The 70,778-nt window shown below is 44.6% G+C and overlaps 5 protein-coding genes and 1 long non-coding RNA gene across 10 annotated transcripts; 4 read left to right on the top strand and 2 right to left on the bottom strand.

Moving 5' to 3' along the window:
• The first annotated feature begins 9,994 nt into the window (after window positions 1-9,994).
• Window positions 9,995-14,441, top strand: LOC127333724 (uncharacterized). Its single transcript, XM_051360130.2, has 6 exons — window positions 9,995-10,132; window positions 10,772-12,339; window positions 12,422-12,726; window positions 12,833-13,535; window positions 13,621-13,701; window positions 13,777-14,441. The coding sequence occupies exons 1-6, from the start codon at window positions 10,081-10,083 to the stop codon at window positions 14,227-14,229; spliced, it is 3,162 nt and encodes a 1,053-aa protein (XP_051216090.1). The 5' UTR covers window positions 9,995-10,080; the 3' UTR covers window positions 14,230-14,441.
• Window positions 14,442-15,153: 712 nt separating this feature from the next.
• LOC127333725 (uncharacterized) lies at window positions 15,154-18,470 on the top strand. Of its 4 annotated transcripts, none has more exons than XR_011751820.1 (4): window positions 15,154-15,965; window positions 16,144-16,183; window positions 16,261-16,495; window positions 16,730-18,470. It is a non-coding gene; the product is annotated as an uncharacterized lncRNA (long non-coding RNA). The 4 variants fall into 4 exon arrangements; XR_011751818.1 differs by having other exon boundaries at window positions 16,313-16,495; window positions 16,730-17,139; XR_011751819.1 differs by having other exon boundaries at window positions 15,154-16,183; window positions 16,270-16,495.
• Window positions 18,471-43,676: 25,206 nt separating this feature from the next.
• On the bottom strand, window positions 43,677-46,238 carry LOC127333727 (uncharacterized). Its single transcript, XM_071825422.1, has 7 exons — window positions 45,983-46,238; window positions 45,501-45,634; window positions 45,355-45,387; window positions 44,990-45,163; window positions 44,714-44,893; window positions 44,185-44,394; window positions 43,677-44,093 (listed from the first exon to the last, which is right to left on the bottom strand). The coding sequence occupies exons 1-7, from the start codon at window positions 46,236-46,238 to the stop codon at window positions 43,854-43,856; spliced, it is 1,227 nt and encodes a 408-aa protein (XP_071681523.1). The 3' UTR covers window positions 43,677-43,853.
• A 3,018-nt stretch (window positions 46,239-49,256) lies between these two features.
• LOC127333729 (cyclin-P2-1-like) lies at window positions 49,257-50,587 on the top strand. The gene has a single exon (XM_051360156.2). It carries the CDS (start codon window positions 49,325-49,327, stop codon window positions 49,943-49,945), a length of 621 nt encoding a protein of 206 aa, XP_051216116.1. The 5' UTR covers window positions 49,257-49,324; the 3' UTR covers window positions 49,946-50,587.
• A 1,298-nt stretch (window positions 50,588-51,885) lies between these two features.
• Window positions 51,886-62,750, bottom strand: LOC127333728 (protein VASCULAR ASSOCIATED DEATH 1, chloroplastic). 2 transcript variants are annotated; one of them, XM_051360154.2, is made up of 18 exons: window positions 62,379-62,740; window positions 62,205-62,267; window positions 61,492-61,542; window positions 60,646-60,711; window positions 59,725-59,820; window positions 59,552-59,653; window positions 59,354-59,451; window positions 59,078-59,241; window positions 58,937-58,977; window positions 58,775-58,862; window positions 58,607-58,693; window positions 58,434-58,488; window positions 55,453-55,519; window positions 54,695-54,791; window positions 53,045-53,106; window positions 52,914-52,956; window positions 52,511-52,779; window positions 51,886-52,411 (listed from the first exon to the last, which is right to left on the bottom strand). In XM_051360154.2, the coding sequence occupies exons 1-18, from the start codon at window positions 62,541-62,543 to the stop codon at window positions 52,175-52,177; spliced, it is 1,851 nt and encodes a 616-aa protein (XP_051216114.1). In that variant the 5' UTR covers window positions 62,544-62,740; the 3' UTR covers window positions 51,886-52,174. The 2 variants fall into 2 exon arrangements, with proteins under 2 accessions (XP_051216114.1, XP_051216115.1); XM_051360155.2 differs by lacking the exons at window positions 51,886-52,411; window positions 52,511-52,779; window positions 52,914-52,956; window positions 53,045-53,106 and adding an exon at window positions 53,122-53,365 and having other exon boundaries at window positions 62,379-62,750.
• A 2,600-nt stretch (window positions 62,751-65,350) lies between these two features.
• Window positions 65,351-67,752, top strand: LOC139836038 (uncharacterized). Its single transcript, XM_071826158.1, has 2 exons — window positions 65,351-66,761; window positions 66,839-67,752. The coding sequence occupies exons 1-2, from the start codon at window positions 65,721-65,723 to the stop codon at window positions 67,529-67,531; spliced, it is 1,734 nt and encodes a 577-aa protein (XP_071682259.1). The 5' UTR covers window positions 65,351-65,720; the 3' UTR covers window positions 67,532-67,752.
• The last annotated feature ends 3,026 nt before the right edge of the window (window positions 67,753-70,778 follow it).

Genomic DNA, 70,778 nt, shown 5'->3' with positions numbered 1-70,778 from the left:
AGGCCCCTGGGCGTTGATTTCGTCCAATTCCGAGAATATTTCCTTACTAGGATTTCTGAAACCAAAAACAGCAGAAAACAGAATCGGCACTTCGGCATCTTGTTAATAGGTTAGTTCCAGAAAATGCACGAATATGACATAAAGTGTGCATAAAACATGTAGATAACATCAATAATGTGGCATGGAACATAAGAAATTATCGATACGTCGGAGACGTATCAGCATCCCCAAGCTTAGTTCTGCTCGTCCCGAGCAGGTAAAACGATAACACAGATAATTTCTGGAGTGACATGTCATCATAATCTTGATCATACTATTTGTAAAGCATATGTAGTGAATGCAGCGATCAAAACAATGTATATGACATGAGTAAACAAGTGAATCATAAAGCAAAGACTTTTCATGAATAGCACTTCAAGACAAGCATCAATAAGTCTTGCATAAGAGTTAACTCATAAAGCAATAATTCAAAGTAAAAGCATTGAAGCAACACAAAAGAAGATTAAGTTTCAGCGGTTGCTTTCAACTTGTAACATGTATATCTCATGGATATTGTCAACATAGAGTAATATAATAAGTGCAATAAGCAAATATGTAGGAATCAATGCACAGTTCACACAAGTGTTTGCTTCTTGAGGTGGAGAGAAATGGGTGAACTGACTCAACATTGAAAGTAAAAGAATTGTCCTCCATAGAGGAAAAGCATCGATTGCTATATTTGTGCTAGAGCTTTGATTTTGAAAACATGAAACAATTTTGTCAACGGTAGTAATAAAGCATATGTATCATGTAAATTATATCTTACAAGTTGCAAGCCTCATGCATAGTGTACTAATAGTGCCCGCACCTTGTCCTAATTAGCTTGGACTACCGGATCATCACAATGCACATGTTTTGACCAAGTGTCACAAAGGGGTACCTCTATGCCGCCTGTACAAAGGTCTAAGGAGAAAGCTCGCATTGGATTTCTCGCTATTGATTATTCTTCAACTTAGACATCCATACCGGCACAACATAGACAACAGATAATGGACTCCTCTTTTATGCATAAGCATGTAGCAACAATTAATAATTTTCTCATTTGAGATTGAGGATATATGTCCAAAACTGAAACTTCCACCATGGATCATGGCTTTAGTTAGCGGCCCAATGTTCTTCTCTAACAATATGCATACTTAACCATAAGGTGGTAGATCGCTCTTACTTCAGACAAGACGGACATGCATAGCAACTCACATGAAATTCAACAATGAATAGTTGATGGCGTCCCCAGTGAACATGGTTATCGCACAACAAGCAACTTAATAAGAGATAAAGTGCATAATTACATATTCAATACCACAATAGTTTTTAAGCTATTTGTCCCATGAGCTATATATTGCAAAGGTGAATGATGGAATTTTAAAGGTAGCACTCAAGCAATTTACTTTGGAATGGTGGAAAATACCATGTAGTAGGTAGGTATGGTGGACACAAATGGCATAGTGGTTGGCTCAAGTATTTTGGATGCATGAGAAGTATTCCCTCTCGATACAAGGTTTAGGCTAGCAAGGCTTATTTGAAACAAACACAAGGATGAACCGGTGCAGCAAAACTCACATAAAAGACATATTGAAAACATTATAAGACTCTACACCGTCTTCCTTGTTGTTCAAACTCAATACTAGAAATTATCTAGACCTTAGAGAAACCAAATATGCAACCCAAATTTTAGCATGCTCTATGTATTTCTTCATTAATGGGTTCAAAGCATATGATGCAAGAGCTTAATCATGAGCACAACAATTGCCAAGTATCACATTACCCAAGACATTAATAGCAATTACTACATGTATCATTTTCCAATTCCAACCATATAACAATTTAACGAAGGAGAAACTTCGCCATGAATACTATGAGTAGAAACCAAGGACATACTTGTCCATATGCTACAGCGGAGCGTGTCTCTCTCCCATAAAGTGAATGCTAGGATCCATTTTATTCAAACAAAACAAAAAACAAAAACAAACCGACGCTCCAAGAAAAAGCACATAAGATGTGATGGAATAAAAATATAGTTTCAGGGGAGGAACCTGATAATGTTGTCGATGAAGAAGGGGATGCCTTGGGCATCCCCAAGCTTAGACGCTTGAGTCTTCTTGATATATGCAGGGGTGAACCACCGGGGCATCCCCAAGCTTAGAGCTTTCACTCTCCTTGATCATGTTGCATCATACTCCTCTCTTGATCCTTGAAAACTTCCTCCACACCAAACTCGAAACAACTCATTAGAGGGTTAGTGCACAATAAAAATTAACATATTCAGATGTGACACAATCATTCTTAACACTTCTGGACATTGCATAATGCTACTGGACATTAGTGGATCAAAGAAATTCATCCTACATAGCAAAAGAGGCAATGCGAAATAAAAGGCAGAATCTGTCAAAACAGAACAGTTCGTATTGACGAATTTTAAAATGGCACCAGACTTGCTCAAATGAAAATGCTCAAATTGAATGAAAGTTGCGTACATATCTGAGGATCATGCACGTAAATTGGCTTAATTTTCTGAGCTACCTACAGGGAGGTGGACCCAGATTCGTGACAGCAAAGAAATCTGGAACTGCGCAGTAATCCAAATCTAGTACTTACTTTTCTATCAACGGCTTTACTTGGCACAACAAAACACAAACTAAGATAAGGAGAGGTTGCTACAGTAGTAAACAACTTCCAAGACACAAAATAAAACAAAAGTACTGTAGTAAAAACACATGGGTTATCTCCCAAGAAGTTCTTTCTTTATAGCCATTAAGATGGGCTCAGCAGTTTTAATGATGCACTCGCAAGAAATAGTATTTGAAGCAAAAGAGAGCATGAAGAAGCAGATTCAAAACACATTTAAGTCTAACATGCTTCCTATGCATAGGAATCTTGTAAATAAACAAGTTCATGCAGAGCAAAGTAACAAGCATAGGAAGATAGAACAAGTGTAGCTTCAAAAATTTCAGCACATAGAGAGGCATTTTAGTAACATGAAAATTTCTACAACCATATTTTCCTCTCTCATAATAACTTTCAGAAGTATCATGAGCAAACTCAACAATATAACTATCACATAAAGCATTCTTCTCATGAGTCTCATGCATAAAATTATTACTCTCCACATAAGCATAATCAATTTTATTAGTTGTAGTGGGAGCAAACTCAACGAAGTGGCTATCATCATATATAGGAGGCATATTGTAATCATAAAAGAAAATTTTCTCCTCAATGCTTGGGGGACTAAAAAGATCATGCTCATCAAAGCCAGCCTCCCCAAGCTTAGAATTTTCCATAGCATTAGCAACAATGGTGTTCAAAGCATTCATAGTAATAACATTCCCATTAGCATGCATATAAAGTTCCATGGGTTTTTTAATTCTCTCTTCAAACACATCATGTCCTAATTCAAGATAAAGTTCATAAAGATCTCTCATATTTTTGTTGTTTTCCATTATGCTTAACTAGTGAAATAAAAACATGCATGATATTAAGTAAAGTAAAACAAGTAACTAATTTTTTTGTGTTTTTAATGTGGAGAACAAGATAGCAAATAAAGTAAAACTAGCAACTAATTTTTTTGTATTTTGATTTAGTGCAGCAAACAAAGTAGTAAATAAAACTAAGCAAGACAAAAACAAAGTAAAGAGATTGAGAAGTGGAGACTCCCCTTGCAGCGTGTCTTGATCTCCCCGGCAACGGCGCCAGAAAAAGAGCTGTTGACGTGGGAGTTGAAAATCTTTGTGGTGTAACTTTTCTTCGTTCCCCGGCAACGGCGCCAGAAAAAGAGCTTGATGGCGTGTAACTCACACGTTCGTTGGGAACCCCAAGAGGAAGGTATGATGCGCACAGCAGCAAGTTTTCCCTCAGAAAGAAACCAAGGTTTATCGAACCAGGAGGAGCCAAGAAGCACGTTGAAGGTTGATGGCGGCGGGATGTAGTGCGGCGCAACACCAGGGATTCCGGCGCCAACGTGGAACCTGCACAACACAACCAAAGTACTTTGCCCCAACGAAACAGTGAGGTTGTCAATCTCACCGGCTTGCTGTAACAAAGGATTAACCGTATTGTGTGGAAGATGATTGTTTGCAGAAAACAAGAAACAAGATTGCGAGATTGTATTTCAGTAAAGAGAATTGGACCGGGGTCCACAGTTCACTAGAGGTGTCTCTCCCATAAGACAAACAGCATGTTGGGTGAACAAATTACAGTTGGGCAATTGACAAATAAAGAGAGCATGACCATGCACATACATATCATGATGAGTATAGTGAGATTTAATTGGGCATTACGACAAAGTACATAGACCGCCATCCAACTGCATCTATGCCTAAAAAGTCCACCTTCAGGTTATCATCCGAACCCCCTCCAGTATTAAGTTGCAAAGCAACAGACAATTGCATTAAGTATGGTGCGTCATGTAATCAACAACTACATCCTGAGACATAGCCTCAATGTTTTATCCCTAGTGGCATCAGCACAACACAACCTTAGAACTTTATGTCACTGTCCCAGGTGTCAATGCAGGCATGAACCCACTATCGAGCATAAATACTCCTTCTTGGAGTTACAAGCATCTACTTGGCCAGAGCATCTACTAGTAACGGAGAGCATGCAAGATCATAAACAACACATAGATATAACTTTGATAATCAACATAACAAGTATTCTCTATTCATCGGATCCCAACAAACGCAACATACAGAATTACAGATAGATGATCTTGATCATGTTAGGCAGCTCACAAGATCCGACAATGAAGCACAATGGGGAGAAGACAACCATCTAGCTACTGCTATGGACCCATAGTCCAGGGGTAGACTACTCACACATCACACCGGAGGCGACCATGGCGGCGTAGAGTCCTCCGGGAGATGATTCCCCTCTCCGGCAGGGTGCCGGAGGCGATCTCCTGGATCCCCCGAGATGGGATCGGCGTTGGCGGCGTCTCTGGAAGGTTTTCCGTATCGTGGCTCTCGGTACTGGGGGTTTCGTCACGGAGGCTTTAAGTAGGCGGAAGGGCAAGTCAAGAGGCGGCACGGGGGGCCCAGACCATAGGCCGGCGCGGCCAGGGGGGGGCCGCGCCGCCCTAGGGTTTGGCCACCCCGTGGCCCCACTTCGTTTCGTCTTCGGACTTCTGGAAGCTTCGTGGCAAAATAGGCCCCTGGGCGTTGATTTCGTCCAATTCCGAGAATATTTCCTTACTAGGATTTCTGAAACCAAAAACAGCAGAAAACAGCAACTGGCACTTCGGCATCTTGTTAATAGGTTAGTTCCAGAAAATGCACGAATATGACATAAAGTGTGCATAAAACATGTAGATAACATCAATAATGTGGCATGGAACATAAGAAATTATCGATACGTCGGAGACGTATCAGCCACGGAACAGGAAAGCGGCGAACATGACGGTGAAGCCCTTTGGGGGACTCGGGCGAGAAACCTGACCTGGGAGACGAACGTCATCCTCAGATGCGGAGATGAAGCCGAGGGCGCGGAGTTTGTTGATGTCGCGGTTGGTAATGGCAGAGGCGCTCCAGTCGCGGCTAACTTTGGCTGCCTCCGATGTGCTGCCACTCTTCTTCTTGCCCATGGTGGACGAAGCTTTTGATGGAGAGGCAGAAGGACAGAAGGCTTGAGGGAGAAGATGAGCAGTGAGCGGGGTAAAAGGTAAAAAGAAAAGAGGCTCCCTATTTATCCTGTAAGAATTTGAGCCCAAACGTGGCCATAACTCCACAAAGCATCGTGGGGAGAGGAGCAGATCTGACTGTACACGTGGCGCTAGAAGAAAGAGTGGAACCGGCGGCCCATTATTCCCACGTCGCGCGAAAAATGAGGAGACGCCTCGATCGCCGCGCGTGCATTAGTTAAGACCTAAAAACTGCCCGCGCAGAACTAGGGTGGGCCCGTCAGGTCAAGTTCCATCAATTGGCCCACAGTAGTTACACGTCAAGTCAAATCCCATCAATTGGCCCACAACTGTGACGTCATATAAAAAAAATTATTATTAAAGGCACTCGATGGAAATATAAAAAGTCATCGGATGAAGGATTTGAGTCCACGCACGGATTGCAAGCATCCGAACCTGGACTCGGGGGCTACTCCCATCAGGAGCGCTGACGCGCACCCGATAAAAAGGAAGACTCAACAGAGTAAGCAGTCGAAGGAAAAAGGACTGAGTCTGTTCTCGGTTACAAGCGATTACACCTAGACACTCCCATCGGGAGCGCATGATGTACATCCAGTAAAAGTTTTTTGCACTCCAGGATCATGCCCGGGGACTTGATTCTGTGTAGAGTAACGTTGTTTTGCCATCGGCAGTTAACCAACAAAAGTTGGGCACGTTGCTCATTATCCTTTGCGTGAAGAAAATATATCGGATGACCTATGAAGCCTTGCGAAAAACTCGGCAGAGGAAAATATTCGAGTAGTACAACTTGAGTCTACGCACGGATTGCAAACATCCGTACCTAGACTCGGGGGCTACTCCCATCGGGAGCGCTGACGCGCACCCAATAAGAGGAAGATGAAGCATAATCAAGATGAATAAGAATAATGAAGAAGAAGAATATCATGAGAGGACATGCATTAGTCTCTACCCGAATTATCTTCGGCTAGACACTCGGGGGCTACTGACGTGGGCATTACCCTTCGAGTAACCGACGTTGCCCTATCCTGTATTGACCAACTGGAGGCCCATGAAGACACCCGAAGGCTAGATGGGCCACTAGGTCGGCGCACCAGAAGATCCCTTGATGGGCAAGACAAGGAAGCGAACGAACAAGGAAAGATTGGATCTAAACTACTGTAAAACTAGTCGTATTCGGTTAGACCTCTTGAGACCTGGCCTCCTATATAAAGGCCAGGAGAGGGGCTGCCGAAGGACACGAACAATCTTAGCAATCTTAGCCAGGAAAAGCTTAGAGCTAGGTAACCCTAGCAACAGCAATCTCGCCTAGATCTCAGCCGAACTATTCGGCACCCCATTGTAACCCATTATTCTCATAATCAAAGAACAGACAGGCAGGACGTAAGGGTTTTACCTCATCGAGGGCCCCGAACCTGGGTAAATTGCTCTCCCCGCTTGTCTGTGAACCGATGTCTCGTGTCAGCCTACAGGATTCCGTCAACCCTAAGCCCCTATCGGGGGGCATTGGCGAGGAGAACCCTCGACAGTCACCTTTAGTTTTCAGCCAGGCCCATGTCATTTTCGCAGGAATTAAATCAGCCACTTTTTAGAGTCTATATTGAAGGGCGAAAGGCCTTCTAGGGTTTGGTTCGGCCACCATACGTATGTGATACGGGGTGACCTTCGGTCTTCATCGCATCATGTGCTTCATCGCCAAGATGGCACGCAAAGGTGAATCTTCTCCTTTACGCGTGCCTAGAATAACCTATGTGGAACGATATACTACTTCATACTCCGTCATATCTTGATGATAGGAACTCGACGACAAGTACATATGGAAGAGAGGAAGCCATGGAGACCCAAGGACGCAAGGCCGATGTCACGGATGCATGGAAGAGAAGGAGGAAGAAGCGTTGGACGCTCCAGGTCGGAACTTCCGCCCAACCTCGCCGGAACTTCCGCCCAGATGCTGTCAAGACCAAAGGTGCTCACACAGAAGAGCTACGGCCGGAACTTCCGCCCCTGATGGTCGGAACTTCCGCCTAGCCGGAACTTCTGCCCCTAGGGGCCGGAACTTCCGCCCCATCGAACCTCAGCCAGATCTCAGCCCCCTTTGGCTTGTAACTTACCCCTTCGGCCCCCTACCTATAAATAGGAACCTACCCCCACCTTCATGAGAGAGAGATGATATTTAGATGAATTGGCTTATGCCTCTATTATCCCTTTGTGGATTTTGGAAACCCGCACCTTAGATTACACATCTAGTGTATCCCTCCTTGTTGAATCTTTGTGATCTCTTTGGTGACTTCTATCGATCGTTGGTCTTTTGCTTGCACTTCTACCGTTTGATATTTTGCTTGCACTTCTATCAACCTCAGTCTTTTCACCCTTCTAGATCTCTCGGATTCGACTCGTCGATCTCTTTGCGGGACTTCTACCGAAAGGTCTTTTCTCGCAACCTCTATCGAGTTGGTGGTTCGGGCCAACGAGGATAACCGATTTGTGTGTGTGCGTGTGTTTGTATCGAGTTCTTCGCGTTCATCCACTTCCCCGCGAATCCCCCTCCGCAATCACACTCACCCGGGTCAATTCGTGAGATCGGGCAACCCACACGGGCTCAGCCCGCATCATATGGTATCATAGCAAAGGTTGCCACGGATTTGACCCACCAATTTCGCCCAAAAATTTCCCCAAAAAAATTTGCCCCAAAAAATAGCTCGAATTTGAATCTCAGGATTTGTTGCGTTTTTGTAGTTTTGGTCCACAGATCTGTTGTCTTTGGTGTTGATCTATCATCCCTCCAATTTTCACCGGCCAATTCCACCTATTCCTCTCGAAATCGACGATTTTATCCTCGTTTTTCCGCCCCCGAGTTCGTGATGTTCATCATCTCAGATTCAGATCTGGAAATATCTGCATTTCCGGAACTTCCGACCTCCCCTAGCGGAACTTCCAGCCGGGCAAAAAAATCCCCAAATTGCCTCGCCAGCGCGCAGCACATGCTTAGCTTCCGCGCAGAAAAATCGCTCCAGATCGCCAGAAATTTCCCCAGACCGGAACTTCCGGTTCTAGGCAGCGGAACTTCCGCCCGAGCGGTACTTCCGCCCTTGTTCCGCCCAACTTCCGAAAACGCGTGATTTGGCTCGCAGTAACCCCTGGATACACGCTGAGAATTTCCGGAACTTGGCCGGAAGTAGGCCGGAACTTCCGCCCGGCGCACTTTTTGACCCCAATTTCAGCAACTTTTGACCCCCAACTTTTGACAACTTTCCGGAGCCCGTTTGACTTCAAATTTTGACCAGTTTGACAATCCATCTTGACTCCAATTTTGACAATTTTCTCGAGCCCATTTGACTCCAAAATTTTGACAACTTCCATCGCTCATTTTGACCCAACTTTTCAGGCATTGACTTTTGTGTTCGGATTTCTTTGTGGAGTGCATTGGTTGTCTATTCCGCTTCCGCGTCTACGTCAACACCGCGACGACACCTTTGGCACCCCGGATTCCGGCGCAACTTCGACACCATCATCGACACCACCTCGATCATCGCAAGTTCGTGTGCTTGACACCGCCTAACATCAATAGGTATAACTTGCCCCACCCCTTGTAGCCCCTTTCTTTCTTTGTGTACCTATCTCATTGAGAGTGGCTTTCCGAGTGTTGCGAAGCATTGCACAAATGTCACGACCGTGAGAGGGTGTGTGTGTGTTGTGTTGAGCAAAGCTCCGAAGCAAGCTCGGTGAGAAAGATACACAAAAGAAGACAAAGTGTGATATAGAGAAAAATAAAGCTTCTAAGCATTGAAAAAAAAAGTGAAAAAAGAAAAGAGAAAAGAGAAAAAGAAAAAGAAATCTTCTTTTTCTTAATAGATGACTCCATTTTGCTGGTCTCATAGCGAGCCACGTCACCTCCTTTATCCCACTCCCACGCTGTGCTTCCCTACGTCGGTCACGAGTCACAAAATAATTCTGTGTGGGCGGGTCGAGCCACCTAGGCCAGAACCCCTTTCGTGGGCTGGCAGACTCATGTCGGGAGTCAAGACTTGCTCAGGCCCGCCGTTTCTAAAAGAAAAGACCCGCCGTCCAACAAGTTGGCATGGATGTGCATTTTCATCCTATTACTTGCAGAATGGGGCCCGGTCGTCCTAAACCTTGTCTAATTGTGTAAATGAGACCCAATCAGTCCGAAACTGGCACGTGGTAGCCATCCTGGCGCTGACTGGGATATAATTTTGCAGGTAAGTCCCTGGAAAAGTTTTGGCGTCGCATGGCTTAGTCCCCAAAGCATACGCCTCTGCTTTTATTACTTGGAGGACCCTGTTCGTGGCCTGGACAGCAGTTGCGCGTTTCCGCCTCCGCCTCCACGAACACAGCCGCACTAGCTCGAGGCGGCGATCGTCGACGTCGACCGTGGCTTCGATTCAGACGAGATGCCGCCGGAGCCGCGGTTCCGGGCTTTGTTCGAAGACCCACCGGAATACGGTAACCCTTTTCCCTCTCCGATTTCCTCTCCTATTCTGTTAGTTTCGCCTCGGTTCTTCCGCGCGTCTGATCAACGACGATTAGATCCAGTTCTGTGAAGGAATCGCGATCGATTAGGTAGTTGTAGGGTGTTCTTGCAGTCTGCAACAGTTAAGCTGGCCTAACTCTGAGCAGATTATGACATGTTCGTGGAGAAGTTGCTTAATTTCCGCTCATATGATGAAGTAGGTGAAAAAGTTAGTTATTTTACGTAGTGATTCACTAATTTGCACCAGTATAGAAGTATTGCAGTTCGAAAATATGTTTTACACTCAATTGAATCCAATTCAAAAGTATCACGTTTCTCTGAACTTTCTACTACTGCAAGTTTCAGTTACTCTAGACTGAAACTATTTCTCATTCTTGCAGTTAACTGTCATTGGTGTCCTATTTATTTAAGCCTTTGTTCTCTGTAATTTGAGCTTACAGAATGTTATTTGAGTATGGATGTACACTGTAATTCGATCTCTGCAATATAATTATGTGAACTTTATAGTTAGTACACAAGCATATTATTTGTAATTAGTACAAAGGCATATTATCTGTATGTGACATAGACTAAGCAACATTCATTTATGTGTACATGTTTTTGAATTCCAGGGGGTAATGTTGACTTGTTTACACTGATGATTGACCATAACGGATTTTTTGGTGGCCTGGGCGAAAATTTGTGCTATATGTCTGGATCGGTTGATTTTTTTGATGATTGCAGTCGTGATACGTTCTCGATTTTGTGGATTCAAGATTTTTTGAGTAAGCTAGGACATGATATGGATGGGAGGCTCCATGTATATTGGTTAAAGCCTGGAATGGATCTAATGGATGGATTGCAGTGCATTGAAACAGATAAGGACATTGTTGATATGATTGAAGCCGCCAAGGTGGAGAAAACACTGTCCATAATGGTTGATCACACAAATTTCTTGAAGACAATAAGGTATGATGTGCTAGTCAATGGAGGACGGAAAAACACAAAACCCATTGAAGTTCCAGCGGGTGAAGGCATCAGTAGCAGTTTACTGATACCACCATCAGTACCACCATCTACTGTACATGCAGAGGGAACAAGAGGAGGAGTTGATTCTGCAGAAGATGTAGACAATGACAGCGATAGTGATACTGATTGCAGCTTTGCTGATAGTGATTTTGATGTCGAAGATGGAGATGATGACTTGTTTGCTGATAATGTTGATAGAGAGGTGGATGATCACAATGAACCGGACAGTGTGTTCGAATTAGAAGATGATGATGCTTTACAAGACACTACCCTGAATTTGAGACTGGAAGAAGAGCAACATTTGAAGAATAAATTCAAGGAATTCAATCCAAAAATTGACATGCAAAATCCTATCTTCAAAGCTGGTATGAATTTTAGTTGTGTGGAGGAGTTGAGAAAAGCCCTAAATGCATATAGTGTTAAGAATAAAGTCAAAGTAAACAAACTGAAAAATGATAGGACCAGAATTACTGCTGTTTGCAAGCCAGGCTGCCCTTGGTTCCTGAGAGCAACCAAAGACAGTAGGACAGAGGGATTTACAATTAAGAAATTGTATACAGGGAAGCACACATGTCGTGGTTCCTGGGACTTGAAGGCACTTACTTCACCATTCTTGACTGAGAGGTTCTTAGATGAGATTAGAGATAATCAGAAAATTTCTTTGAAGACCTTTGCAGCGAAAGTTCAGAGACAGTTTAACATGTGTCCAAATAGGTGGAAGTTGAGCAGGGCAAGGAGAGAAGCTTTGAGCATAATTAATGGAGATGAAGATGCCCAATTCTCTCTATTGCTGGATTTTGGACAAGAATTGAGGAAATCAAATCCTGGAAGCAAATTCTTCCTGACAACTAATAGGGTACAAGGTCTAGGAGATGAGGAAGCTAAAGAGCACTTGGCAACACTATATTGGTCTTTTGATGCATGCAAGAGAGGGTTCTTGAGAGGGTGCAGGCCACTGATTTGTGTGGACGGTTGTCACATAAAAACAAAGTACAAGGGCATATTACTGTCAGCTGTGGGAATAGATCCTAATGACTGTATATTTCCCATTGCAATGGGTTTAGTGGAGGTTGAGTGTACAAGTTCTTGGGAATGGTTTATGACCACTCTAAGAGACGATCTCAACATTACTAACACATCTCCATACACTATAATGAGTGACAAGCAAAAGGTATGCAATTTACAATTTAGTCACTTTCTAGCTAAATGTTCTTGCATATGTAATTTAGTCACTTTCTTGCTAATAATTTCAGGGACTAATTAATGCTGTCCAGAAAGTGTGGCCTGATGCAGAACATAGGTTTTGTGTAAGGCATTTGTATCAGAACTTCCAAAGAGCAGGTCACAGAGGAGAAGTATTAAAAAATGAGCTTTGGACTATAGCAAGGTCAACAAATCTACCTAGGTGGCAGCATGCACTTGATAAATTGCAAGCAGACAGTCCAGAAGCATATGAGTGGGTGGCGCCACTTGTACCAAACACATGGATAAAGGCCTTTTTCTCTGATTTTCCAAAGTGTGATCTACTCCTAAATAATCACAGTGAAGTGTTCAATAGGTACAATTCTCTGACTTCTAACTTGTGAAATTATCTAATTATTCTCTTTTCTCACTTGCCCAATTCTCTGATTTCTCACATGTACAATTCTCTGATTTCTCAACAGCTACATCTTGGAGGCAAGGGAGATGCCTATCTTATCCATGTTGCTAACAATCCTATACAAGATGATGCAGAGGATTGAGACAAAGAATAATGAGGCAGCAAAATGGCCTGGCACAATCTGCCCTAAAATAATGAAGAAACTAGAAAAGTTCACGGAATGGAGTGTTGGAGCTTTTGTCACGAGAGCTACAGATGGACTATTCCATGTTAGTTCAGGTGAGTTCGAGAAGGAATTTATTGTGGATTTCCATAGCAGATCATGCACTTGCAAGAGATGGCAACTATCCGGAATTCCATGCCACCATGCTATTGCATGTTGTAGAGAAGATAGAATTCCTCCAGAGTCAATGGTACATTCTTGCTACAGCATTGAAACATACCATGAAGCTTATGGCTACAACATTAATCCACTCAGAGGCAGAGCATTTTGGGACAAAGTTAATGGTGTGCATGTGTTGCCTCCCTTGTACACAAAAATTATGGGAAGGCCAAAGAGGAACAGGAAGAAGGCACCTGAGGAGAAGCAGAAGAATGGTGCCACTTATATTACAAAAGCGGGACTGACAATGCATTGCTCAATTTGTGGAAAAGCAAATCACAACAAGAAAGGGCACTACAAATATATTGAGTCTGTGCAACTGGATGAGCAGGAACTTGTTCAGGCAGCCGAGGAAGCAGAAGTTGATGATCCAACTATACTGCAGGTATATGCACATTTTGGAGCTCCATTTGATGATAGATGCATTTCTTGTAAAATGAAACAACTCTTATTTTTTATGTATTCTGCAGCATATCATTTCACAGAGTACAGACCCAAGATTTGATCCTACACATGTACAAGAATCCATGGTGTATAAAATGGGACAGGAGGTAATTCCATATGTTTGCTTTTCCCTATTTGAGTCAGTAGTTTGTAGGTGCTATAATTGTGTTATTAATTTTCAGGGAAGAGGTAATGTGACTACTGGAAGGGTCAATGGTCCTCTGCCTCAAGAGAGCTCCTTTGTTGCAGCTGCAAGAGCTACCATACCACCACCTAGGCATAGGGTCACAACTGCTACATTAAGGGGAAAAAGAGGAAGAGCAAGCATAAGTACTAATAGCAGGGGGCGATCTTCAAGAAGGGGAAGAGGCATAGGACATGTGCAAGGGGATGCTACAGGAAGGGCAAGAACTACACAGAAAGTTCAATCGAGCGGAAGAACAACATCAAGAAAAAGAGGAAGAATAGCTGGAGATAATGATGAAGCAAATCCAAGCACCAGAAGTGGGCCTATTCCAGATCTCAATTTTTCAGTTGATGTAGATGAAGTTCCAGTTACTCAGAGTGCACCAACGACACCATGTTGTCCATTTGAATGCACCAGTTACAGTGACTACTGCCAATTTGCTGGATAGTGATGCCAATTAGTATTGTTTGCTAGAACTATTTCATCTTTTGTTTACTGGAACATATTGAGACATGTTACAGGCTTGTCATTTTACTAGAATTGACTTGTCATATTACTGGGATCATTCCATTATTTGTTCTTTCATCTATTACACACAGAATTATGCATGCACTGACTTCCAAATCGAATGACACGTCAATATATTTGTTGCACGGCAAAGATTCATTAGGCTGAAATATTACATTATATTATTGCAGTGACAGGTTACACTGAAACTTTGCACACGAAAATATTCATACAAATCCCCTTGCTGTCAAGTCCACTACCACATACAACATTGCACAGATAACTACTGCAATGACTAAGCCTAATTCATTTTTGTCCCTCCACCTCATCTCAATCCTGTGCAACCTATCACTTCTTCTCTTCTCTTAACTTATCTGAAATTCGAGCTTGCAACAGTTGCGCTTCAGCTGCAAGAATGTTCTCATCTTGAAAAGCTTCAGAAGATGGAGCCATGCCGTCGCTGCTCGTGTCGCCGCGCCGCCGCAGCTGCTCGCTCTCGCCGCGCCGCCGCTGCTGCTCGCTCTCGCCGGCCCGCCGCCGCTCGCTCTCTCCGCGCCAACGCCGGAGATTGCTCGCTCTCGCTGGCCTTCGTCACAGGAAGAGGTTAGGGATTTCACGTGAAATTGGGGAATGGAATACAGCAGGGGACCAAATATTGCAAACTATACGAAAGATAGGGGGTTTATGTAAAAATAACTAACCCATGCCTGTGTCATTAGTGGACGTGGCATGCCAAATGTGTGGATGGGTGTCAAATCAGTCCGCATGACAAGGTTTAGGACGACCGTACCCCATTCTGCAAGTAATAGGATGAAAATGCACATCCATGCCAACTTGTTGGACGGCGGGTGTATTTAGGTTGTTTCTGTTCGCATTCCGTATTGGCTAATCACCGGCGATAATTACTCCGCCGCGAGTCAGCGACCGTCCAGCCTCCTGCCACAAATGTTCCTGCCACGAACGCCCCCCTCACCACAAATGCTCGAGAAACCGCCCAATAAATTGAGCACTGATCAAGTAAAAAGTGCTCGATGGAACAGATCCACCCCCGCGTCCTCCAGGTTAAAAACCAATTCCGTGCGACCATCTGCATCAATATTCAATCATGTCAATCCGTGCTTGCGTCGCGGCCTCTGGCAATGGTATCCACGCTGGTACCGGCCGCTTCCGATTTTACTCTCTCCTTTGTCTTTCCAATCTCTCAACATATCTTTTCAATCTGGTAGGTTGCCCCTCCAACGATTTGATTAGATCATGCCTGCTAGCTCAAAATCACCATGTTTTGTTTGGATTAATTGGATTGGTCACATCTCTGGCTTTCCATGCATGACTTCGTCAAAGAGGAACCATTCGTGCCATTGTAACACCCCGCCGGATCGTTGCCGGCAGCCCGCCCGCCCATACGCCGGTGCCTGTACTAACTATGGTTCTTAGAGTTACCTGCCCGCCCTGCCGTTTAACAGATTTTTTACGTGTAGATTCCAGGAGCTTTGCCTGTTCTTAGATTTGCAGTTTCGTATTTCATCCTACAAAATTTGATTGGCTTTAATTCAGGCTCTTAGGTTCACGTGGGTGGAGGGATGTCAAAAGGAAGCCATGGAGTTGCTCATATTCATATAATCAGCAGCGAGAAATGGTAGCTTTGATCTGAGCAAATATAGAAGGAGCATATGTAAGGTGCGCTCACCCTGAATCCCTGATTGCTCTAATGATATTCAGTATTGTCTTCAATTATCAGTGCAGACGTTGATGATTCAAATAATTACATATTTCACTACTCAATTTTGAAACTACACTAACGAAGTTTGTTTATTTACATTGTCATCTCAAGTAGTAACTTTCTATTGCATATTAGATGTGGCATGCCTCTTTTACAGATTATCTACAATAATCAGGTATATATGTACTGATATATCTTCTATTCCTGTTTGGAAGTTTCCTCACATATATAATGTAGTTTTAAAGGTGTAAGTGCATGCAGTTGCTTTATATGTGATACTATAACCATTGTCGAAAGCCTTCAGGTTTGCTTAATGGACTACATTCATCTTCGATAACACACGAGGTATGTCGTTCCAAATTCTTTGAAATTTTATGCTAATTAACTGTTCTATGATTACGATTATTAAAATTATTTTTACTGCCCAACATATATCCCTTCATCCAACCACAGTTGTGAAGGGAGGAACTACGTGTTAACTGTTAAGGTGTGTTGTCAAATTCTCTCCGATTAACCTCTAGATGTACCTTTAACCACGCATCACTGTGCAGTCGCTCCAATGTGTAGCCCTTTTAAAATGCAAGATTGACAATGTGGTTACTTTTCATTTCAAATTGTACTATCATGGATCAGCACTTTCCATTATTGTAAATGGTTACCATGTAATCATTGAAAATTAAAAGTTATATATTTTTTACTCTTTGCGCTTGCCCATTTGCAGATTGTCAAATATATTAATATTTTACAGGAGAGGAATAATAGTGGGATGAAGCAGTTGATGTATATGCTGAGTGCATTGAGTAAATTGGATATTGATATTGGGAAGTTCGATCTCAAGTATAATCAAAGGATGGCAAATGGCACATCACATTAAATAGCTAGATTTTTTCTTCCGAATAATAGTCAATGAACGCCCACGCTAGCTTTCCTTGCAAAAACCTCATGGACGATGTAACTATATACGTATTATATGAGCAATAAATCCATGGTGACCTTTTTCTACAAAAATGACAATATTTATAATTACAAAAGGTATGAACTTTTTAAAAAATGACCATGTATATTTTGTAATTAGGAAAGTAAATCCTTTTATGTTCAGTTTTGATGGCTGCTTGTGACTGTATTATCTACATAATTTTTTTTTCCATTTGTGCTTTACGAATACGTTAGACCTTTTGTGGTCCTCCTGGTTTTGTTCACTGAAATCATTCCAAGATGATTTATCTTAGATTTAAATTTCACGTTTTAAAAAGTTTACTCCACAATGTTTCCGCAGCAACGCGTGGGGTATCATCTAGTAGAAAAAGAGTGTGTGTCCACCGATACAAAGGAGTGCAAAGCTTGTAAGCACTAAGAGAGATAAGAGAAGAGTGGCATTTGTGCAAATCTTGTTGCTTCTCTCATATGCAACCGAGCTACCGTCTCTCTTGTGTTGGCGTGACACCGAGCATATAGTCTTCGTTAGGACCATCTTGTTACTTGCTCACTTCCTTGGTCGCGCTAACCCCATTCTTGTTCCTTGTGTGTGTTTTCGTGTTTCCTTGACATAGATCACCGCTTTTGACATTTGACTTTGGATCTTACCCACATTTAACAAAAGACATTTTCCTTGGTTCTTTTCGTTTGCTATCCACTCCCGCACCTACCACCATATAGAGTTCTTAGCCTTTTGCGTGTGCTTTGAGTGTGTGTGTGAGTACATATCGGTTATTCTCTAACTTGAATGATTTTCTCGATTTTGTTGCTAGTTTTGACATTTTGGTAGTTCTCTTTCCACCATACATACACCCTTCCTAGTGAGAGCCACCCAAAATGACACCACAAGAACAAGCCGAGATGAGAGCCTACTTTAGCTAGCTAGATGCTCGAGAAGCCAAATGACCCTCCAAGACAAAGCCGAGTGCAAATCCTACTTCAAACACCTTGAGAGCAAGAGTGACACACCACATGAGTTGAGTGAGGACACTTTTATTTCTAACACATTAACATCTACTCCTCGTGTGTTGTCTTCCTCTTTGCTAGGTTGCTCGGACATCGACGACGTCATTGCCATGGAGATGAGGGACTCCACTCTATGTGAGATGAGCGACTCCACTATATGTGAGATGAGCGACTCCACTATATATGAGATGAGTGCATCCACTATATGTGAGTTTGAGTGCTTCCATTTGGAGGACATGATTGATACACCGAGTGAGTTGAGAGAGGTAGTTGATAGGTCCATGGAGGCCATTTCACATTCTAACAACTTCACCTCCACCTCTAGTGTGTTTTCTCATGTTGCAATAGGTTCCACGGAGGACGAGTTCCCGATCATGGAGAAGATGTACATGGTGCATGAAAATGATGATATCACACCATGCTTACAAGAAGTCAAAGATGTCGACCACATGGATCCTACTACTTCCACAACACCTACTTCAAATGAGTCGGACTACAAAGGTAACAACATAGGTGTTGATGATGCCATGATCCCACTAGTGGACATGATGACTTATGAGTGCATGCATGATCTTGATGATACAATTGCTATGTCATATGCTTGTTTCATTTTCCCATGTGATGCGTTGCTTGATAACATTGTTGATCATGTGGAATTACTTGCTTGTGACAATATGGTCATGCCATGCTATGAGAGTTTCACTTTCTCTCCTATTGCTTGCAATATGTCGAACAATTGCTCTTTCCCATGTATTGCTTGCAATGATGATACTAATGCATGTGTTGTGACAACCTTGATGAACAATTGCTCTTTCCCTAGGTTTGTCGACAACAATGATAAAATATTGAACATGTTTTGTGATATATACTTGCAATACTCTCCCATTAATGCAACCAAAATGTTGAATACTTGCTCTTTTCAATGCTTGGTTTGCAATGATGTTAATATGCTTGTAAATGAGATTGCCCCCATAGCTCTCTCAAATTTTAGAGACTTTTCCTATATCCATTAGGAGCATGTTCATGTGTTTACCCCACATATTCACCATATCTATTACAATGCTTTGCTTAACGCTAATGGTGATGTGCAAAAGAAATGGACCATCATGATTGATGATGTGTTCATATACCATGCACACACGTTCTTTGCTTTGCCTATTGTGTGTGTAGGTACAAGAATGCAATGTCAACCTTGATTGAGCACGAGTTGACAAAGAGAGCTCTTGAGAGCATAATACAAGTGAGTTCAAGATCGAACCCGGCTCTAATACCTTTCCCATGATTTGCATTGAACATGCCGACCAATTTATCTTTCTTGTGGTTCTTTTGCAAGCATGATGATGTGATTCTTACCGTTGGTGTTGCCTTAAACAAGTTAACCAATTTATCTTTCAGTTGGTTTGTTGGCACGCACAGTTGTGCAAATTTATACTTGGTGAACTTTTTGGATGATATGATTTGTGTTGCAACAAACATGAGGACCAATTTCTATTTCCAATGGTTTGTGTGCACACATGTTAATGATATTTTGGACAGCGACACTTATGTGTTTTGGCCAAATTCTCCACTTATTGCGTCAAGGATGTTGAACAATTTCTCTTTCCGATGCCTTGAGTGCAACAATGCACATGAGTTTCGACATGAGATGGACACCATGGTCGTCTCACAATTTGGAGTTTTTGTGTTCTCACATTTGGAAGATGTTCACACGGAGTTCTTACACATTGACCTTGCACATGCATTATTCTTGATAAATTTGTGTTGTGCTAACGGTGTTGTGAACATGAAAGGACATGTCATCCATGATGTGCTCCAATATCACACACAAACATATTTTGCTTGGTCTTTGTCGTGTGAAGGTAAAGGTGACTTGAGAATGAGCGTCAACGAATGGGTTTAACCCCGTACATCTACTACACAAGATCTCTCAATGAGAGCACACTGACATTATGCTAAGGTGGCCTCCTTCTACTTGCGCTCTCTTGCTAAACCCGTGGAACATGTTGCTTGGCTTTTCTTGTGCTATTCATAGGGCTCTTGACAAGTGAAGCGACATTCAAGCATGGTTGTCATCTATCTCCTATACAAGTTCATGAAAAGCTATCGTCGAGGACGACTCTTTTTCAAGTGGGGAGAGATGATACGGGTCGACCTTCGGCCTTCACCGCATCATGTGCTTCATCGCCAAGACGGCACGCAAAGATGAATCTTATCCTTTTCACGTGCCTAGAATCGCCTATGTGGAGCGATATACTACTTCATACTCTATCATATCTTGATGATAGGAACTCGACGATAAGTACAGAGGGAAGAGAGGATTCCATGGAGACCCAAGGACGCAAGGCCGGATGTCACGGAAGCATGGAAGATAAGGAGAAGAAGCGTTGGACGCTCCAGGCCGGAACTTCCGCCCAACCTCGCCGGAACTTCCGCCCAGATGCTGTCAAGACCAAAGGTGCTCACACAGAAGAGTTGCGGCCGGAACTTCTGCCTCTGATGGCCGTAACTTCCGCCCCATCGAACCTCAGCCAGATCTCAGCCCCCTTTGGCTTGTAACTTACCCCTTCGGCCCCCTACCTATAAATAGGAACCTACCCCCACCTTCATGAGAGAGAGAGATGATGTTTAGATGAATTGGCTTATGCCTCTATTATCCCTTTGTGGATTTGGGAAACCCCCACCTTAGATTACACATCTATTGTATCCCTCCTTGTTGAATCCTTGTGATCTCTTTGCGGGACTTCTACCGAAATGTCTTTTCTCGCAACCTCTATCGAGTTGGTGGTTCTGGCCAACGAGGATAACCGATTTGTGTGTGTGCGTGTGTTTGTATCGAGTTCTTCACGTTCATCCACTTCCCCGCGAATCCCGCTCCGCAATCACACTCACTCGGGTCAATTCGTGAGATCGGGCAACCCACACGGGCTCAGCCCGCATCAGTATGGCTGGCTGAAACCCCACCTTTTCCTCCTTTAAATACCCCATAGCCGTCACGTTTAGACTCGGATTTTTATTGGACTAAAAGTTAGCCATTGTTGTAACTCTCTTGTATTCTTTTGATGCCAACGCCCAAAGCAAGACCGAATATTCGGAATCCCGCCTTTTCAATAAAGATTTCATCTATATTCGCAATATTCTGATTGCATCATTAGTTCTTACTTGTTCTCGATTTCGGGTAGGAATTAAGACCCTTGCTGGTCAGGCTGATCGTGCATCCGCAAGATCAGTAACTCCTGGAGATTGTCCTAGCGATTGCATTGGCGCACAAGATTTGCACGTGTAGTCGGATCGTCAAGCACGAACTCCACCTACAAATCGGCGCTGTCATACTCCCATCGAAAGATAGGCCACCTTTGCCCTATCAAGATATCTGCTTTGAAGGGATTATACTTGGTTCTACTCTCTCCCCATGTATGATTCTATGAAGGTTTTGCTAGTCTCTCTCATAGGATTCTATCGGTAGTCGATCTCTCACCTGATTTTGGGTTGGTGGATTGGGCCATGGAGATCAAACCAGTTTGTATGAAGTGATTTGTGTTTTTCTTCCATTGTGTTGTGTCCATCACGTGTTCTTCACCCTCACGTGTCGATTCGTGAAGATTGGGCCAACCTTAGGGGTTGACCCTCATGACCTTGAGTCCCTGGACTAGTAAAAAAGTCAATGTGTTCTAGGTTCGACCAAGTATACAAAAGGAATATCAACAACTACATACTAAATAAAGGGTTTTCTATTTTCGTGCCCTCGGGTCCTTAGTTGTACTCAGTTTTCCCCAGCCGCTTAACTTTTCCTCGGTTTTCCCCTCCCTCTAGTTTGAAACACTCACAAGTGCTGGAACGGCCGGTAGCCGTCAGGTTAGAGGCCTTGACCGTTAGTATGACCGGGTGGGGATGCACAGGGGCAGCTCCTCCCTGACCGTCTCGTGCTGACAGGTAGGGCCAGGAGACACGTCGGAGCAGCCATCCATCTATCGCTGACATGTGGGCCATTTTATTTCCTGATTTTATACGTGGTGCTGCCAATGACAAATGGGGCCGCTCTATAGGGCTTCCGCAGCCAATGACCAGGGGGTCGTCTATTTTTCAGGAAAAGACATATATTGCCGCTCTGTCGGGCTGCCGCAACCAATCACCAGTGGGGTCCTCTATTTATTTAGAGAAAAACATAGGGATTTCTATTTTCGTGCCCCTGCTTCATTAGTTGTACTCAGTTTTCCCCAGCTCGTTAGTTTTTCCTCAGCTTTCCCCTCCCTCTAGTTTGAAACCCCTCGAAGACGCGGGTTGCCGTCAGATCAGAGGCCTTACCGTTACTGTTAATCTGATGGGTGGGGCTGCACAGAGGTGGGGCTGTATAGAGGGCAGTTCCTCTCTGACCGTCTCGTGCTGACGGGTAGCCATCCATCTACCGCTGACGCGTGGGCCGTTTTATTTCCTGATTGTATACGCGGTGCTGCCAATGACAAATGGGGCCGCTCTATGGGGCTGCCGCAGCCAATGACCAGTGGGTCGTCTATTTATTTATAGAAAATTATATTGCCGCTCTGTGGGGCCTCCGCAACCAATGACCGCTGTGGCAGGTGACTATTTTCGCAGCTTAATCTAAAGTGACTCTTATGCTAAACATTGTGCATCCCGACGTTGACCTAGCAGTGGCGGCGAGCATAGCCGTTCTGACCATGCCGATATCGGCATCTGCATCGTTTGGAGGATGTGGTGCTCGAATAATAGTGGAAATGCGATATTATCTTTTACATGCATAATATATAGAAAATAGTTAGATCTCTAAATCAATGCATATGAAGCTACATATATATTCTTGGTCATAATCCCCTTATCTAAAGGGGATGGATGCATGGCTTCACGTCGTCGTCGCTTTCATCGTCAGTATCTTCGTCATCCGAGTAGTAGTACTTCCTGCACATTGTTCCGTCGAACACCTTCACTGTGAGCACATCATTGCCTTCATATTTGAAGTGTACGAAGCAGCCGAAATCCACACCGTGCGCGATGGCGAAATTCTCCCAGCCCTTGTCGAGGTACATCCGGCCTTGACCGTCAAATAAGACCTCCACGGTCCAGAGACGAGGACCACAGTCAGCTGCTCGCAGATACACCTTAGCTGGCTCCTGGCCGTCAAGATAGTCCGCAAAATTTTTTGGGAGAGCCTGCAAAGAGATCGAGCGCCGATCGTTTGAAATTAAAGGTTTTTTAGAACATGCCCATAATTAATCACATGCATCATATATGTGGGAACGCGTATGTACCTTCTTGACCAAAGGGTCTTCATAGACGACGATGAAGAACTCCTCTATGATCAATGGCAGTGTTGACGGTGGTGGTGGCAATGATGATGATCCACTTCCCCTTCCCCTTCCCCTTCCCCTTCCCCTTCCCCTTCCCTTCCGGTCCGCGTCCGAGACATGGAAGCCATGGCAATGGATCAAGTGTATGTGAACGAAGAAGAGAGAGGCAGAACCTATTAACACAAGGGATGGCCGTGTGGGTGTTTATAAGGGAGAGATGACCGTTGTAGGGGTTTACACAATAAAATAAGGAAGAGGTGAACGTTGGTGGGGGTTTACACAATAAATTAAGGAGGAGATGAGCGTTGTGGGGGTTTACACAATAAATTAAGGAGGAGACGACCGTTGTGGGGGTATATATCTCAACAAAAAAGTAATGCGGACTATCTTGACGGAAATGGAACTTCGTGATATAGTTTATCATTTTACCGTGAAAAGTAATGCCTAAAAGAAATGGTAATTCGTGATAGTTTATCATTTACCGTAATGACTACAACAAATCGTTGATGGTTTATCATTTTTGCGTGAAAAGTAATGGCTACAAGAAATGGGTGATGGTGTATCATTTTTTGCGTGAAAAGTAATGGCTACAACAAAATCGGTGATGGTTTATCGTTTTTTGCGTGAAAAGTAATGGCTACAAGAAATGGGTGATGGTGTATCATTTTTTGCGTGAAAAGTAATGTCTACAACAAAATCGGTGATGGTTTATCGTTTTTTTGCGTGAAAAGTAATGGCTACAAGAAATGGGTGATGGCGTATCATTTTGCGTGAAAACTAATGGCTATAACAAAATCGGTGATGGTTTATCGTTTTTTGCGTGAAAAGTAATGGCTACAAGAATGAAGGAGATATGCCCTAGAGGCAATAATAAAGTGGTTATTATTTATATCTTTATGTTTATGATAAATGTTTATATGTCATGCTATAATTGTATTAACCGAAACATTAGTACATGTGTGATATGTAAACAACAAAGAGTCCCTAGTATGCCTCTTAACTAGCTTGTTGATTAATGGATGATTAGTTTCATAATCATGAACATTGGATGTTATTAATAACAAGGTTATGTCATTGTATGAATGATATAATGGACACACCCAATTAAGCGTAGCATAAGATCTCGTCATTAAGTTATTTGCTATAAGCTTTCGATACATAGTTACCTAGTCCTTATGACCATGAGATCATGTAAATCACTTATACCGGAAAGGTACTTTGATTACACCAAACGCCACTGCGTAAATGGGTGGTTATAAAGGTGGGATTAAGTATCCGGAAAGTATGAGTTGAGGCATATGGATCAACAGTGGGATTTGTCCATCCCGATGACGGATAGATATACTCTGGGCCCTCTCGGTGGAATGTCGTCTAATGTCTTGCAAGCATATGAATAAGTTCATAAGAGACCACATACCACAAGATTTAGTAAAGAGTACTTGTCAGGAGACGAGGTTGAACAAGGTATAGAGTGATACCGAAGATCAAACCTCGGACAAGTAAAATATCGCGTGACAAAGGGAATTGGTATAGTATATGAATGGTTCATTCGATCACTAAAGTCATCGTTGAATATGTGGGAGCCATTATGGATCTCCAGATCCCGCTATTGGTTATTGGTCGGAGTGAGTACTCAACCATGTCCGCATAGTTCGCGAACCGTAGGGTGACACACTTAAAGTTGGATGTTGAAATGGTAGAACTTGAATATGGAATGGAGTTCGAATATTTGTTCGGAGTCCCGGATGAGATCCCGGACATCACGAGGAGTTCCGGAATGGTCCGGAGAATAAGATTCATATATAGGATGTCATTTTATGTGAATTAAAATGATGCGGAAGGTTCTATGGAAGGTTCTAGAAGGTTCTAGAAAAGTCCGGAAGAAACCACCAAGGAAGGTGGAGTCCCGGAGGGACTCCACCTCCATGGCCGGCCAACCCTAGTGGGGGAGGAGTCCCAAGTGGACTCCCCCTATGGGGGCCGGCCACCCCCCCATATGGAAGGGGGGAATCCTTGGGTAGGTTTCCCTATCATATGGAAGGTTTTGGGTTCGGGTCTTATTCGGAGACTTGTAGTCCAACACTTGGGGCTTCAACCTATATAATGAGGGGCCAAGGGGAGGGGGCCGGCCACCCCAAGACCACAACCTGGCCGCCCCCCTTGAGTGGCCGGCCACCCCCTCCCAAACCCTAGCCGCCCCCCTCTCCTCCATAGCTCCCGCGTGCTTAAGCGAAGCTCCGCTGGAGTACTCCACCGCCACCGACACCACGCCGTCGTGCTGTCAGATTCAAGAGGAGCTACTACTTCCGCTGCCCGCTGGAGCGGGAGGTGGACGTCGTCTTCATCAACAACCGAACGTGTGACCGAGTACGGAGGTGCTGCCCGTTCGTGGCGCCGGTGATCAAGATCTTCTACGCGCTTTTGCAAGCGGCAAGTGAACGTCTACCGCAGCAACAAGAGCCTCATCTTGTAGGCTTTGGAATCTCTTCAAGGGTGAGACTCGATAAACCCCTCGTTGCTACCGTCTTCTAGATTGCATCTTGGCTTGGATTGCGTGTTCGCGGTAGGAAATTTTTTGTTTTCTATGCAACGTTATCCTACAGTGGTATCAGAGCCGTGTCTATGCATAGATGGTTGCACGAGTAGAACACAATGGTTTTGTGGGCGTTGATGCTCTCGTTGTCTTTAGTTTGAGTACTTTGCATCTTTATGGCATAGTGGGATGAAGCGGCTCGGACTAACTTTACATGACCGCGTTCATGAGACTTGTTCCTCGTTCGACATGCAACTTGTATTGCATAAGAGGCTTTGCGGGTGTCTGTCTCTCCTACTATAGTGAAGATTCAATTTACTCTTCTATTGACAACATTAGTATCAACGTTGTGGTTCATGTTCGTAGGTAGATTAGATCTCTATCGAAAACCCTAAACCACGTAAAATATGCAAACCAAATTAGAGACGTCTAACTTGTTTTTGCAGGGTTTGGTGATGTGATATGGCCATAATGTGATGATGAATATGTATGAGATGATCATTACTGTATTGTGGCAACCGGCAGGAGCCTTATGGTTGTCTTTAAATTTCATGTTGAGTAGTATTTCAAAGTAGTTGTAATAGTTGCTACATGGAGGACAATCATGAAGACGGCGCCATTGACCTTGACGCTACGCCGACGATGATGGAGATCATGCCCGAAGATGATGGAGATCATGTCCGTGCTTTGGAGATGAAGATCAAAGGCGCAAAGACAAAAGGGCCATATCATATCACATATGAACTGCATGTGATGTTAATCCTTTTATGCATCTTATTTTGCTTAGATCGCGACGGTAGCATTATAAGATGATCCCTCACTAAAATCTCAAGATAATAAAGTGTTCATCCTTAGTAGCACCGTTGCCAAGACTTGTCGTTTCGAAGCATCTCGTGATGATCGGGTGTGATAGAATCAACAAGTGCATACAACGGGTGCAAGACAGTTTTGCACATGCGGATACTAAGGTGGCCTTGACGAACCTAGCATGTACAGACATGGTCTCGGAACACGTGATACCGAAAGGTAGAGCATGAATCATATGGTTGATATGATGAACACTTTGAGTGTTCGCCATTGAAATCACACCTTGTCTCGTGATGATCGGACTTAGGTGCGGTGGATTTGGTTCGTGTGATCACTAAGACAATGCGAGGGATATTGTTTTGAGTGGGAGTTCACCTAGATTTTTAATTATGTTGAATTAAAATTTGAACTCAATTTGTCATAAACTTAGTCTAAAATCAAGTTGCAAATATATGTTGTAGAGATGGCGTCCCCAATCAATTTTAACCGGTTCCTAGAGAAAGAAAAACTTAAGAGCAACGGTAGCAACTTCACCGACTGGTTCCGTCATGTGAGGATCTTCCTCTCGGCGGAAATCTGCAATATGTGCTTGATGCACCGCTAGGTGACCCTCTCCCCGCGTAAAACTGAAACCGATGAAGTAAAAGCTGTTTACGAGACTCGGAAAACTCGGTACTCTCAAGTTCAGTGTGCCATCCTGTGCAGTCTGGAATCCGATCTTCAAAAACGTTTTGAGCACCACGATCCTCATGAGTTGATGAATGAGCTGAAAGCTATTTTTGAGACTCATGCGGCCGTGGAATGCTATGAAGCATCGAAACAATTCTTCAGCTGTATGATGGAAGAAGGCAGCTCCGTTAGTGAGCACATGCTCGCCATGACCGGCATGCGAAGAAACTCGGTGACTTGGGAATAGTGATTCCTAACAGACTGGGATTAATCGTGTCCTTCAATCACCGCCACCAAGTTACAAGAACTTTGTGATGAACTACAATATGCAGAACATGAACAAGGAGTTACCTGAACTCTTTGGCATGCTAAAAGCTGCTGAGATTGAGATCAAGAAAGAGCACCAAGTGTTGATGGTCAACAAGACCACCAGTTTCAAGAAACAGGGCAAGTCTAAGGGAAAATTCAAGAAGGATGGCAAGAAAGCTGCCACGCCTCCTGTGAAACCTAAGAACGGCCCTAAGCCTGATGCTGAGTGCTATTACTGCAAGGAGAAGGGACACTGGAAGCGTAATTGCTCCAAGTATCTGGCTGATCTCAAGAGCGGCCTTGTCAAGAAGAAGAAAGAAGGTATATCGATATACATGTTATAGATGTTTATCTCATCGGTTCTCATTCTAGTACCGGGTATTTGATCTTGGTTCGGTTGCTCATATTTGTAACTCGAAACAGGAACTAAAGAATAAACGAAGACTACTGAAAGATGAAGTGACGATGCGCGTTGGAAACAGATCCAAAGTCGATGTGATCGCTGTCGGCACACTTCCTCTACATCTACCTTCGGGATTAGTTTTAAGCCTAAATAATTGTTATTTTATACCCGCGTTGAGCATGAACATTATATCTGGATCTTGTTTAATGCAAGACGGCTATTCATTCAAGTCTGAGAATAATGGTTGTTCTATTTTTATGAATAATATCTTTTATGGTCGAGCACCAGAAAAGAATGGCTTATTTCTGTTAGATCTCGATAGTAGTGATACGCATATACATAACATTGATGCTAAGCGAATTAAATTGAATGATAATTCTACTTATATGTGGCACTGTCGTCTTAGTCATATTGGAGTGAAACGCATGAAGAAACTCCATACTGATGGATTACTTGAATCACTTGACTTTGAGTCACTTGATAGATGCGAAGCATGTCTAATGGGTAAAATGACTAAGACTCCATTTTCTGGTATGATGGAGCGAGCTACTGACCTATTGGAAATCATACATACTGATGTATGCGGACCAATGAGCGTAGCATCGCGCGGTGGTTATCGTTATGTTCTAACCTTCACAGATGATCTGAGTAGATATGGGTATATCTATTTCATGAAACATAAATCCGAAACTTTTGAGAAGTTTAAGGAATTTCAAAGTGAAGTAGAAAATCAACGTAACAAGAAGATTAAATTTCTACGATCTGATCGTGGAGGTGAATATCTGAGTTATGAGTTTGGCATGCATTTAAAGAAATGCGGAATACTTTCACAATTGACACCGCCGGGAACACCTCAACGAAACGGTGTGTCCGAACGTCGTAATCGAACTCTCTTAGATATGGTTCGTTCTATGATGTCTCTTACTGATTTGCCGTTATCATTTTGGAGTTATGCATTAGAGACAGCCGCATTCACTTTAAATAGAGTACCATCAAAATCCGTAGAAATGACACAGTATGAATTATGGTTTAATAAGAAACCTAAGCTGTCGTTCCTGAAAGTTTGGGGTTGCGAAGCCTATGTAAAGAAGTTACAACCGGACAAGCTAGAACCCAAAGCGGAGAAATGCGTCTTCATAGGATACCCTAAGGAAACTATAGGGTACACTTTCTATCACAGATCCGAAGGCAAAATCTTTGTTGCTAAGAACGGAACCTTTCTTGAGAAAGAATTTCTCACTAAAGAAGTGACTGGAAGAAAAGTAGAACTCGATGAGATTGATGAATCTATACTCGTTGATCGTAGTAGCGCAAGATCCGGAAGTTGTACTGTACCGCCTACACCGGCAACAGAGGAAGCTAATGATAATGATCATGAAACTTCGAACGAGGAAACTACTGAACCTCGCAGATCGACAAGGAACGTGCCACTCCCGATTGGTATGATCCTTGTCTAAATGTCATGATTGTGGATAACAATGATGAGGACCTGCGACGTATGAAGAAGCGATGATGAGCCCAGATTCCAACAAATGGCAAGAAGCCATGAAATCCGAAATGGGATCCATGTATGATAACAAAGTATGGACTTTGGTAGACTTACCTGATAGCCGAAAGGCTGTCGAGAATAAATGGATCTTCAAGAGAAAAACAGATGCTGATGGTAATATTACTGTCTATAAAGCTCGACTTGTCGCAAAAGGTTTCCGACAAATTCAAGGAGTTGACTACGATGAGACTTTCTCACCTGTAGCGAAGCTAAAATCTGTGAGGATTTTGTTAGCAATAGCTGCATTTTTCGATTATGAGATTTGGCAGATGGATGTCAAAACGGTGTTCCTTAATGGAGACATTGAGGAAGAGTTGTATATGGTACAACCCAAAGGTTTTGTCGATCCTAAAAATGCTGACAAAGTATGCAAACTTCAGCGTTCAATCTATGGACTGAAGCAAGCATCAAGAAGTTGGAACCGACGCTTTGATAAGGTGATCAAAGACTTCGGGTTTATACGAGTGTCATGGAGAGGCTCGTATTTACAAGAAAGTGAGTGGGAGCCACTGTAGCATTCCTGATATTATATGTAGATGACATATTATTGATCGGGAATGATATAGAACTATTAAGCAGTGTAAAAGGTTATTTGAATAATAGTTTTTCAATGAAAGACCTTGGTGAAGCATCGTATATATTAGGTATCAAGATTTATAGAGATAGATCAAGACGCCTAATAGGGCTATCACAGAGTACATATCTGGACAAGATTCTAAAGAAGTTTAGAATGGACGAAAGTAAGAAAGGGTTCTTACCTATGTTACTGTGCAAGGTCTTGAGTAAGACTCAAGGACCGGCTACGCAGAAGAAAGAGAAAGGATGAGTAATATCCCCTATGCCTCGGCGATAGGATCTATCATGTATGCCATGCTATGTACTAGACCGGATATAGCACATGTCGTTAGTTTGACTAGCAGATATCAAAGTGATCCAGGAATGGAACATCGGACAGCGGTCAAGAATATCCTGAAGTACTTGAAAAGAAATAACTAAATGTTTCTTTGTTATTGAGGTGATCAACAGCTCGTTGTAAATGGTTACACCGATGCAAGTTGGAACACCGATTACGATGACTCTAAGTCACGATGCAGGTACGTGTTTATATTGAATGGTGCTGCGATGGCTGGGCAAGCTCGAAGCGGTGCACGGTGGCGAAGTCTTCAACAGAATCAGAGTACATAGCGGCTTCAGAGGCTTCATCAGAAGCGGTATGGATGAAGAGGTTCATTGTAGAGCTCGGTGTGGTTCCTAGTGCATTGGACCCATTAATCATTTACTGTGATAGCATGGGTGCCATCGCCAATGCACAAGAGCCAAGGTCACACAAGAGGCTGAAGCATATCAAGCTGCGTTACCACTCGATTCGCGAGTACATCGAAGATGGAGAAGTAAAGATTTGCAAAGTACACAGCGATCTGAATGTAGCAGATCAGTTGACTAAAGCTCTCCCTAGGGCAAAGCATGACCAACACCAATGCCATGGGTGTTAGGTATATTACAATGTAATCTAGATTATTGACTCTAGTGCAAGTGGGAGACTGAAGGAGATATGCCCTAGAGGCAATAATAAAGTGGTTATTATTTATATCTTTATGTTTATGATAAATGTTTATATGTCATGCTATAATTGTATTAACCGAAACATTAGTACATGTGTGATATGTAAACAACAAAGAGTCCCTAGTATGCCTCTTAACTAGCTTGTTGATTAATGGATGATTAGTTTCATAATCATGAACATTGGATGTTATTAATAACAAGGTTATGTCATTGTATGAATGATATAATGGACACACCCAATTAAGCGTAGCATAAGATCTCGTCATTAAGTTATTTGCTATAAGCTTTCGATACATAGTTACCTAGTCCTTATGACCATGAGATCATGTAAATCACTTATACCGGAAAGGTACTTTGATTACACCAAACGCCACTGCGTAAATGGGTGGTTATAAAGGTGGGATTAAGTATTCGGAAAGTATGAGTTGAGGCATATGGATCAACAGTGGGATTTGTCCATCCCGATGACGGATAGATATACTCTGGGCCCTCTCGGTGGAATGTCGTCTAATGTCTTGCAAGCATATGAATAAGTTCATAAGAGACCACATACCACGATGAGTAAAGAGTACTTGTCAGGAGACGAGGTTGAACAAGGTATAGAGTGATACCGAAGATCAAACCTCGGACAAGTAAAATATCGCGTGACAAAGGGAATTGGTATAGTATATGAATGGTTCATTCGATCACTAAAGTCATCGTTGAATATGTGGGAGCCATTATGGATCTCCAGATCCCGCTATTGGTTATTGGTCGGAGTGAGTACTCAACCATGTCCGCATAGTTCGCGAACCGTAGGGTGACACACTTAAAGTTGGATGTTGAAATGGTAGAACGTGAATATGGAATGGAGTTCGAATATTTGTTCGGAGTCCCGGATGAGATCCCGGACATCACGAGGAGTTCCGGAATGGTCCGGAGAATAAGATTCATATATAGGATGTCATTTTATGTGAATTAAAATGATGCGGAAGGTTCTATGGAAGGTTCTAGAAGGTTCTAGAAAATTCCGGAAGAAACCACCAAGGAAGGTGGAGTCCCGGAGGGACTCCACCTCCATGGCCGGCCAACCCTAGTGGGGGAGGAGTCCCAAGTGGACTCCCCCTATGGGGGCCGGCCACCCCCCCATATGGAAGGGGGGAATCCCACCCCAAGTGGGATTCCCACCTTGGGTAGGTTTCCCTATCATATGGAAGGTTTTGGGTTCGGGTCTTATTCGGAGACTTGTAGTCCAACACTTGGGGCTTCCACCTATATAATGAGGGGCCAAGGGGAGGGGGCCGGCCACCCCAAGACCACAATCTGGCCGCCCCCCTTGAGTGGCCGGCCACCCCCTCCCAAACCTTAGCCGCCCCCCCTCTCCTCCATAGCTCCCGCGTGCTTAAGCGAAGCTTCGCCGGAGTACTCCGCCACCACCGACACCACGGCGTCATGCTGTCGGATTCAAGAGGAGCTACTACTTCCGCTGCCCGCTGGAACGGGAGGTGGACGTCGTCTTCATCAACAGCCGAACGTGTGACCGAGTACGGAGGTGCTGCCCGTTCGTGGCGCCGGTGATCAAGATCTTCTACGCGCTTTTGCAAGCGGCAAGTGAACGTCTACCGCAGCAACAAGAGCCTCATCTTGTAGGCTTTGGAATCTCTTCAAGGGTGAGACTCGATAAATCCCTCGTTGCTACCGTCTTCTAGATTGCATCTTGGCTTGGATTGCGTGTTCGCGGTAGGAAAATTTTTGTTTTCTATGCAACGTTATCCTACAAAGAAATGGGTGATGGTGTATCATTTTTTGCGTGAAAAGTAATTGCTACAACAAAATCAGTGATGATTTATCGTTTTTTGCGTGAAAAGTAATGGCTACAACAAATCGGTGATGGTGTATCATTTTTTTGCGTGAAAAGTAATGGCTACAACAAATCGGTGATGGTTTATCATTTTTTGCGTGAAACGTAATGCCTAAAAAGAGTTTATAATTTAGCTCGTGAAAAATAATGCAGAAAACCAAACTTTGCGTGAAGCTAACCGACGACAGAGAGATAGAGGGTGGTGGCCCCGACCAGAGAGAGAGATAGGGGTTATCCTGCCCGTTAGATCATACGATCAACGGTCGGCGGGCACGATCCACGTGACATGGGCTAGACCAATCAGGGCAATGTTGGGCGTCTGTGAGAGTTTGTGAAGGGAGAGGGCAAAACTAAGTAGTATCAAGAAACCAAGGGCAAGTGAGTAGTAAACAGACTAAGGGATTCAAATATGAGATTTAAAAAATGAAAAATGCGTGTTTTGTACAATGAAACCCATCTTGGCCTACCTCAAACTATTTGCAATACAAATCTACATGAGTGTGAAAATTATGGCCTCATTCAGACAAAGTATGTTTTGGGGAAAGCTGTTTTGGGTAGGGCTTATTATGGAAAACCATGCACCTTCATAGCTACTAGGTGATTTGAGAAGTGGCAATTTGTGGTGAAACTTGATTTATCTATGATTTATCTATGATTTGAGAAGTGGCAATTTGTGGTAAAGACTCAATGAGTAAGTGCCACTCTTTTCGAATTTTTGCACATTAAATAACTCATTTAATTAGTTAATCCCATTTGTTGACTCTCTGTTGACCAGCCACTTGAGGGTAAAACTGAGTATATTGCACTAGCCAGTATTAGCACTCAAGGGGAAAACTGAGCACACAAAAAATGCTAGTATATGACTCGAGGGTATACCTGAGTATATCTAAATTTCCAGGGTTAGACCCGAGGATGCGTGTTGCGATGCAGAAGTGGAAGATGTGCCATTGTTGACGCGTGTCGCGGTGCAGACGTGCAAATAGTGGACGCGTAGGACGCGGGTCGCATTTAGGACGCATAAGCCCCTCCCTCCCTCCCTCTGCACACAGTCGTCTCATTCTCGCTCACGCACGAAACCACCCCTCTCACGTCCCATCAACTTCTCCAAATCGAAAAAACCCCAACCGCCGTACGCACGCTACCCTGCCGGCGATGGAGAAGAAGAATGCGCCGGCGGCCGTCGCCTCCGAGCCCGTCGCCTCCGCGCCCGTCGCCTCCGAGCCCGTCGCCGCCGAGCGCGTCGCCTCCGAGGGTGGCGCATCCAAGCGCGGCGCCTCCATGAACTGGGCCTCTCTCTCGGCTGATGGACCACTTCACAAGATCGGCGAATGCTTACTAGCGAACGAGGAGTACGCCGACACCTACTCTGCTATGAGGCAAGTTTGTAGAAATTGGCGCTCAGGTTTGCCTGAGCCCGACGTGCACCTGGACGAATGGATCATGCTAGACCACGCCCTTCCACGCGTCGCTGAGTTCACCTTCCTCCAACTCGGCACATCACGCTACGTCACCATAGATCTATCAGAAGTTCATACAAGGTTCAAATTCCTCCATATCTACCTTTTTATTTTCAATCTTAAACATCTTAGTGCTGAATGTTATCTTCATCAATATATTTTAGATACTACTTCGTCGGCTTTTGCTGTGGCGTCATCGTGCTTGCCCAGAAGAACCCGCCGCACAAGATACGGCTGCTGAACCCACTCACAAAGAAATCGAACACTATGTTTGAGGCGCAGATGCCATCTGTTTTTCTGAAATCAGTCGCTGTTATCAAATCCCCGACTATGGTCTTCGTTGCCGCACATTACCCGCCGGAAATTGGTTGGGTCGATGAGAGCACTCCATCTAAGGATATAAATGAAGATTGGGGAGAAGGAAGATTTTTGATCAAGAACCATTGTCTGCGTTGCATTACCCCGTTCAATGGTGAACTGTATGCAGTAGCTGCGGACAATTTTGAGATCGGAAGAATAGTGTGCACCAATGTACAGTTGCAGCAGCGCGCGAGCACTGTCAAGATGGAGACACTAATTTCATTTCCAGAACTTGGACGTCAAAAGTTCTACCTTGTGAAGTCGGATGGTGATCTGCTGCTTGTGTTGTTGGTAAGCGAGGCTTTTGCGGGCAAACCATTGGTGTACCGTGTGGACACTCAGAGCCGCTCTCTCCATCCGGTCAGTAACATTGGCAGTAATGCATTCTTCGTGAATTATATCCGGTGTATCTCCGTCGACACCAGAGTGTACCCGACACTTCAACCTGGCAGCATCTACTACACGGATTTGGGTTATATCAGAGAGTACTCTCATGATACAAAGGCCTGGGATGAGTGGCCACTACGTGTGGATAGAATAGGACTCTACGGTTTGAGAAATGAACACAGGCCATACCGTTTGGAGGATGTATTGGCCTCACACTGCAGACGGAAGGAGTTCAATGCATATTTCCTTGTGGTAATGCACGAATGGAGGGAGGAAGAAATATATGGGGAGGAATGAAGAACAAATTCACTCATCCCGGGGTCCCTATCCTAATCTTCTTGTTGTCCATACATTGCGTGCGTCTTGTATATTTTTCAGCTTAGTTTGTCGTGAACATTAGCAACGTTATTGGCTGCTTTTGGCTGCTGTATGCAGTTTATGTATTATACTTAGTTTTCTGATTATGCTATTGTGAATTTATCATATACTAGCTTCTAGATTTGCTGCCATATTGGGCAAAAAACGAGGGCCAAAATGCATAAATAACCCCAGAGATTTGCTACTAGATTTGCTGCCATATTGAAGAAAGACAGAAATAGAAGCTTCTCTAGATTTGATACTAATTTGGTGAAAAAGACAGAGAGAGAAAGAGGGGAAGAGGTGCTCTTAAAAATGCTAATTTGGGCCGAGAGAGACAAAACCCAGCTCCTGCTCACGTCCAACCAAACGCTTCTCGTCCTGTCCCACGCGGTCCCTTTCTACCAGCCCCACACGACGCGGCCCCACACGACGCGGCCCCATAGACGACGCGGCGCAACACGTCAGCACAGAACGTCCAAATAGACGGATTCCTTCTGTCTGAGCTCCTTCTGCGGGTTTCAGACATAGGCTTGGGGAAAACTGAGGAAAAACTAAGGGGCTGGGGAAAACTGAGTACAACTAACGAAGCGGGGGCACGAAAATAGAAATCCTAAAAACATATATTGCCGCTCTGTGGGGCCTCCGCAGCCAATGACCGTTGGGGTCGTCTATTTATTTAAAGAATATCATATAGAGTCGCTCTGTGGGGCCACCTCAGCCAATGACCGCCTGGGGTCGCCCTTAGTGAAAAGGCATATATCCCTGCTTTTAGTTAGAGAGAAGCAACAAGTTCGCTAATTAATTTTTCTTAAGCTAGACCCAGTAGGTGACTATTTTTGCAGCTTAATCTAAAGTGAATTTTATGCTAAACATGGCTAGAACCTAATGTTGTGTATCTCATTAGTCACCAGAGAACCGCTGGCAGCTCGTTCCCCACCCTCGGACGGAGCAGCCATCTCCGGCACCTCGTCGCGCCGCCGGCTCTGTCCCCCGGCGGCGTCGGACGGACTGCGGCGCTGCACGTCAACCATGGCTCCAGCACTTGTTTCGTCCGCACGCATTGTACCCACCGCAGGAAAGTCCGCCGCAAGCAGATCCGCCGCACACGACGACCGGGATTTGTTCCGCGCACCAATTGGTAGTATAGCTTGGTAAGACCTCCGCTTTTGCCTCCCCTGCCCCCTAATCGATTCGATTCCCGTAATTTATTGGAATTTGCAGGTGCGAAATAGTCCTCAATGTCTGGTCGTAGCAGGTACACCGGTGAGGGTGGGGATTCGATTATGTCGTGGCCACGTTCTACTTCTCCTACCTCGTCGGAAGTGCAGGTATGTAGCTTCTACTCTCTGTACTACCGTTGAATTTGAACTGCCGTCCTGGCCTGTTGGAGTGATTTCAGTTGTTCTTTTTCCACTATTGTTACAGTTAGCCAGGCAAGCCGATGATCCATGGTACATTGCATACCAAGATAAATCAACCCAGTGGTGTAGCCAGAGGATGGATTTGGAGGAGAAGGTGGCCAATTTAGGTGATGAATTGGCCCGTAAAAACCTGATGATATTCGAGCAAAAGCGTATTGTGGAGGAAGAAAAGAAGAATTCAGAGCTTCGCAAGGAGAAGTTGAGAGTTGAGACAGATCTTACCGTATTTAATCAAGTGGTAGAAAATCTAGAACATGAACTTAAAGTGATGGGAGAGGAGAAAAGTAGATTCATCTGGGCAGTTTTATTAGGTGTCATCCTTGTCCTAGCAGTTATGTGGTTGTGGTAGACGATTTAGATAGTATAGAATTGTTATTCAGTAGATGGCTCTAACCACTGTATTTTGTTGTGGCTCTAACCACTGTATTTTGGCGTACAATTTTCTAGTTGCGGTAAGTAATGCGCGCGATAATTTTAGCATGCATGAGCATCTTATAAAAGTGAAGGGATCCCAAAAGTGAAAGCATGTACAAGCCTCTCGGATCAAATACATATCAATCTTCCCAATCAAGTTGGGATAGAATTCAGATCATACATATGGATGTACATGGACACATCAAGAACGTGAAGAAGCTTTTTTGAGATGGTGGTAGTAGTTCGAACAATTTTATCCCAATTTGAAATTGAAAAAAATACAAATTTATAATAATTTATCCCAATTTGCGGCGTCGAACACGGCCAGCAATGGGCAAGAAGGGCTGGGACGACAGGCGGCTGAGGGTTGGTCATCTGCGCCATCCGTCGTCGAAGCGATGTTGTAGGCGATGGCTTCAATGTTCGTGGCATCGATGACCACTGTCGGCACCGCCACTGTCTTGGTGTACTTCATCAGCGACGGATCTGCGGAGGGCTGGATCGGCGGCTTCGCAGCGCGGTTGTAGACGATGGCTTCAATCGTCTTGGCATCGATTTGCACTCTCGGCACCGAAAGTGAGACATCAACATGCTCCGACATTGAAGGCTGGATCTGCGTCGTCGAAGCGATGTTGTAGGCGATGGCTTCAATGTTCGTGGCATCGATGACCACTCTCGGCACGGCCACCGTCTTGGTGTCCTTCATCAGCAACGGATCTGAGGAGGGCAACGGAAGTGAGACATCAACATGCTCCGACATTGAATGTTGGATCTGCGCCGGTGAAGCGATGTTGTAGGCGATGGATTCAATGATCTTGTCATCGATGACCACTGTCGGCATGGTCGCCGTCTTGGTGTTCTTCATCATCAACAGATGTGAGAAGAGAAATGAAAATGAGATAGAGAGAGACATTTCAACTATTTCTGAGGGTTAGATCCTCACCGGCACTCTTAGATCCACGCCGCCGCACGGTTAGATCCGGGCCGCCGCACGCCGCCGCACGCACGGTTAGATCCGCGCTGCCGCACGCCGCCGCATGCACGGTTAGATCCACGCCGCCGCGACCGCCGGAGTAAGAGAGGAAATAGGAGAGAGTAAGATGCGACTGGAATATGCGACTGCCAGGGTTGGTAGGTATGTACTCTGCTCTTCTCTATGTATGCGTCCATCGTGGTAGAGAGAGATATATAGGCCATTTAATCATAAATGATCGAACGGTGCAAGCGTACGTTGAGCTTTCGACCAACCAAGATCTATGTGACATACATCTCGACCAATCAGAGATTAGCCAGTGAGTACAAGTGAGGAAAACTGAGTAGAACTAAGAGGGGGAAAAGTGAGAAAATGTTTATCGGAAGGGCAAAACTGAGTAGGACTGAGTAAAACAAGTGGGTCCTGAGGGGGAAAACTGAGTAAAACTAAGTAAAACAGGGGCACCAAAATAATAAAGGGACTAAGGGAAATTGAAGCTTTTGGCATAAAAATTGTAAAATTGTGTTATTTGAACATTATAGTACATTTTGGCCGACGTGATATTGTTTGCAATTCAAAGATACACAAGTGTGACGAATTTGGACTCATTTGGACAAAGTTTGTAAGCATAGTACGTATTTGGGAGGTCTGTTGAGTAGAAAGTCCTGCATCTTCATAGCTAGTAGCTCATGGACTAGGAAGTGGTTTTGAAGCTTTTGGCATAAAAACTTCATATCTCTATATTTTCTTTTCCATTATTATTTCTCTAGGTTTTAGGTAACATAACAAGACTCCATGGGAAGGATCCACCAGGTTTTGAATTATTTTGAATTAAACCCTAAACCCTGAAACCCTAAAACCCTAAACCCTAGAGAAAATGATAAATGTGGCTTAAATGTGGCTTAAAACATACATTCAAGGGATCCCTACATTCAAATTGTTCAATACAAAGGGATCCCCAATACAAATGGAACCCCAATACAAATTGTTCATACAAATTCAAATTGTTCCATACAAAGGGAACCCCAATACAAATTGTTCATACAAATTCAAATTGTTCCATACAAAGGGATCCCCAATAAAAATTGTTCATACAAATTCAAATTGTTCATACAAATTCAAATTAGTTGTTCAGAATAAAATCTTTCTCTTGCTCCTGGTGTGACTCGCTGGGGCCACCACCTTACTCCTGGTAACCCTACCAGGGATATTATCGGTGTCTACCTTCCTTTTGCCCTCTTTCTTGTTCTTCTTCTTTGGCGAAGCTTGTGCTTTTATTTTGCAATCTCCTCTTCCAAGTTATCCCTCAGCTGGCCAATCATAAAATCAATGTAATCTCTCTTCATATCTTCCTTCTGCGCTCGATCCATCAGCTCAAGCAGCTCTCGATCCATCGGTTCAATCTCCTCATGTTGAATTGCTACTTCAATCTCCATCGGTTGATTGCTGCTTCAATATCCTCATGTTGAATTGCTGCTTCAATCTCCTCATGTTGAATTGCTGCTTCATTCTCCTCTCCATTTGCTGCTTCCGCCTGATCTTCCATTCCAAAAGCTGGGTCAACTTCATTTTTACAAAGCCTAGCAATGTGTCCAGGGATTCCACAATGTTTGCACTTTCATTTTCGAATCGGTGCACCACCCTCTGCACTAGCTCTGATCCTATTCTTGCTCGGCCTACCTGCCGGTCTAGTCAAAACTGGAGAGTACAGTTTGAAGCCTGGATCGACTTTCATCCATTGGTATTTTCCCAACAAGGTAGGAACATTCATAGCATATGCAGCCCTAAATTTGGCAATAGAGAAATACTCTGACACATACTGATCAACTTCACCTTCTTCACCCCCTATAACACTCATGAAAAACAATGCGTGTATGCAGGGTATCCCACGGATCTTCCATCCCCTACAATGACATGTCCTATCAACCAAACTCACTGGATACCTCCACTGCATGTTTTTACTATCAGTATAGGTTACCTCAGCCTCCATTCCTTTTCTGACGCATTGCATCTTCAATTGTTTTGCCCTGGCATGCAAAGACTTAATCAAAGATGGGAGCATGAGATGGCCAGCATATTTTGTGGATGCAATTCTTTGCCGCAGATCGATCTTTATCATGATCATCTGCCCAATCTTATCAAATATTTGCCGCAGCATAAGCCCTTTCAATGACTTGACCTTTGAATTGAAACTCTCCGCAAGGTTACTTGTTACATAGTCTATTTTGCAAATTTCATTGAATTGGCTTCTTGACCACACCCTACCATGATGTTCATCCAAGTACTCCTTCACCCCCAGGTTTTTGTTTATACAACACATCCAAATGAAACAGATGCTTCCTAGTGCTGCATGTGTATGAAGCTAGCCACAGGTTGTCAGTAAAAACTTTACCCTTGAATTTATTTGTAAAATTTTGTACCAAGTGTCGCATACATTTTCTATGCTCCACTCTAGGGAATACTGCTTCTACTGCAGTCTCCAAACCTTTGCAAGCATCTGTGTGGATACCAAGTCCTGGTGGATGACCTATAAGGTCGCGCAAATTCTGCAGAAACCAAGTCCAACTTTCATGTGACTCAACCTCCAAAACTCCATAAGCAACAGGGAACATCCAATTGTGTCCATCAACTGCAGTAGCAGCAACTAGATGTCCTTTAAACCTTCCATGAAGAGTTGTTGCATCCATGACCGAATAAGGCCTGCAACCGTCCAGAAAGCCTTTCCAGCAAGCTTTGAAACAAACAAATGCCCTTCTAAAACATTCCTTTTGCATTACCTTCCCGCTTTTCAATTTGTACGGGACTATGTGCTTGTCTATCGCTACAACACTGCCTGGACTAGCCATCTCAACTTCAGCTTTGAAAGTGTAAAGCAACTGAAAGCTTTCATTCCATAGACCATTAATCCCGTCAAGAGCCATTTCCTTTGCATAGAACATCCTCATGTAAGGTACTTTTATATCAAACTTCTCAAGCATCTTTTTCTTGAGTGATGTTGGACCAAGTGAAGGAGTTTCTCTCAGCCAATCTATGATTGCATCTGCCAACTACCTAGTCTTCGCTAGCTTTGTTTTCACCTCTCGCGCTCCCCCTCGAGGTGGACAATTATGGACCTCCGAATTCTTCTTTATCTGAAACATAATGATAAGGGATGTCAGTAACAGTTAACAAATTTTACACCGTGATCTAAAATACACAACTGGTTGGCGTAGTACATGAACCAAAGTTCTTCTGCGCATTGTGGATGCATGCACCCTCCACCTACACCTCGTGTATGGGCATTTAACTGTGAACCTACCTGGCTCACTTTTAATAACCTCATAATTATTCTTAGAGCGAAGGCAATATGTAGTAATTGCATTACGGCAGTCCATCATTGTTTGAAATACGGTGTCTGCTGCAAGCTGAGGATCCTCCCTGTTCCACTCAATTGTTGGCAAGTCATCACCTTCGTAATCGGCTAAAACGAGGCAATCATTGTTCTCATCCTTCTCTTCATCAGCAGTGTCATCAAATCTGGCACCAAAAACAATATCTTCCATGTATTGATCCTCCATTGCCTGCTTACTGCATCGATCTACCAATTCAGGAACCATCAACTCATCTTCATAATCTTGAGGAGACTGATCCCCAATATCTGCATCGTCCTCCACATCGACCGCATGATCGATCTGGCTACCACTAGCACTGAGGACAGATGGTGCTACTATGGACCTACAAGGAGCGTCGCGGCGACACTATTAGCAGAGGCAGCAGTAGTAGAGAGACATGATGTCCCACCACCTGATGATGCCCCAACACCAGATGACGTCTGGCCCCTGTCCACATGGTTACGAATTTTACCGAAACGGCAAGAAGCATTCAAAGCAAAAAAAAAAGAATTCCCAGATCGTCGTCGGAAATTAGTGGAACCAATCTTCGCTCCGTGTTGTTGAAATATTTGAAATGAACTGCATCCCGAGGGCTCCAGGCGTACTTATCGTAGATGTTAGCTTTCAAATCACTCAACGAGATGGTGGTTGCAACCACCGCAGGGATGTAAAACCCATTCGTATGGTGTTTAGAATCACGCGTAAAGCTAGAATCCAGCCTAACCACCAGCTGAAAAGCCAGCGCTGGATCAATCCTATTCGAAAAGCAACGCACTTAGTTGAGCAACAACGATTGGCGCTCAAAAACTGCCTACTGTTAATTCACAAAGGAAGACGATGCTTACCCTGATGGAATCCATGCGTTAGATCCCTCCGATTCCCAATCTTCTCCGCGGTTGAGGGGAAGAATCGGCACACCAGACGGCTGTACAAACTCTACCGCGAAAGGGGTAGATCTAGATCTAGTGGAGGTGGAGCCCTCTCCACCTCCCGAGGCTGGTGGTGGGGGCGGGGGTGGCTCGGCGGCGGACGACTCCATAAGGTAGGAGGGCAGGACAACGTGGCGGCGGAGGGGCGGTGTGTGAGCTCCTCCAGTCTCGGGCGGAGGGGAAAGCTTTGGGTGAGCTCCTCCAGTCAACGGTCAACACAATTCGAAAGCAACGGTCAATTCAAAACCACCGCGGCTCCCTAGCCGTCACCGGTAATGGTCAAGGCCTCTGACCAGACGGCAACCCTCTCGTCCGAGCGTCTGCGAGGGATTTCAAACTAGAGGGAGGGGAAAACTAAGGAAAAGTTAAGCGTCCGAAAAAACTGAGTACAACTAATGAACCAGGGGCACGAGAACAGAAAACCCTTAAATAAATACATCATGAAAATACGCATAATGGTGGATATATTGGATTCATTTGGTATTGTAGATCCTCATATTTGTGTACATATACTTGGTCAAACTTAAAAGTAAATAACTTTTTTACTAAATTTACTTGTATTTGGAGACTGGTGGGAGTAGTATGTTGTGCTTTTATCACAATGTAAAGCACAACGAATACAGAATATTCCATGCTAAGTGTAGTAATAACAAATTAACCTTCAAAGGTGTATGTCCATGGACAAAATGCCTGGTCGTGGTTAAAAAAAGGCTGGTTTGTTTATCATGTGAAGTGGAACGTTGGAGATCTGAGTATATATCTACAATGAGTGCATCAATCGGTGCTAGAGTTGATGGAACCTGATTAAAAATAGAAGAACTATTGGTCCATTTTATTTTAACAACAAAATGAAACTAATAGTTGAAAATTATGGTATACTAGTTTTAACAACAACTAACAAGTAAAACAAAATTAACTTGCCACAAAACTATGGAGAAGTGTTTCCATACTTTCATTTCCTTGTTATTTTTTACCTTATTCTACGTTTTAGTGTGTTCATATGGAGGGGGAAGCATACCTATATTTCCTTATGTTTTGCTGAAATCCATCTGTTCCACTCTGTTCTGTTCATTAATCATGACAGGGTTCATACCAGGGCAAACTTTTTTAAAAAAGAAAAGGCATATGCCTGACTTCATAAATAAAGCCAGCAAAGGTAGTGATACAACCAACCAAAGTGGACAACGGAAGGTTCAAGTAATAAGCTATTACAACCCAGTGAAAATAAAATTACAAATAACATCCAGGAGACAAGGAGCTCAAGGGGATGTAGCTAGAGGACCAATTTTATGATCTCTTGCAGCTTCAAATGCATTTTCAGCTTCATATGCCTTTTCAGCCCGCTTGAGCAAATCGAGCAGAACTTTAGCCGCATCAAGCCTCATTTTACGGGCATTGTACATTTCATTATAGATTTCCAAGCAAGGCACCTTCATGATTTTACGCTTATATTTAGGTGCATCATCGCTGAACCTCTTCAACTGTTGTATTCGGAACAGCTGAAAGAAAGAAAGAAAGAAACACGCTGGCATTAGCTGAATGAAAAGTTATCATCTAGTGCATGCACATCCACATGATATTACTGCTTACCCGTGTGGCAGCTTCAATTTTTTCTTCAGGGTAACATATCATCTTAACCGCGGTCGCAAGTTTCATTAGATCCCAGCCACCAGTATCGATGTGGGAAATTTTCTTAATGTGCTCAGCAGCACCGCACAAAATGTAATTATCTTTATATTTGTTCACACGAAAATCACACTCGTATATGACGCCTGCCATCTCAATGATACGTTTAGTAACCTGGATATAAAGAGCATTGCTACGTCAATAATACAGGAAAGAAAACACGTGCAGGCAAAATTGTAGAAATAATATTATTGCATATATAACTGTAAGCCATGCCCCTACTCCCCCGCCTTCCTCACCTCATTGTCAGGACCTAACCATCCCCTGTTTCTTCTCCTTTCTATCTATCTACTTGACACACAAATTGCGTGTCCGCAAAAATAAAATTATTGCATATACTTTGGTCAGTGGAAATTAAACACTGGGACCAATGAAGCAGGAGGCACTTGGATGCCACACATATGGGAAAAGAGGTGATGATCGATGGGCTCACCATCATATCTGGTTTGACTTCAAGGCGATGCAAATTCAGGAAACACTGCATTCCTGCACTCATCGGGAGGCGATCCTCGTTAATCAGCTCTGGATTTTCCGCAGGCACCAACTTCCGCATCTGAAACTTCAAGCCCCACATCAACTCCTCCACAGCAGGACCATACAGGCAGGGTATGCCCTGGAATAACAATCAACAGAAAAGTTGGTGCTCAAGATTGATCACAGACGTTACTGGTACTAGCAAACAAGGGAGCTTTAATCTAACACTACTAACCAAGTCTTTCTCAATGATTCTTCTGTAATCTTGATTTCCAACAGCTAGTGTCTGCCCACGGAGAACCATATGTTTCCGGATCATTGCAGCAAGCGCTTCACTGACACCAGTGCTTGAATTAATGGCGCTGGCCTTGTCCTCAAAAGTTTGAAAGCCTTTCAGCCAAACATTGGCCTGTTAAACGAATGACCAGATGAGATCATGTTCATATATACTTGTTTGATTGTTCATTCAGACGCAAAGAAGAATAAATAAAAGTGCCAAACATGGGCCAGGCAAAGATCGCTGCACAGTTTAACCTGAGCGTGAGCATCATGATAGTAAATAAAAATAGAACCAGGGGACAAATTAAGGGGTACACTAACTTTTATTTTGCCGACGAAGTCTGCCCAGATTTTCTGCACGGCATAGAGAATTAATACAGCAAAAAAAAGTAAATTAGGTCGACGAGAAAGAAAGATGTACGACAAGAGAAAAACAGGCGGGAAGGAAGAATCAGACAAGTAAGTACCTGGCAGCCATCTGGTTTAACGATCTTGCTCCCGTGGTAACTGAAAATTGCAAAGCCAGAGGGCGTCTCACAGAGCACCGAGAGCAAACCATAATTCCCCAAAACGGCGGCTGGTAAAACAGCAGAATTCAAGCAAATTCAGTATTGCAAGGGGAGGAAAAACGTAAGTTTGAATGATAATATTTCAAGCGTGAAGTCAGCTGTTGGCTAAAGGCTCTCTCGGATTCACCAACGCATGCAGCCTAACCACAAAAGGCCTAGGCCTTCGCTAGCGGCAGTTAGTACCCTTCCGCCCGAATCCGCGGCTCCGGAGTAGATCGACACCGGCGATGCAGCGACCCTACCCCTGGATTCGTCCAGGGCTCCGCTCAACCCCCCGAACACTAACTACAAGGTAGAAGGCACTAGGGTTTCCTTCCGGCGTGGGTGGCTAGGTGGGGCAAAGAGAAGAGGATGGCCGCGGGTGGGACGGCTTAGCTCACATGGACTCCCCTCCGCAGGCGCCAGCACGTGTGTCACAACCTCCTCCTCATTCTCATCGTCGTCGTCATCATCTTCTTCCTCCTCCACGATCTCCAAGTCGCTGTCCGAGTCCATATCCCACTCCGAGCCCGAGGACGTTTCCTCCTCCATCTCAAAGTGCGCCTCCTTCCTCGACTCCGAGGGCGTCTCCTCGCCCTGCAGCGACTTCTCCTTTCCCTCCGCCGTCGAGGCCTTATTCCCCATACCCCTCGCCATCCACCGCAAGATTGAGGCCTTATTCCCCATACTCCTCGCCATCCACCGCAAGATCTAGTATATATGATCGACCTCTGGTGGGCGACCTCCACTATTATAGTAGTAGGAGTATATACTTCAACCGACACGATACGATTTTATCCCTTTTTTGCATGCATGTTTGTTTTTCTGACTCTAGAACTTGAATATATCATGGACTCCACAACCACTCTTATCAGCGTGGGCGAGGCAAAAGAAAAAGGACAAACCTCTTCTAATCTGACGGATCCTCCTTAATAGGGCACATACAAGATACTAGAAATTTTCGAGGTTTTCAAACTCTTTTTTCTTCCATGAAATAATCTAGTAGTACTTTGTTGAAGGCCGTCAAAGATAGATAATAAATTATAGACTTGTAAATACTAACGAAGATTTAAAAGAAGATAAGTCTCTTTTTTGTTTCTCTCTCCTCCAACTTCACAATTATCCTACATGTGCCTTGCTCGGACCGGGAATTTAAGCCGGGGAAGATGAAGGATGCAAGCTTGCCCCCATGGATGAGAGTTGTTGGTGCGGAGATCTTGCAAAGGTGAAGGACTTAGAATATTTCTTTGATAAGTTTGGTATGAAGTTTTTCATGTATACCGACTATGATCATGATGCACTGGCAAGCTCGGCGTACCCAAGGCCTCCGTTATGTTTTAAGCATGAGGAATAGACATATTATTTGTTTCATTTTTGTTTGTAGTAACTTTCTTAGTATTTTTGTTGTAGTCGAATATATCTTTATTTTAGTTTTAGTGTAGCGTTGTATTCCTGCTAAAATATTTCGCGCCATAATTGTCCCGCCTTGATTTTCGCGCGGTTATATTCTCTCCAATTATTTTAAGCTCGGAGTAGAGCCTAGAGAGCAAGAGTAACATACCAGGCCCAACGACCTGGGAGATGTAGGAGGGCACACCTCAAGCCCCACACTCACAGAGGAATCTTGAGAGATGTTGGAGCCGTATTGCATGATGGGGAAGCCAAGGGACTCCACAGTGTCGTAGCGGCGGTCACGAGGAACGAGCAACCCCATCTTGGTCGGCGAACCCTTGGAGCGAGTGGTCGGCACCGTCCCGGCTAGAGTAGACTGTCCCGCAGGGGGCACCGAGACAGAGGGTGTGGCGGGGCCACCCCATGTGGCATGTAATGGGGCGTCACCGTCCCCGTTACCGACCGAGCCGTTCTCCGAGTCGCCTCCTAAGGACATATCATCCTCCTCAACATCGTCATCGTGGCGTGGCTGGTCCGGGTCGGGAGAGGGATTCGTGGACCTAGACTGCTCATCGTCGCCCTCCACCTCGACCACTAAGGTTTGGCCACCCTTTCCGAAGAAGAAGTGTGGGAGGGTACACACCAGCTTCGACGGATCAGGGTGCGGGATCAACATGTGAACCGGGCCCAACCCTGGAAGGGAGCGGGAGTCCACAGTGACAAGCTTGCCAATGGCCTAGGAAATCAGCTCCAGGAAGGGTTGCTTCCTCGCCTCCTCGGGAATGCCGTGCACCAGAACCCAAACCTCGGAGAGAGTAGCAACGGTCTCACGATCCAAACACGATGGCTTGATAGACACCTTGATGTTTTTGGTTGTCAGTATGGTCATCTCACTCCAAGACTGTGGGAAAGCCACCGCAAACTCGGAAGGCGATATCTCCCTCACATTCCACGTGCAAGCCGACTCCAACTGAGCGAGCTCGGCGCAGATCGTGTCAACCGTCACCTTCACAGTCAACGAAAGATCCTCGGGAGCACTCTGATCTCGGCCAGGTTCCGCGGAGAACGAATCTCCGCCCTTCCCATATCGATGTAGTAGAAACCTCTGTCCATCCCGTGTCCCAATTACTTGAGCACCTCCTGCTCCCTACGCCTAAAACGGCCAATGCACGCGGCAGCCAAGTGTGAAGCTTCACCATAAAACAAGCATCATTTTGTTGCATGTTCTAGCTCCGTGCAGTCGGACCGGTAGTGCCCAATCATGCCACAGTTGAAACAAATGTTCGACATCGGCGATTTCTTCGCGCTATGACGATACCTACAACTAGGTACGGCCATGTTCATCGCACACATCGGCATACGACTACGCCGTAGGTGGGTGCCCAACCTGGCTCCCTCCCACAACACCCCTACTCCGTCTTCTTCTTCTTGGGATTCTTCGCAACAGCAGCAGCAATAGTAGTGTCGACTCCCTCGGGGCCGCCACCAACTATGTGGAGACGCTCCCATGGACACTGTTGGTTGCGCCGGAGGCGTACTACCTAGAAGGGGCCCTCGAGGACCCGCCGGATAACAATGACGACCTCGACTACGAGCCAATGGAGGTCGGGATCAAGGGGGAAGAGGCAATCCAACGCGACATGGCCGTCTCCAAGGCGGAGGAGAGCGCCAAATGGATCCAGCGCTCGCAGTAGGAGGCCGCACCATCGCCACCACCTTCTCTGGCGACGGTAATGTGTAGCCGCCGTCGTAGTCATCATCGACCCTGGCGAAGAGGACTAGAAACCACCGGCGAGGAGGGCATTATCTACTTTTTTTTTCTTTTTTTTAGTTGTGAAACACGCCCTTTTGAGCCCCCTATTAATGTAAATTAAGTTTTTTTTCATTGGCACACTTTTTTTTACGGTTCAAAATAGTTGAGGCTGCTCGCTACCGCAAACGGATCGAAACCTCAATCGTGTCCGCGGTCCGCCATGTTGCTCTCACCTTTCTTCCGTTTACGTGATTTGATTTGAAAACAGCTAGCCCGCGTAGCACTGGGACTGCTCCAATGAGATACACGCTTCGACGTCGTCTCTACGCCGCTTGCGCCTGGCCGGGAAGTACTCGTACGCGTATCCGTATCCATATTAATCGTATAATCTTCGCCTCCCCTCGAAATCCTTTTGGTGATCCGCGAAACGATTGGAATACGTTTGATAGCGTAGTCTCCACGCCGCCTGACCGGCCGTGAAGTACTCGTACACGTATTTTTTTCCGGTCCGTCTACATACCCAAGTACCTCTCTTCCTTTCCCCCACGAAATTCTAGGGTTTCACCCGACCTGCCCAAACGATCCGCGAAACTCAGCAATGGCGCTCGCGGCAGACTCCGCCGTCCTGGACCGCGACGAGAAGGGCAACCCTCGTGCGCTCCGCCTGTTCGCCTGGCTCGTGGAGGCCGAGTCTCTCTACTGCGCCGCCGCCGCCTCCCGGCCCGCCGAGACCGACCTCGTCAGGACCTTCCGTGGCGGCGCGACCCCGGACGTCCGGATCGTCGACTTCCTGGAACTCATCCAGCGCTACCTCCACTGCGAGGGAAGCATCTACGTCCTCGCGGCGGCGCACCTGACCCGCTTCATGCGTAGCTGCGCCGCCCGCGAGGCGGGGATCCGGATCGAGCCGTCCACGGCGCACCGCCTTGTGTCCGTGGCGCTCCTCGTCGCCGGCAAGTTCGCGAGCGCTCCGTACCTGCCCAATAGCCAGAAGGTGCTCCCGGTGTGCTCGCGGCAGTCCATCCGGCCGGCCGAGTTCGCCGCGCTCGAGCGGTCCTTCCTTCGCGCTATCGACTACCGCCTATTCGTCAGTGACGAGGAGTTCCTCAAGTTCTGCGGCCGCCTCGAGGACGCGCCGCGGCGCTGCAAGAAGAGGAAGGCGGCGCCGGTGGAGGAGCCCCGCCGTGTCCGCGCTTCGCCCGGCATCACGGCCTCTTGATCGATCAGGTGGTTTCGTTACTCTTTCGATTATCCGCGTTCGATTTCTTGTCCTACTCGAATATCTAGTTCGTTCTTTATTTCTTTCTTTTGGAATATTCTCCTTCTGTCTTCGGTTTACTGCTTATTTACAGGTTGAAGATGGAGGGAGGCGCTGCTACACTCCACAGTAGCTGATGGAGTCTAGTCGATCGATAATACAGTTGCCTGAGGAGATGAAGGGATGTCGACTCCATGTGCTGGTTGAGTCTGAGTCAGTCGAGTCAATGTGAGTCGTTGAGTCGTGTCCGAGTCAGTCGAGTCAATGTTGAGTCGTTGAGTCACCTAGTTGTGTCCGAGTCAGTCAAATCAATGTTGAGTCGTTGAGTCACCTAGTTGTGTCTGAGTCACTCGAGTCAATGTTGAGTCGTTGAGTCACCTAGTTGTGTCTGAGTCAGTCGAGTCTAAACCATAGTTTAAAATAGCCGGCTATTGGAAATAGCGGCAGGATTTCTTGCAGCTATGAAAGGCTATAGCCGAGCTATAGCGGCTAAATCATCCATTTAGCGGTTTTGCTAATTCATGGGAAAAAAATCAAAATTCATATATATCTCTATCAACAATTCACAAATTTAATAATTTATTGGCATTAGGCATAACATATTAACACGTTTACATAAAAAGATATGAATAAGACACAGTTCGGTTCACATATTACAACATTATAAGTAGCAACAATTTCCAGTTTTCTTTTTTTCCTTTTCTTTCCAACTATATTTACAGCATTATAGCCTTAGCGGCTATTTTTTACCTGTTTTTGGGGCTAATAGCGGGTTTTTGAGGCTAATAACGGATTATCCCGTCTTAGCCTTTGAAGGGCATAGCTGTAGCGGCAGATCCCTCCGGCCAGCTATAGCCGGCTATAGCCGGCTATTTTAAACTTTGGTCTAAACACTTGTTTTGTCCCAATTGTTTTGAAAATAATAGTCCAAGACTTTCTATGTACTCCTTGGAAAGGATTCGGAGTTGGATAAATAACTTATACCTTCATGAGGTGTGTGTAATGCTTGTGCAAGATTTGAAGTTAAATAAAGACTCTAAGTTTTCCTATGTCACCTCCTTTTTTGTTTTGGTGTTACATTGTTGGGTTGGCCAAAAACAAAATAGAAAGCTAATTACATAGTGTGTAAAATAAAGCTAGGGTTTCACCGACCTAATTACAAGGAAATTTTGAACTAGAACAATTCCTTTCTATTACATGTGCTGCATCTCGGGCAATATTTAAACTCAACCTTCCAGATCAGACTTGCGCTCATAATTCAATCAGCATAAATCGTAGTGTCATGATTTCAAATTTGATCTTCACTCAAACGGTACTTACATTGGTACATTCGGATTCTGCCCAATCAACATTGCAAGTTCAAGGCCAGCTTGCACTGCATATGCAATTATAGCACCAGCGGCTCCAGTGAAATCATGAATGTTGAGTGCAGCATCTCCCACGTCTTCTTTTCAGAAACTTTGCTCTTGGCTTCTCCCACGTCTTCTTTTCCTAACCCTATTTCAAGGCCGGTAAGCTTTTGCAAGATTTGCAGCTAAGGCACGAATAGACATAACACAACTAGGGAGAGTAGGTGTATTTGGAGTTGATCACGTACGAAGGCCCTGGCATTGGCTCTTACAAGTGTTCCAAATTGTGGTAAAATCATTGAAAACTATATATTCAACATTAGATAATCCTTCTTCTGCCATAATGCCACAAGATTTTTGTGCAACATTTCAAGTTATATTTTTTCCGTATGTGTATTGTATGATCGCACATCACAGTTTGTCAGGTGTAACTTGAGAACCCCTCCTCAAACAAATGTGAATCTGCAATCTCCCTGGACTATATTATCAGCGACTTAGCTTGCTTCAAGTATAAGCTCACAGAAAAGATACATACCGCAGTCACTTCTCAAGTCATCAGAAAATAAATATTCTTCTGCACCAATGTTCGTTGAGGCACACCACCAACGTGCTGTGCCGTCTTATAATACACCACCCGGCCACACTGGGGCGCAGTCCAGATATGTACATATCATCAATGCTATACCAGGATTTCGCCTTAAGGCAACGTTCCTACAACAACCCTCACCCTGTACTCATGTAACTGTACGTTCACGAACACACAACAGATCATAAAGCTCTCGGTTGCACGCAACAAACTACGTCCATATTCACCTTGACCTAACAGTAATTGTATTTGCGGTCATGAGCGACTCCTCAACCTCTCCAATCTTTCGATGTGAGACTTGAGCCACGCAAACTCATGGCGCATCTTCTCCATGTGTGCCTCCGCCATCTGCATCTCCTCGCTTAGCAAGCTGACTCGCTTCTGCACCCACTCCATGCTCTCCTTGCTATAAGAAGCAAAGCTGCTCGCAGAGGCCTCAGGACTGACCATTAGAACCTTCGGGGATCTAGTGAGTACAACTATGATTGTTACCTGCAATAAAATACAGTGTCAGGAAACAGCTCTCCGCCCAAAAAAAAAGGGAGCATTCCCCATGATAAGATGAGTGCAACCAAAAGCCATAATACTTGCCTGCATCAAGATAATGATGGCCACCAGAAACACTGCTAAAACAGGACCATATTGACTCGATCTCATATATGAGATGATTGAACCCCACAATTCCTGTGAAGTGGAACCTCTTTCTATGCTTTGATGATGACGTTCAATAGGAGGAACCAGGGTACTTAAACCAGAATCTTGTGGTGCAGAAGCCATGTATGTGACTGTATTTTCCATAGGATTTTCAATATTCAAAGTAGGCTCTGTTTGAACATCGGTGTTGGTCGAGGTGGAGGCTCCTGCAAGAAATAAAATCGTTCAAATGTGTGAGAATCACACATATTTGCTGCAGACGAGGACGTTGTTTGGATCAAGCAAGTCGAAACCACAGCAAAAGCATCCATAAGTGATAGTGTAAATTCCATGCACAAACCTTTCAAGCGAGAGCTGCTATCCTGCTTCAAAAGATCATGGCCCTAAAAAATGTGATGGGAAGGATTATTTACAATTTGGAATATAAATAGAATCTGCAGTTATATGATCTTGGGATTAGAAGAGACGTACAAGCTTGATCCAGAGACCGAAAACTTCGCGACATTCATCCTTTGTTGATTGCTCTATTTTCCCTAAAATTTGAAGACAAGAGTATAAGAAGCAGTAGTACCTTGGGTTTTGACTAAGGAAATGATATTTTAGGAGTAAGAAATAAGCTAATCACACTGCAGAGGCAAGAAATATATCTTAGAAACCATTCCATATAGAAAGTAAAAAATGTAGTTAGACACTAAATTTGATCCACCCTGAGGCATAGCCTAGTGTGGGTTTCCAATCTTGATGATGGAAAACCCTTCACCAACCAGAACACCGGTAAATTGTCTTGGTTTCCTGCTTAATGCAAAGGTGTGTAAGCTTTTTTTCTAGTGGTACCAATGTTTCAAACATGAGATGATCATGGTTGGTTATAGGGCCAGGAAAAAATATGCAGTTCAGTTCAACGCCTGGTTACAAACTCTATAGACCACTGTTTTTAATCTATTTTAGCCTTTTATAACTCCGTGAATATTTAGGATTTGTACATAACTTTGCCCTTCATTACCATAATAAACTGCAGTACAAACTTTTCCTACAGTTTTGGCGTAACAGAAAATGGTTCAAAACTAAAACATCTGTGCAGAGAAGTCTATATAGCAAAGGAACGCCTTGGTTTAACTGGCACTGGTAACGTGATTATCCACTAAATCTGGAGACATCAGGGAATTCATCTCAAGAATATACCAGAGCGAAGTGTTCCATAAGATGCTAGGTGCTAATGAGTGGCAGAACGTCACCTAGCACCTAACCGCCTATTAACCAGAACCAGCTGAGACTAGGCCGACAGCTAGGCAGGTTAAGCGGGCACCTTTTAGAACACTGTCTAAGAGTCAACTACCCACCTCACTTTATTCAATGGAACTACAGAAACAGCACTTATGTCCAGCAACTGCAGTCACAAGGCAAGGGCAAACACATCCCATAATACTGCATCCCATAATGAGTATCAAAAATACATTCAGGATTTAGAAAAAAGAAGAAAGTTCAAACATCTCCAGTAGAGAACTGATTAACATTGTGCTCACGCTCCTCACCTTCAAGAGTGGATTCTTACCACCATTCTTAATTAAGTTTTGTTATTTATTAATTTGGTGAAACTGAGTATATTTAGTCAACTTTGGTGATTTAAAACTACACCAGCAAAGTCCTACTGCCTAGAGCTGGCGCCCGTGGGCTCAGGGTCGTCCTGCCATCAACCTAGGATGTGCACTAATTTCCTTGTACTAATTCTGTATTATGCCTCTTAGGAGGTTTGTAACCAAAAAAATTATATTTTCAATGAACTGAAACACAAAGGTCTTTTGTGATTTCTCGAGAAAGTCCTGCTGCCTATTTTAGGAGAAGAAAACTACACCCGAAAAGCGGACCAAGGTACAACCCTATATGTTAAAACACAGCCTCTGCAAATAAAAGTATAAAACACTCAAGAGTTTATTTGGTCTGACGCTTATCAACATATAAGCCTTTGCAAATAAAACACTCAAGATTGGGCCAAGCAATCAGCAGGTAGTTAGCTTAAATTCTAAGTCGATATCCCCTTTCACTGAGAAACTGGCCAGTGGTAATATCAAGTTAACTGTTTGAAAGCACTAGAGCATTCAAGATCGAATGGATGTATCTTACCTCTAAATATGGTTCTCTTCGAGAACGCAACATTAATATATATCCTGAGGCAGCAACTGTTCTCATCTAGGCTATCTTGTTCAACATCCCAGATTCCCTGTGAGAAAAATAGGTCAACAATAATTACCATGCAGTACCCAAAATAAAAGCAACACAATAGCATAGCTAAGCACACCATTTCAAATTTCCTACAACGACATATCTATGTTTCTGTACGTAGAGAGAATGTTAGCATCCATAACATTCGGTATTTCTAAAATGAACACTTATATGCCCCTTGGCTGACAGGCCATAGACAGGGGCATATAAGAGCTAAACCCTTTCCTATAAAAATACAATTTCATACCAAAAAAATATAGATATTTCGTTTATAACAACATTAAGAGCTTTAGAAGAAAATTGAAAATTTCAAAAATATCATATTTCATTGACCAGAAAATCTTGAATTGATGTTCATGGAGGTGCTTGTTTTTAACTAGTTTCATATAGGGGCGGACTAGATTACAGGAACATAGTGAGCAGCACGTGCCATGATGAGAAATAGTATTAATGTTTAAAAATAGATCAAAGTAAGTTCAATAATGTTTATAAATAGAAAGCAATCTGCATTAAGAGAGATCATGTGCATTAACTCCAAATGAAGTTCAGATAGAGGTGTGGATCATATTTCTCGTGTTGTATCCAGTGTAATGACAAATATTTTACTGGGAAAAGTGACTCCAAGCTAGATGAGCCAGCATTGTAATTGGTTTCCTGACCTCAACAATGAAATGATCCCCATACGGTGCATCACCAATTTCCTGAGATGTCTGAATCACGACATGGCTGTGGACAAGTAAACAAGAAAAAATAAACATCAGGAAGTCCAGCATAAATCATTTATTAAGGGACAACATCAAAACTATTTAGCGCATAACACAAAAAAAACAGCTTACTTTACTGCCCTATGATATTGTGTTTGATTTTTTAGGGGTAAACTTAACCCTGTGATCTTCAGTTTGAAAAGGGTTTTGCCACTTGTGGCATCACATGGGTGTTAACAATGTTAGTATATACTTTGTCATGTATAAGCCATGTATTTTCCCAGTTGTATAAGGGGATTTCTACATATTTACAACCTGTAAAGGCGGTATGTGCATATGCATATATATCGTCTATGGCCTCATGGAAAGACAAATTGCAGATTTGCTCGCTTGGTGCGCAACTTGTAATCTCCATCACATAGAGATCGGTCTTGATTTTGGTTTTCTGATCGATTTCCCCTGTGATTCTCCCCTCAATTCCTCCCACCATGCCATCAGTTTGCTTTCTCTGCTCGATCTGCTGAGTACCTCCACCGCCATCGCCCGACACTTCCAGGTAGCCCTCACCACTCCACTCCATTTGATGGCCGTTCCCTGCTCCTCCTATCGACAACATCCATGTACCCAACAGAGCTCTATGACCTTGCTGGCTCCTGCGCGCCGCTTGTCACTCCCTTGCTAGGAGAAGCGGCAAGGAGCACTTGCCGGTAGCCGCTGTCACCCTAGGTATGCACTCAGGATTCCGGCCACCACTTGCTGGTTCCGCTGTCAGCAACCAGGACCATAAACTTCTTTTCTCGCTCTGATGCCCCATGTGGGGGAAAATCTCCAGCACCGCCTAGTACTGGCAGCGCCCTCCTACGCTGATGCCCACGAAGAGAGGGATCACCAGGTTTTCTGCTGCTCTGCTCGGTGCTCATGGCCTCAGTTCGGGTAACCGAGATCCAAAAAAAAGAGTACAATGTCATCTTTGGGCTTTGTTTCCACCCTTTGCTGTCACGGCATTAAATAAACCAACTCCGCTGCCCATATGTGCATACAGATGTGTGGTCTTCGTCTTTGAGACGTCTTCTCTGGTGAGGTCTCCAGCCCACCACTCCCGGTTGCCCTTGAGGAGCCTTTGCCTACTTTTTATATTTGTTCCTTATATGTTTCTCTGTCTCTTCAACAACTTGGGAGGACAAAGAGAATAACGAGAGGTATCTGGAGGGAGGAAAGATGTTGAAGCTTGATGATGTCACATCATCATCCATGTGTACTTTGAAGTGGCAAAACAGGTTATACGGATCATACGATTGTTTACACTATTGGTCCAAGCAATAATCAATTGGTAATGGAACATCAGGGAACATCAGTGGCAAAATGGGGGCTTAAGAGGATGAACATGATATTTGATAACCATCCATGGTATCTCAACGGCTAGGAGAAATCAAACTCAGGTCTTAATTAGTTGGTAATAAAACAACAGGGAGGTAAGAAGGCCTGATATGCTAGTGTACATCTTCCGGGACGAAATGTGCTACAAGAACAAAGAGTGTGCTAAACTCAACAAGAAAGAAGAATAAGTTATAGGTAGCATAATCATTTTAAGATGCAAACGACAATGGGGCATGGGCACTAGCAAACTCAATTATCAAATTAGAGTACCTATATTACAATAGACTGCACGCACGCACACAAAATAATATCTAATATCGCATCTGACTTTTGACTTCGTAACCATAAATAACTAATAGCTTAAGTACCTCTTTGCCATGAAAGATCATGTATTACATTCAGTCTGCTAAAAAGTCAATCTTTTTATCAATATGTATGGACACTTCGATACAAATATTTGTTGTCTTCCTTTTCCTTTTCTCCCAACCATATATGTACTTTTTCCCATCCTCAAATGTCAGAAAAGGCAAATGCTGTTCACCCATGACCCTGCTTCAACCTCCTCCATGATTAAGCACCATCTTCTACACATGGCATGCAGCAATCTCGCTTTGCCTTGTAGTAAGATATTTCTCCTTCATAGTCGGTCACCAGATGCCCTTGCATCTGTCGGCACCACCAACTTGACTTGCGGCCTACAGCTCCACCTCAATCGTCCATGCCGCGACAGATGCAAGGGCATCAGGTCATTTTAGGAACTCCACCTCCTACAGCTCCACCTCAATCGTCCATGCCGCATTACGTTGAATATAAAGAAACCGAGAAAGAGGTTCACATTTTGAAACTGGGCATGAGCTCCTACAGTTTCCACCAAGTTACCTCTCGAAGACTGTTGTATTCTCCGCCTTCCTCCTAACCATGCATCTCAATCTTTCACCATGTTATTCCTCTGTTTTCCTTGTCTCAAGCTCTTCTCATTATCCCCGTATGATCTTGGTTCTACCACTATCCCACTGTCCTTCGTCCCTCAATCTCAACTTGTCTTCAACTGTAGTGCGACAGAATGAGAATTAATTCGATACTCCCTTCGTTCCTAATTCTAAGGAGTATTTTTTCACAAAATCCAATTTCTAAGATGTATGTATTGCTTCTCTAGTCTTGGAGTTCTGATTGTACCCCTCCAGAAATAATCCTAGGTTGTTGCCTTTGTTACATGCACGCAGGAATTACGGCTCCCCTCCACTCATTTCCTTTTGTATCTTGGAAGAAAAAGATGGGGCACAGGGACGATTTTAGCTGCAGGAGATCTCGCTGGATGCATGATAAGGAAGAAATGCGATGGGCCCACGACTTGAAGGTTCATTAACAAAATCCCCATAATTGGCTCTAAACACCGATCTAACCAGGGGTAGCGAGTCAGGGTGAAAGGAGTGTTGTGGCATTTTCTGTGATTAGTTAGATGTGAAACCACCAGGCATTCACCAACTCCATATAATAGTAAAAGATCACAGAACAGCATTGTTTGACTACCTACAAAAGAATACTGGCGTTAAACTGACCTGTTCTTGTATAGACGAAGCTTCTGAACCTCCTGACATGACCCAAATTTTGCACCTAAACACAATTTAGAGGAATTAAAATAGATGATACAACAACATAATGCAATTAAGGCACACATTGACACATGAAATGCCAATTATTATATCCATTAGGCAAGTGGTTCTAGACATACCAAGATATATTTTAATTGGGTGCAAGAATGAGACATCTCTTACAATTCCTCCTTGCTCGTCCAATCGCCATTTGGAACAACTGAATTCTGCAGGTCATCTTAGGTCTCAGTAGAATATATTACCGATTAAAGGCGTTAACTGGAAACGGAAAATTAATTGGTATTAACCTTTGTCACCACACTTTTTGTGGAGATCATCCAAAAAGCCAAGGGCACCATCAGAGAATAACAGATCAAAGAGAACTTCCACAGGCACCTGTTATTAGAATGTTAGTAGGGTGATTTTACGTTAATACTTATAGCAGTATAAATAAGTGAAATCTTGCAAACCTGAAACTTAGACTCCGCGATCAAAGTATAGGATTCGGGTACTGGGGAGAAAATGTGGATGAGCAAAATACTTAAGTAATAAAAAACTATCAAAAGAGTTAATAGTATCAAGAAACAAAGATAAGGGCAATTCAAACAAACCATTAGGAGCATTGTCATCAAATGGCTCCAAGCTGAATGGGTTAAGTGATGCAGCGATCTCTTCAGTTCCATCCTCTGGCACTTCTAAAAACCTTTTAGAAGTATTGATGTCTGAATCGCCACAATCAGTATTACCGCTCGTGACAGCTGTAGGACTGGAAGACCTACAATCCAGATAAACTCAACTGAGTATTCACAGATATCATAAAGGAAAAAAGTTAAGTTGATGGTGCTAAACCAAGAAGCGAGTCATTCTAGTTCAGCATGTAAATAAACCTGTTCAATGGCGACAAATCCTCATCCTGTTTAGATTCTTTTCCTTCATCCAACAAAACATAGCCATTTTCGTCACTGCTGCTTGCTGACTTTGCATCCTATGGTGCAGTACAAGAGCAAGTACAGGTAACCTGTTAGAAATGAACTTCTTTGTAACTTGTTAGCACAAAATAAATTGATAGAAACAAGTTCACTAACCTGACGTTCACTGAGCAATCTAGCATCACTGACATGTTGTTCCCAACCATCTACTATGACACGATAGGCATCATCGCGTGCCAAGAAAGATCCAAAAAAATGCTGCAAGTAATCATACTTGAGTGCGTGACATCTAAAATACACTAGAAACTGAGGCAGTGATATATCCTCACCCTCTTTGCACCAGCGACAATTTCTATGGCATTAGGAAAAATAGCAGCTGTTTTTGCTTTACGAACATCAGTGACTTCCTGCAAAGCTATAGTTTTCTGGATAGAAAACAATATCAGAGTACTGCAGTCCATAAGTATTTTAACAGTATGAACAATAAATAGGTTCGTCAAAAATTACTATATGCAACTATAAGATACTTAATGAGCACCAGTATAAGAATGTAACTTTTGAACATCAAGTGACAAATTCAAATTGACTACTCGTCATTAAACAGTTGTAATGTAACAAAAGGCTAACTTTACCAGTATATAATACGGTAAATATGCGATTAAATAGTAACTTAGTTGGAGAAACACCCGCAAGTTTCCAGTCCAATTTTATGTATCTGTTTCAGCTGTTACAAATTGGGTTGATCGCAGGAAGCAAAAAAAAAAATTATATTTAATAAAATGACCACAGAGAAGATGGGAAATAGTAGATGAAGCTACCAGGAACTCAGGCTTAACAAATATTAACAGAGTTGATTTCTATGTGATCTCCGAGATTCTAACTGTTTTAGCTTACAACAAAACAGAATACACTGCAGAAGATAAATCAGTGCAGAACAAAGATCAAATGCTGTTTGTGATGGCAGACGGAAATATAAAATTTCTAGGTGCAGTTATAGACTAATATAGTAATATAGACGAAATGGCTCCCAATTCTCAAGCAAATCCTTTGAGGGTGATGTTTCTTTATATGAGTGAGTGCGAGAAAATGTGTCAAATGATACAAGCAATTATGGCCAATGGCATCTGCCAAGTTCCTTTAAGCTTTGGCAATATTCATGAAGTGCATAAATTGATGGATTAGTACTGCTAGCATTGAATTAAGCAACCAAAAAATAGTACACATGATGGGACTGCCTTCAGGTCAATTACCTTTGTTTCGTATCCGAAAATGTTAGAGTAGAAGCATATATGGTGTAGAAATAAATACATGTGACCCTGTAAAATAATGTATATTTATTAAAATCAGAAAATCATGAACACGGCTGAAACTAAATACTTTCTCCTAGGAAAATGAAACAGCTAAACTAACAATACAATTTTATCATCTGCGGTTGGGCTATTAGCCTAGGGAATCTTGAGGAAAGCATTAGCTATAGTACTAGGCACTAGATTGCCGGGTAATGCGGTTTTGCTATGACGAAACGAACGAACAATTGTAAGACAGAAAAGGTGGAAACTGGTGTCAGCACCTTTAATACAATGCCATATATGTCTTTCTTAGCTGTTGGGAAGCCTCTTAATAATTAATCTATCCAAAGCATTTGTTTTAAACAAGCTCACTGTCAACTCTCTCATTAAATGGAGGGAATACAGTTGTCATACTAACAAGAGAAAAGAAAATCCTCACAAGTCAAAATTTCGATGAATTTACTAGGTCCATTATGTATGTCCATGCATATATAGTTTTATATACCAATGGAACAAGATTGAATTGAGTTGTGTTGGTCTTTACACGTCTTAAATCAACATAAGCAAATTCAAACAAAGATAAATCTCGACCAACATAGTTGACGCAGTGCAAGTTGTAAAACTTATATCTAGTCCAACACTAAATTTCTAATATAGTTGATAGATCATATTGCAGGCCTCGAATTCACTCCAAATGCAGGCAAATGTTCATGGGAGTAGCACAGATGTATATATTGTCGAATTTTAGAGAGGTGTACGTGAGACATAGTGAAAAAGAACACAGGAATGAAGTGAAAAACAAAGAACCTGAAGAAGAATATTTTCTTGGAGCGCGCAGTTAAAATCTTGCACAAGAACCTGCAATACATCAATACCGAGTTAAATTGGGCGGAAAAAGTACGTGAGGTCACTTGTGACTATGAAAGTGTGCCATCGAAAGCATAGTTACAAAAATGGATATTCAGTTCAAGAAGATATTACAAAATTCTACCCCACGAGCAACCATAAACAATAGACTAACTAGCTGAATTACTCTATGATCAAAAGATGAACTTGGCATGTTATTGCGGTCAGACGTGCCAGACTGACAATTTGTTTCCCCAGCAGTATGCAGAACCCATTCATCGAACAGTCCCTCGATCAATCAATTGTCAAATGTAAGGTCGTGAAACCACAAAGTGGCTACTGATTCAGGCAAAATCCACGAGCAACAGCGAGTGAGCCACAATTATGGCAAGCTGCCTCGAATTCATCAATGAGTGAACCATCACCACCAATGCACATTCTACTGATTGGCGCAACAAAATACTGCCCCAAATCCGTAATCAGAGCCGAGGTTAAACGTCGAATTAGCACTGATGTGGGGAATCGACCAGGCGCAAATACTCAATCGAATAAAATCCCCTCGACCCCAGCCTGGCCAGCTGCGCACGCAATTTCTTTGAGAAGGGGCGCATCGCAATCCCAAGCCAACAATTCAGATCGAACAAGAGGGAAAAGCGAGCGCGAGCGCGAATTACCTCGTCCGACGGAAGCCGGAACATAAGCCTGTACTCCTCGCTCCTGCTGGCGAGCATCGGGCTCTGCGCGATCAAACCGCACAACGCATTAGGAAAAAAAAAGAACTTGCCTAGAAGGGGGGGCAAAGCAGTAAGATTCCGACAAGCTCCAATCCCGAAGCAAGCGCCACCCACCGAGACATCGCCGTCCCCGGAGCGGGCGGACACCGGGGACGACACGGCGTACGCGTCCACGCCGCCGGGCGGCGCCGACGCCAGGCGCCGCGGCGGGGAGGCCGGCGAGGGCGCGGTGGTGTCGGTGAGGGCGCGGCTCGGGGACGCCACGGTCGGGGACGCCATGTCGGCGGCGGCGCCGCGTGCTCCGGGGTGCGCGGCGCGGTGGCCGGCGGCGAGACGGCGAGCGGAGCGGATGAGGTGGTGGTGGGGAGGCGAAAGGTAGGTGAAGTGGGGAGAAGAGTATAGAGAGAGGAAGGAGGGTTTGAATAATAAAAGCGACGGGCGGTGCAAATGGCGACGGTGACGTGTTCCGGCCTTCCTTCTTCGCTTCGGGTTGGCCGACTTGCAGCGGTGGTGGGCTCGGCACCCGGCGGGAGGGAGAAGAGGGAAGGAGACGGACACAAACAAGGAAGGAAAGGTTAAAGATCAAAATAAAGGACTGTCATAAGAAAAGGAAAATAATAAAAGTTTACTTGATCAGATATTATACAGTTCTCAAAATAAAACCTGATTGTTCCAAAAAAAAAAAAAAAAAAAAAACCTGATCAGATTACAGTTCTTTCTGTATAATAATGAGGAAAGTACCACATGATCTCAAGCTATGCATACATGATAGTACCATGATACAACTCCTCAAATTTCCAATTTGCAAGTTTTTAAAAAGATTTTAAATTTTTTTGTTAGTGTCCACAAGATGCATATAATTTTAAGAACCAAAAATTCAAGGCACACAGAGAGCAAGAAGAAGATAAATTGAAAAGGATTTTGTTCCTTTGAAGGTTGCGTTGTTAGCAACCTCCGGTGCCCGTAGGATCAATCAATCGCTCCCATCTCCAACCATCTAGTCGAGGTCGGCCTTCCAACCGCCTCGAAAAAGTAGAAAGATGAAAAAGGCAGGCTTATCCACTCAGTCTGGGTCGTTGTCTCCAACCTATCTTTCACCGTCTCCCGTCGTCACGCCTGAGCACCACCCCGCGCCACGTTAACTCCTCCCCGGCGACGCGACTCCGTCCACTCCTCTGCCCTCGTTCCTCTTCTCCTCTGTTGTCGGCTCTGTTCCTCTCCGCCTTCACTGTTGCCTAGAGAACCTAAACGAATGCGCCCGACATTGTATAGCTCATGTGAAGACATGCTCGCCCCTAGCTAGCTCCTCTATTGACGTGCCCGTGGCGCTAGCTCCTCCGACGGCGGGCCCGCCATTGAGTTGCTCCTATTGTCGATGTGTGCTCGCGCCTGGTTCCCCATCCTGGTCGACCTAGGATTAGCGCGCACCCGGTGAGAGGCTTCCAAGCACCATGGTCTCTAAAGACAACACTCGTCTCCATCTTCATGAGATGTTCTCGACCTGTCGTGCACGCCGGAGATGTAACAAATGACATGGATGGGGTCCCCTACATTGAGTTTCTCCTTGATGCTACGAAGTCACTGCGAATCCAGGTGGGTGGTGATGCAAAATGTCAGCAGCAGTGCTACAAATGGCTACTAGAGGTGTTGCAGACTATCAGCGGCGGTGCTGCAAATTGCTAGCAGCAGTGCTGGAAAAGGTCAGTGACGGTGTTGCAAACTGCCAGCGGTGGTGCTGGAAAAGGTCAGTGGGTGGTGCTGCAAACGGTTACCGACGGTGCTACCAACAGTAAGTGGTGATGCTGCAAGAAGTAAGTGACGGTGTTGCCAGCCAGAGTTGGGATTCTATCGGCAGAAGTAGTTAACGATGCTACAATAATATAATTTTTTGGCAAATGTTATGCGGCTTTGCTACTTTCTTACAATTTTTTGTTATAAAGTCTCCGGCGAGGTCGGTTTAACTTCAATAGCACAAAACTTTTATTACCCGGTCTCCGGCAAGGTCGGTTTTGCTTCAATAGTACAAAGTTTTTGCTACCAGGGCTCCGGCGAGGTCGGTTTTGCTTCAATAGCACAAAGTTTTTGCTATCAGGTCTCCAGCGAGGTCTTCGGCCAACTGGTCTTTTCTGATTTATTTCTAGGCGAACCGTTCTTTTGCTTCAATGAGGCAAAAGCAAGAAAAAAATTTATGCGACAAAGAAAATCCAGGATTTTTGCATAAACTGAATACGGGTCGTGGTGTGGACTAGGAGGCTGGGGGAAAAATATCCTCCGAAGGATTGCTAGCACTACCCAAGATAAATCCAATGTGAATGATGTCGAAAAATGATTTTTTTTTCTCCGTGTGTTCTAAATTTGGTTTTGAAAAGTTAATGGATGACAAACACACATCTTGTGAACACTCTCAAAAAATCAGAAAAATTAAACCCCTTGTAAATTAAAATTTTAAGAAATGGTGTCATGTATTGCTGGGGATCATGTGATATTTTCCCATGTATAATTAATGGATGTAAAACGTGGCGGAAGATACATTAAACAGAAACGGTGTGGAATTGTGGACCTATGGAGCATTGTGTACGTTCTGCTGTCAATGTATACTATAGCCAACAAAGGCGGCTGTTTATTTCATGAGATGGGAAGAAAATGTTGTTTTGTATACATACAAGTTGCTTTCTTAGAAAAAAAAAATGGATGAAGGTCAAGCCTCTTTGTATATACTGGCGAGCTGATATCGCTATCGTACCAAAACTATAAATAACTCACTCCCAACTTATAGTCTACGTTTGGTACTAGCGGCCAGCACCAGCAGACAACGGGAAATCATATATTCCACTTGCAACGGAGAAGATATGAAAGGCTTAAGCCGTTTGCAACAGATTTGTTTGTCTTTCTCCGAAAACTAAGGTCTCTCTACTCTTCGCTCTACTGTATGCATACTCCATACAGCGGTCAGTGACAGCTAATTAGTAGCACTTGTGGAGAACAAAGGAAACAATTATGGGAGAGAGATCGAGATCGCGGGCACGCTACGACGGGGCTTGTGAGTCTCCTTGGGCCGTCGTGGCAGGAGGGATAAGAGCATCTCCACTCGTCCCCCCGACGAGGCCCCCGAGCGACGTTTTTTCCATCCGGACGGCGAAATTCGGCCCAGTCGCGCCCCCGGTTCCTCGTTTTCGTCCGGATTTGGCCCTTAATCCATCCGGCGAGCCCACACCACCCCCGGCCCCCCGGGGCGCGCTCGGGGACTCCGGACGAAAGATTTTGGCGCGAAACGGCGTGTGGACCCGTGTAGTCGGCGACTGGAAAACCAAATCCTGTCGATTTTCCCTCCAATTTGCTTGCATATCCCCATTCTCTCCTGCCGAAATCCCCCAATCTCCTCGTCTTCCAGCTCCAGTTCCTGGCGGCGTCTTCTCGTCCACCACCACTCTCCTCCTCGTCTTCTCGTCCACCACAATGCCGCCGAAGGCGCCGGCGAGGAAGATGCGGGCGAAGAAGACGAAGCCGCCGGGCATGTCGAACGCCGAGTGGGCGGCGGACGAGCAAAGGCGCGACGTGGAAACAAGCGCCAGGGCGGAGAGGGTGAAAAGAGCCGCCGCCAAGAGGTCGGCGGAGGCGGCCCAGGAGGAACAAGCGAGGCTGATCAGCATGGCCTATAGCGGCGGCATGTTCCCCGGCCAATGGCCGACGCAAGGTACAACAAGTTCCCCGTCTTCCTTCTCGCCTTCGCTGTACTCGCCGTCGCCGACTGCCGTGTTCCAAGAGGGCGCCTACGTCCAACCGTCCAAGCCCACACCGTCGCCGCCCGAGGTTGACGTCGGCGGCGGCGGCCTGTTCGAGGGCACCTCGCCGGCCCTGCGACGAGGGCCGCTCACGTTTGGTGCGATGGCGGCGCCGAACGAAGAGGAGATCCACGAGATGATCACCTCCGGCACCACCGCCGCCGCTGCGAGCCCGGGGTTCTTCATGACCGCCGCCGCTGCGTGCCCGGGGTTCTTCACGCAAGAGGAGACGAGGGCGACGGCAGCTGTGGCGGCGCGCAACGAGCATCGGGAGGATGTTGCCGACGGAAGCCACGCCGACGAAAGCCAAGCCGTCGAAGAAGAAGGCGAGGAAGAAGAAGAGCCAACTCAATCCGCCGCCAACCTGTCGAAGGGGAAGAAGAAGAGGAAGAAGGACTCGCCGCCTGCCGAACCGCGTATCAAATGGACGCCGAAGGAAGAGGAGTGCCTCGCCGAAGCTTGGATGACCGTGTCCACGAACGGCATAATCGGGGCCAATCAGTCGTTCGACACATATTGGCTTCGAGTGAAGCAGGCGTACGAGGAGCGCAAACTCGTCGATCCCTACTTCAAGAAGACGAACATGAACGTGTTCCGGGGAGACAAGGCAATGGCCACCCATTGGGGGCTCATGCAGACGGCGTGCAGCAAATGGCACGGCATACAGGAGGAGTGCGAGAAACGGCCGATCAGCGGCCACGACTTGGAGCAAAAGGTATGCTCCGTCGACCCTGCATCACCGAGGTACATCGTCGTTAGCTGACCCGTATCGCCGTGTTCTTTTTTCCCCAGCTGCGCCGAGCTTTGGACATATACACGGACGACACCGGCCTGCAGTTTAAGTTCCTCAACGTCTACGCCCGCCTCGAGAACTGCGAGAAGTGGAAGGAAGTCCGCACGACCCTCTCGAAGAGCAAGACCGAGCAGTACAACCCCGACGCTCCGGCGGCAAGCGCGGCGGAAGGGCGCCCTGAACTCGGCCAGAAGAAGCTCAAAGAGCTCAAAAAGACGGGCAATCCCGCCGACAGGATGCAGGCGTCGATCGACAAGTGCTGGGCCGACTTGAGGACGCACGCCGACGGGAGGAACGACAAGTTCGACGGCAGGTGGCGGGAGATGCTCGCCAACCAAGGCGTCCGGATCGCCCTGCTGAAGACGACGGCGGCGGCGAAGAAGAGGAACACAGACTTGGCGTTCCTCATGGGCGGCGGCGACATGGAACTGATGGACGAGGAGACGAGGAATTGGTACCAGGGCCACCGCAACGACATCCTCCGAGCCACTCCGGCCAGTCCTTCGTCGTCTCCGCCGGCTCCTACCTCGTCTGCCTCACCATCTACCTCGTCGACTGCGGCTGCTTCGACGTCCACTGCCGCTGGTTCATCATCCGCCGCCGCAGCCGCTTCGGCCACGACGTGTGAGGAAACTGGTCCGTCGGACGAAGCCGTGCCGGCCGGGACTGCCGACGAGCCTGTTTCCGTGTAATTTCCCTCCGATCGCCGATCTGTGGCTGATCCTTTTGCTCCTTTTGCCGATCATCTGGCCGTACTTGTAGCGCGGGACGGCGGTTTGTTTGAATTTAAACTCTATCCGCCGAACTCCGGGTGGACGACTGGAAATACGGTACTCCCCACGCCTTAATTTCGTCCAATCCGGAGGTAGTTTCGTCCGGATTTGGGCGTGGGGAGCCCAAACGAGTGGGGATGCTCTAACCAAGCGTGTCGGTTTGGCAAGGAAACCCGACGACGCACGGACCGGCGGCGGGGCCCCGGTGGCACGTCGACGCGTCGGCGCGACGGCGACGTCCGGCTTAACGCGAGAAGTTTGGCACGTTGCTGATGGTGGCTCCCGCTTTTTACGCTGCATTGTGGCCCAACAAACGCACTATTGGATCAGGTGCTTTCGCCAAGTTAATTAAATGGTTGCGTTCCATGTTTTTAAAAAATGATAAAAATGTACGGAGTAAAACAAATTTGATGTCCAAAAACCTACTCCTTGTATTCATATTGGTTGGGTATATATCTTCTAGAACTAAAAATACATCCATATTATTAGTTGCCGCTAATATGAATTAGAGAGAGGACTAATTTTTAGGGTCTTAAGATGAAAAGCAGTGTTGCAAAAATAATTGGACGGCCTCAAATTTTGGTATCTTGTACTACATATTTGGGGCACCGAAAGACCCCAAAACAAAACACAGCCACATGCATGCCCAAGGCCTACATGGAAATTTAATCCGGGTGACCACAACCTCCATGTCCTCTTCCTTGGTCGTAAGGGCCTTGGATCGCTCCGCCCCGCTCATCCGTCATCCCGACCTAGATCGCTCTTTCCGCAACTCTAGATGGCCACCCCTACCCTCCACTAAGGTGAATTGGGATTCCCCGTCAAGCCTCTGGCCCGCCACCACCCTGTAATGGTCATCGATGGGACCACGCCATCTTTGGGGCTCAATCTAGTAGCCTGGTGGGTGTCGCACGGCCTGCTCGCGACTGGCACGTCCGCTTTAACCTCCCGCACGCAAGCGAGCAGTCGGTTGCTACTTGATGAACTATTTGTGTAAGAATTCATGAAGTATTTGTGTGTCATGTAAGAGTTAAGCATTATTTGTGTTTTATTAGTTTAAGATTCATTTGAGATGAGTTTCATATTGTTTGTTTCAGATATGTTTGTAATCATGGAGAAGAGAGCCATGTTTGAGTGCCTTAAGGTGCCCTAAAACAGTTTTTAGGTGCCCTAATTCACTCCGTTTGTTGCTCTTAGCTCCATGGGAGATAGCCCAATGGTCGCTCACTCACACACACACACCGGCATTCCCAGGAGGGGTTGATTTCACGCAAGGGTCACGAGCTTGGTGTGTGCACAAGGGCTAGCGCTTGTATCTTTCCAGCAACCAATAACAAGGCCACCCAAACATTTGAATTGGAGCCATCTGAATACCAATTCATAATTCCAAAGCTGAATACTGACATCCAAATGGACAAGGATTTGGTGTGCTCCCTCCACTTTTAGCTTTTTGGAAATTTTAAAACCTGACACTTTTATGTTTTCAAAAATTATAGCGTTAAATATGTGGATAGATATGTTCATGAGAAGTGTATGCAAAAAAGTCTCGGTAAAAAATACTTTAAATTTTGTGAAATAAAAAATAAAAAATTCTAACAAAAGGATACACTATCTGTAATACTATTTTACTACTATTTATTATCAGAAATTTGTCTTTTTTATATTTTTTAAAATACATAGTATTTTTAACGGGATTTTTCTGCATACACCCCACCCTTATATATCTATCTATATATTTTAACGCCATGATTTTTGATGATCCAACACTGTCTACAGGAATAGAAGCGTGCGTAGACATCAGCGGGCCAGCCCTAGGCTGCACCTAGGGATGGTGTGGGCGCCCTGGTGCGTTGATACGTCTCAAACGTATCTATAATTTCTTATGTTCCATGCTACTTTTATGATGATACTCACATGTTTTATACACACTTTATGTCATATTTATGCATTTTCCCGCACTAACCTATTGACAAGATGCCGAAGAGCCAGTTGCTGTTTTCTGCTGTTTTTGGTTTCAGAAATCCTACAAAGGAAATATTCTCGGAATTGGACGAAATCAACGCCCAGGGTCTTATTTTTCCACGAAGCTTCCAGAAGACCGAAAGGATTACGAAGTGGGGCGACAAGGCGCCGCCACACCAGGGCCGCGCGGCCAAGGCTGGGCCCGCGCCGCCCTGTTGTGTGGGACCCTCGCGCCGCCTCTAAACCTACCCTTCCGCCTACTTAAAGCCTTCGTCGCGAATACCCCAGTACCGAGAGCCACGATACGGAAAATCTTCCAGAGACGCCGCCGCCAATCCCATCTCGGGGGATTCAGGTGATCGCCTCCGGCACCCTGCCGGAGAGGGGAATCATCTCCCGGAGGACTCTTCATCGCCATGATCGCCTCCGGAGTGATGTGTGAGTAGTTCACCCCTGGACTATGGGTCCATAGCAGTAGCTAGATGGTTGTCTTCTCCTCATTGTGCTATCATGTTAGATCTTGTGAGCTGCCTATCATGATCAAGATCATCTATTTGTAATGCTACATGTTGCGTTTGTTGGGATCCGATGAATATGAAATACTATGTTATGTTGATTATCAATCTATCATATATGTGTTGTTTAAGATCTTGCATGCTCTCCGTTGCTAGTAGAGGCTCTGGCCAAGTTGATACTTGTAACTCCAAGAGGGAGTATTTATGCTCGATAGTGGGTTCATGCCTCCATTTAATCTGGGACAGTGACAGAAAGTTCTAAGGTTGTGGATGTGCTGTTGCCTCTAGGGATAAAACATCAATGCTTTGTCTAAGAATATTTGTGTTGATTACATTACGCACCATACTTAATGCAATTGTCTGTTGTTTGCAACTTAATACTGGAAGGGGTGCGGATGCTAACTTGAAGGTGGACTTTTTAGGCATAGATGCATGCTGGATAGCGGTCTATGTACTTTGTCGTAATGCCCAATTGAATTTCACACTACTCATCATAATATGTATGTGCATTGTTATGCCCTCTTATTTGTCAATTGCCCAACTGTAATTTGTTCACCCAACATGCTATTTCTTATCGGAGAGACACCACTAGTGAACTATGGACCCCGGTCCATTCTTTTACATCGAATACAATCTACTGCAATACTTGTTCTTTACTGTTCTTCGCATACAAACATCATCTTCCACAC

This window comes from Lolium perenne, chromosome 2 (assembly GCF_019359855.2).
Source record: "Lolium perenne isolate Kyuss_39 chromosome 2, Kyuss_2.0, whole genome shotgun sequence".
In the NCBI taxonomy this organism is placed as follows: Eukaryota; Viridiplantae; Streptophyta; class Magnoliopsida; order Poales; family Poaceae; genus Lolium; species Lolium perenne.
Note: the sequence above shows the minus strand (reverse complement) of the source record. Positions and strands in the feature narration are given on the sequence as shown.

Bases quoted from the DNA above. Each gene is read 5' to 3' on its own strand.
- LOC127333728 (XM_051360154.2), bottom strand. From the start codon at position 62,543: ATGGCGTCCCCGACCGTGGCGTCCCCGAGCCGCGCCCTCACCGACACC. The intron at 59,821-60,645 runs GTAATTGACCTG...TTTTCTATCCAG, and splicing joins TTTTCGGATACGAAACAAAG to AAAACTATAGCTTTGCAGGA. The intron at 59,242-59,353 runs GTTTATTTACAT...TCTGGATTGTAG, and splicing joins GATTTGTCGCCATTGAACAG to GTCTTCCAGTCCTACAGCTG.
- LOC127333727 (XM_071825422.1), bottom strand. From the start codon at position 46,238: ATGGCGAGGGGTATGGGGAATAAGGCCTCGACGGCGGAGGGAAAGGAG. The intron at 44,894-44,989 runs GTTAGTAGTGTT...TTGTTATTCCAG, and splicing joins GAATCATTGAGAAAGACTTG to GGCATACCCTGCCTGTATGG. The intron at 44,094-44,184 runs GTAAGCAGTAAT...TCTTTCTTTCAG, and splicing joins AAATTGAAGCTGCCACACGG to CTGTTCCGAATACAACAGTT.
- LOC127333729 (XM_051360156.2), top strand. From the start codon at position 49,325: ATGGCGCTCGCGGCAGACTCCGCCGTCCTGGACCGCGACGAGAAGGGC.
- LOC139836038 (XM_071826158.1), top strand. From the start codon at position 65,721: ATGCCGCCGAAGGCGCCGGCGAGGAAGATGCGGGCGAAGAAGACGAAG. The intron at 66,762-66,838 runs GTATGCTCCGTC...TTTTTTCCCCAG, and splicing joins GCCACGACTTGGAGCAAAAG to CTGCGCCGAGCTTTGGACAT.
- LOC127333724 (XM_051360130.2), top strand. From the start codon at position 10,081: ATGCCGCCGGAGCCGCGGTTCCGGGCTTTGTTCGAAGACCCACCGGAA. The intron at 12,340-12,421 runs GTATGCAATTTA...TAATAATTTCAG, and splicing joins TAATGAGTGACAAGCAAAAG to GGACTAATTAATGCTGTCCA. The intron at 13,702-13,776 runs GTAATTCCATAT...ATTAATTTTCAG, and splicing joins TGTATAAAATGGGACAGGAG to GGAAGAGGTAATGTGACTAC.